Source organism: Triticum urartu, chromosome 3 (assembly GCF_003073215.2).
Source record: "Triticum urartu cultivar G1812 chromosome 3, Tu2.1, whole genome shotgun sequence".
Classification (NCBI taxonomy): Eukaryota; Viridiplantae; Streptophyta; class Magnoliopsida; order Poales; family Poaceae; genus Triticum; species Triticum urartu.
The window spans coordinates 166,272,505-166,344,593 of NC_053024.1; the positions used below are offsets into that span (position 1 = coordinate 166,272,505).

The 72,089-nt window shown below is 43.5% G+C and overlaps 1 pseudogene; it reads left to right on the forward strand.

Annotated features, from left to right (window-relative positions):
* Nucleotides 1-9,577: 9,577 nt before the first annotated feature.
* LOC125546755 lies at nucleotides 9,578-39,357 on the forward strand (annotated as a pseudogene).
* The last annotated feature ends 32,732 nt before the right edge of the window (nucleotides 39,358-72,089 follow it).

Below are 72,089 nucleotides of genomic sequence, written 5' to 3' on the forward strand. Positions count from 1 at the left end.
CATTGGAGTTGATGGACTCACTTATCTTCCAAGCCTTCCGCTGTTATCGCATTAGATGGCCTCTAGCCATGTTATTTTAATAAGTTCTCTTTGGAGACATTCGATGTAGTAAGTTTGTGATTGCTACTCTGTTATAAATCCTTCGAGTACTGTGTGTGTCAGCATTACTGATCCAGGGATGACACTGAAGCACAGAGACTTGACCGTTTGAGGTCGGGTCGCTACATTAAGCCGGGTCCGCTGCCTTGGCGACTCAGATTTGGTGGCTCAACAGGTGTCAGGCAAGTGGAATTCCATGGACCCTCTCATGGCGGCTTATCGCTGTGAAGTTGATACTGTTGCAGGACATTTTAAAGGTTATCAGGTGGAATAGATTGACCGTAGGAAGAACGAAGCGGCTGATGCTTTAAGCCGGTTGGGATCTCAGCGTAAGTCGGTGCCACCTAACACCTTTTTGGATGTAATGCATAACCCGTCTGTTAAGTTGCCTACAGAAGCAGATCTGGCCGTTCCTGACCCGGAGGCATAGTCGGTGGCAGCTCTTCACGTCATCCCAGATTGGACATTGCCGTTCTTGGCTTACATGACCCGGGGCGAGTTGCCAGTGGATGAGACCCTGGCCCGACACATAACCCGGCGGTTGTAACACCCCGTATGTAACCTGCCATATTTGTATTCCAACTCTTGCCATTTTCGGCACTAAGTTATGATATTTCCTCGTTGTCGGGTTTTCGTCTTCGTGTACTTTTGTATTTGTCATGCATCTCATATCATGTCATCATGTGCATCGCATTTGCATACGTGTTCGTCTCATGCATCCGAGCATTTTCCCCGTTGTCCGTTTTGCATTCCGGCGCTCCTATGTCCTCCGGTGTCCCTTTCTACCTCTTTTCGTGTGCTGGTATTAAACATTTTCGGATTGGACCGAGACTTGCCAAGCGGCCTTGGTTTACTACCGGTAGACCGCCTGTCAAGTTTCGTGCCATTTGGACTTCGTTTGATACTCCAACGGTTAACCGAGGAACCGAAAAGGCCTCGTGTGTGTTGCAGCCCAACACCCCTCCGTAGTGGCCCAAAACCCACTTAAACCTCCTCCATCATCTAGGCCGTTCGATCACGATCGCGTGGCCGCAAACCGTGCTCAATTTGGAGCCTCCTAGCTCCCTCTACCTATAAATATAGCCCCCCCTCCGAAATTCCCGGATCTTTTTTACCCTAACCCTAGTTCCCCTCTTCCTCCGCGCGCCGGACAACGTCCGCCGGCGCCGGACACACTTCGCCGCACCAACCGCTGGGCACCACATGGTGCGCCGCCACCCGCACCCGCTTCGGCCCGCTCGGCCCAGGCGGAGCCCCCGAAGCCCGCGCGACGCCCGCGCCACCATCCTTCGCCGCGCCGCCCGTTCGCCTCCTCGCCGGCGTTGGCACCCGCCGCCCCGCGCTGCCCTGCTCCGGCCGAAGCCCGCCATCGCCGTCACCGCCCGCTCCAGCCGCCGCCTCGCCGCCCTGCAGCGGCCATCGCCGCCCTCGCCGCCCCGCATCGCCTCGCCGCCGTCCTACCTCACCGGATCCGGCGCCCCGACCTCGCCAGCCCTCTTCTCTGGTCCCCGGCGAGCACGGACATCAACTCCAGCGAGATCTGCCGCCGCCTCGGTTCGCGTGCCGGACGAACCCTAGATTTGGGTTGATTTTTGCGTAGTCCCCGTTAATTTTTGCATTCGTCTCAGCATCATATCTCTGCAACCGTGGCTTTGTTTTGGGCGTGTAGCATATCAAATTGTTCGTCTCAATGAGTACTTCATTTCATTCCATTACACCATGTTCATTTGAGTTCATCTTGATGCCCTAAATGCTATTGCACGAGTGCTAGTTTTTGTTAGTTTCAGATTCATATCAGTAATTGGACATTTATCATTTTTTCCATGATTGATGTGTGCCTCCTATGAACTTGTGCCTACATGTGTTTTGAAGTATGCCATGCCATCTTTACAGGGGTGTATGCCATGTATTTTTGTGATCTCTATAGTGACTAGCACAAGCATGCAAAGTAGCCCTCTTAATGTTGCTGATTTCAGGGACTTAGAAATCTTCTAAGTCTTTGTCCTGTCAATATCTTTATGCCATGTATTCATGTTGCTACAGAGATATCCATGCCTCTTTTGAGCATGATCAGTAAGGATGTTTTGTAGATATTGTTATGCTCTATCCATCCATGTCTTTGTTTGCAATTATGGAGCACCCTAGCTTGACTCAATCGAGCTCTACTTTTGCTATAAAATGTTCCTGGCAGAATGTTTACATGTTAAGCATTTTTGCCGAGCTTGTTGTAGTTGATCCATGCATGCTATGTTGTTGTTCTTGCCATGTTTAACTTCTATGCCATGTCTAGTTGCTGGGTGTATTCTTAGTTTGTCATGCAATGCCTTGTGGTGAGTGCATCGAGTTCGTAAACATGCCTACTTAATATCTGTTTTACCATGTTCCAGTTTTCTTCTAAGTCGGAATCTGTTGACGATAATTGCTATGTTCACATGGTTGCCATTGTATTTTCTGATCCCTTTTAGCATATAGTCAGTAAGGGACTTTTGTTGTATGCTTTGAGTAGCTTCATGACATGCCTTGCTTTGCCATGATATGTTCCTGTAGCATGTTGTTATCGTGCTCTAAACATTGCTTCCTGATGTTAAATTCCTGACATGTTATTTTCACTAAGTTTGTAACCTGATATCTTTTGCACTTTTGCCATGCTTGTTTGAACCTGCTATTGAGTGAATTAGCCGTAGCTCAGTGTTCATATTTTATTAAGCATCTTGAGTGGACCCCTGCCATGTATTCTGTTGCTATGTTAGAGTGCAGTAGCTTGTTGTTCTTGATGCATTTAGATGGTCTCGTGCTGTTAATCGCAGATCGGTGCCATATTTGTTTTGCTTGTCATTTGCAAACCGTGCATCCGATTCTGGTGATCTTTATATTGATTTCGACCGAAATCAACTCCTCTTTCCAGTGGCACTCTTGGATTTACAAGTTGAGACCAGGTTCAACCTTTCCTTTCCGAAACATGCATATGCATCACATATCACATCCCGCATGTCATGCCATGTTTTGCATCATGTTGCTTGTGCATTTGCACGTGGTTGATTGTGTCTCCCTTTGCTTGTGTTCTTGATTTGGGTACAGTCGGGAGATGAGTACGTGATCGAGGAGCCCGTTGAGTACGTTTACAAGGATCAAGATAACGTCAACTCGGAGAACTTTGCAGGCAAGATGACCATACCCTCGAAATCACTTCTATCTTTGCTTGCTAGATGCTCGCTCTTTTGCTATGCCTATGCTACGATACCTACCATCTTGCTTATCATGCCTCCCATATTGCCATGTCAAACCTCTAACCCACCTTGTCCTAGAAAATCGTTGTTTGGCTATGTTACCGCTTTGCTCAGCCCCTCTTATAGCGTTGCTAGTTGCAGGTGAAGATTGGAGTTTGTTCCTTGTTGGAACATGTTTATTGTTGGGATATCATTATTATATCTTGTCTATTTTAATGCACCTATATACTTGGTAAAGGGTGGAAGTCTTGGCCTTATGCCTGGTGTTTTGTTCCACTCTTGCCGCCCTAGTTTCCGTCATACCGGTGTTATGTTCCTTGATTTTGCGTTCCTTACATGGTTGGGTTATAATGGGAACCCCTTGACAGTTTGCCTTGAATAAAACTCCTCCAGCAATGCCGAACATTAGTTTTACCATTTGCCACCTAGCCTATTTTTCCCTTGGGTTCCCCGGACTCAAGGGTCATCTTTATTTAAACCCCCGGGCCAGTGCTCCTCTGAGTGTTGGTCCAACCTGTCAGCTGCCGGTGGCCACCAGGGGCAACTCTGGGCTGGCCTATCGGAACCTTGGACAATCTGGTGTGCCCTGAGAACGAGACATGTGCAGCTCCTATCGGGATTTGTCGGCACATTCGGGTGGCTTTGCTGGTTTAGTCTTGATCGTGAGGGTGTGAGATTGCTGAGTCCCCGTGACTCACAGATTACTTCCAAAACCAGATGCAGGGACCGATGATACCGCTCCAGGAGATTCAACTGAGCTCAAGTGGGAGTTCGATGAGGACTCAGGACGATACTACATTTCCTTTCCAGACGATGAGTAGTGGTGCCCAGTTGGGGCGATCGGGGACTTTGTTGCATTTGGGGTTGTTCTTTTATTTTGGTTCCGTAGTCGGACCTTGATTGTATCTAGATGAATGTAATGATATTTATGATATTGTGTGACATGGCGAGTGTAAGCCAACTATGTATCTCTTTCCCTTATTTTTTTACATGGGTTGTGTGAAGATTACCCCACTTGCGACATTGCTTACAATGTGGTTATGCCTCTAAGTTGTGCTTCGACACGTGGGAGCTATAGCCGCATCATGGGCGTTACAGCGGTCTAAGTCAATGACGATTTCTGACGAAGAATTATACCATCACAGCGTCTCCGGAGCGTTTCAGCGGTGTGTTTCTCCTGAAGAAGGCCAAGAAATACTTCGTGAGATCCATGAAGGCGATTGTGGTTATCACGTCGGGTCAAAATCTCTTGTGGCCAAGGCTTTTCGTCATGGTTTTTACTGGTTAACGGCTCATGCTGATGCAGAAGATCTGGTCAGTAGGTGTGATGGATGTCAAAAATTTGCACGGCGAGCGCATGTGCCGGCTCAAGAGTTGCGGATGATTCCAATTACCTGGCAGTTTGCGGTCTGGGGGCTTGACATGGTTGGGCCTTTCAAAAGGTCTAAGGATAAAAATACACATCTTTTAGTGGCAGTTGACAAATTCACAAAGTGGGTTGAGGCAGAGCCAGTAAGTGTGATGCGGCCACGGCGGTTCAGTTCATGAAAAAGGTGATTTTCGTTTTGGTTTTCCATACAGCATTATCACTAACGATGGCACTAATCTATCCCAAGGGGCTATGGAGGAGTTTTGTCAACGTGAGCATATCCGACTTGATGTTTCTTCTATAGCTCATCCTCAATCCAATGGTCAAGCTGAGAGAGCAAATCAGGAAATCTTAAAAGGTCTCAAGCCCCGGCTTATGGTTCCCTTGCAGCGAACGCCGGGTTGTTGGGTGGAGGAGTTACCCTCGGTGCTATGGAGTATCAACACCACTCCTAACAGGTCTATAGGTTATACACCTTTCTTCATGGTTTATGGAGCGGAAGCGGTGTTGCCTAGTGACATCCGTCATGACTCGCCCCGTGTGGCAGCTTATGTTGAAGCTAATAATGAGCAAGCCAGACATGATGCACTTGACTTGTTGGATGAGGAAAGAGACTTAGCAATGGCTCGATCAGTAATTTATCAACAGGACCTGCGCCATTATCACAGCCGTCGGGTTAACTCCAGTACTTTTCAAGAAGGTGACCTGGTGCTCCGGCTCATCCAGGATCTGTCAGATGCACACAAGCTATCCCCGCCTTGGGAAGGACCCTTTGTGGTTAGCAAGAACTTAAACAACGGGTCATATTACCTCATTGACGTTCGAGAGCATAAAGACTCACGTAAGTCGGAGGAGGAGACCCGTCGGCCATGGAATATTGCTCAGCTTTGGCCATACTACACCTGAGCAACCGGCTCTCATCATGTACATACTTTGATGGTGTATATACTATGATAAGTAATAAAGCATGACCTCAGTCTTTTTCCTTTTCAAAGATCACATATCTTTATTATCTTTTAATTAATATGACTATTAAGGAGCTGATGATATCTGAATCAAGTCTAACCTTTTTGGTCCGGCTTATGATCGTATTTGAATCTAGCTGTAAATTATCATGGTCACTTGGGGGCTTCCTATTCAAACATAGGTCGTATTCGAACCAAAGAGAACATAGCTATCGGTACCCTCTTGATCAGCGCAACGCCAAAGCCACTGGGGGCTATATGGTCGTATTCGAACCTTAGCTTAATCCCTTTGGTCCGGTTTACTGATCATATTCGAATCAGAAACCCCCAACCTTCAGTTACAAGGTTAGTTTTGTTTACCACCTAATATTTGTCTTATTGGTTTTTTGTTGTCTCAATTTCAAAATAATCAGCATGGTCTTTTCACCGGTTTGACTATATGACAACAAGCCGCCAGGGCATGATAATCATTAAGCATTCAGAAGCATTGACTTCTCAAAAGACTAGATTATCAACATCATCACCCGGGTCATATAAACCGGTGGTCCGGAGGTCAAAGATACAGGTATGGCTATTATTTATGAACAGTTTCCTTCTGTATTAATCAAAGGTTATTTCATCCTTGTTTTCTTTTTTCGTCTAGTTCTGTTTTCTACTATGATAAAAATATTGGCTATAAACCGGGTGTTCTGACCCGTTCGGTACTAAACCGCCAAGCCAGTTTTTTCCTTTTTATCTACAGGAACAGAGCTGAAGAATTGCAGAGATAACCAAAAATATGATTCATATATTAACATCAGAAAGCACAGAGTAACACACGGTATCTTATGCGTGATGGCATAGGCAAAATATGCAGTGTTTTCAAAGTTAATCTATTACAAGGCTTTTAAAAGCCCATGAAGATGGTCCTCACTCCTCCATCGCCGGTTCACCGCCTTTTGCTGATTGGAAGCTGGGTTTTGACTAGTCAAAACCGTTCACAACAATAAATTCTGCTTCTTCATCAATCAAGCCGGCTGGATCAACATCCAGAGCAAATGTATGTTGACCAACCGGCGAGATAAGGTTGGTCACCTTGTAGGTGGGAGTCGCCATCTTCTTATTGTCCAAATCAAAACCCGGCTGGTATTTATCGATATTTGTTTCATCTTCGAGAATGGTGGCCTGAGGTCGCACCTCCCTCACACAATCAACGAAGTCATCTTGCTCAAACAGAGACCCGGGTACCCTCTGGCTACATCCGCTGGGTCTAGATCTGGCACCCAAGCCTTGGAGCGGCTCAGGGCAGTCAAAGCTCCGGCTCTGGCACAGGATCGCTTGACTTCTTGGAACCTGGCGGGTAAGATTGACAGCTTTTTAAGACATCACTGAGCCGGTTGGGTCCTTGATTGGTAGGAGAGATAGCGGCAAGTGCCCGTTGTGCGCCAATGTACAGTTGCTCCACTAAAGTATACACCGCCTTCAGTTTAGTCATGTTGTCTTGGCTCAGATTCTTGCTTCGTGGGCCTGCACATGTTTTGTAAACAAAAGGTCAACTAACGGTTTGTATTCCGGGTCAAAACAAGGTAAAAAGGTCAGTACAGATGGCTTAATTCAATGACAAATAATGTAAATTGCGAGGAGATGAGATTTGTGATTAGGAAGAACCTGGTAGATGTTGATGATCCTCCCCCGCATCGGTGCCAGAAATTCCTTTTGATGTCTGCTAGAACTACGTCGATATTTCCCCAAAGAGGAAGGGATGATGCAACACAACAACAGTAGGTATTTCCCTCAGTGATGAGACCAAGGTTATCAAACCAGTAGGAGAACCAAGCAACACTACATAAATAGCACCTGCACACAAATAACAAATACTCGCAACCCGATGTGTTAAAGGGGTTGTCAATCCCTTTCGGGTAACGGCACCAGAAATTGGCAAACGGACGTGAGTAAGTTGTAATAACTGATAGATCGAACGCCAAATAAAATAAAGTGCAGCAAGATATTTTTGTATTTTCGGTTTAATAGATCTGAAAATAAAAGCAAATAAAAGTATATCACAAAGGCAAATATATTAAAGAAGAGACCCGGGGGTTGTAGATTTCACTAGTGGCTTCTCTCGAGAAAAATAGAAAACGGTGGGTAAATGAAGTACTGTTGGGCAATTGATAGAACTTCAAATAATCATCACGATATCCAGGCAATGATCATTACATAGGCATCACGTCCAAGATTAGTAGACCGACTACTGCCTGCATCTACTACTATTACTCCACACATCGACCGCTATCTAGCATGCATCTAGTGCATTAAGTTCATGGAGAAATGGAGTAATGCAATAAGAACAATGACATGTGTAAGTGCATCAAGTGCCCCTTAGTGATTTTGGTGTATTGAATACTTATAGGTTAAGGGACTAATGCGTTTGTGAGTGTACACAGGTCTATAAGTCTATGATGAGTTTGATATTTACAGAGAAAGTCGACCCCTAAAAATGAATGTCTTCGACTGAAGACTTTGGATTTCTGAAGACTTTCTGAAAACTTTGCAAGTGAAGAAATTGGTATGACCATGAAGACTTGATATTCATACGAGGAACATGAAGCGTGAAGACTTTTGTTTTCGTAGTTTCATTTTATCTTTCCTGAGTCATAGGAAACACCGTACTGTTAAATGGGGTCGAGGTAAAACTAAGGAAAAGTTTCCAAGTGATGCTCATCTCAAAATCCTACACCTACCAATCCCTTCGAGTGTACCATTGGAAATCTCATACAGTTCAGTCAATTTCTTCAGTTACAGAGACGAAGTTCTTCTGGTCTCTGAGGAATTTGTTCTGACTGAGGAGTTAGGAATTCGCCAGTGCGGATTGCCTATAAGTGACTAACATGATAGCCCTGAGGAATTTGATAGTCAAATTTCCGACCGTTGTTGTTCTATGCGCCAGCTGTCCCAAAAATATCTACCCACCTAACAGTCATATCATTGAAGGGCATTTAAGTCTTATCATGTCGGGCTGCTCCCTAGGCTATAAATAGCCTCCCCCTACAACCACTAGCTGGTTGGCTGCTCCACGAGAAACTGACACTTTTCATTAAGAGCATCCCATCTTCCGAGGACTTTGAGCGAAAATCATCAAGTGAGGAAAAACCCGAAAACCCAAACCAAACACCTACAAACCCAAAGTGATTGAGCATCGCTGAAGAGATTGCTCCTGTGTGGAACCGACGCTTGTTACCTTTGAGGACTGTGCATCCTCCAAACTGTTAGGCGTCATGGTCTAGAGCATCCAAGAGGAAATTATGGATCGCCGGGTGAACAAGTTTGTGAAGGTTTGGAAGTCACCTGAAGACTTGCCACGTGTGATTGGACGAGGTCTGTGTGACCTTAGTTCAAGGAGAATATGGTGAGGACTATGTGTCCTCAGGTTTAAATACCTAGCCACTCTAACCAGACGTACAACTGTCACAGGAGTTGGAACTGGTCTACCAAATCATTGTCTTCACCAAGCTTACTGGTTCAATTTCCTCAACCCTTTCATTTCTTCATTACTGTGTTGTGTACTTGTTCATATATGTTTGAAGACTTTGATTGAAGACTTTCTCAATTTCCTCAGTTCAATTTCTTCAGTCTGTTTGTCTTCAGCCTGTTTTATCATGTGCTTATGCTTTTTGTACTCTGTGTCTGATTTCATTTCATCATGATATCCATGTTTATGTTATGTCATGTATGCATCTGAGTACTTATTCCGCTGCAAGTAGTTCTTCGCTCAGAAATTTCCTCACCCTGACATCCTCGGTGAAGAATTCATAAAAATCGCCTATTCACCCCTCTCTAGTCGACTTAACACACTTTCAATTGGTATCAGAGCAAGGTACTCCTTGTTCTGTATGATTTTGGTTTAACCGCATGGAGTTTTAGTTATGTCGACCACAGGAATGAAGACTGTGACATGCCCCATCTTTGACGGTCATGATTATCCCAAGTGGAAGGCCATGATGAAGAAGCGCCTCATTTCGATGAACAGCGAACTCTGGACCGTCACTGAGATTGGTCTTACTGACCTATGCAAGATGGCGGAGCCTGATGATATTCGCAAGTACATGCTACTCAAGCTCACGGCGAAGGACATCATCTGCTCTGACTTGACACAAAATCAGTTCAGGAATGTTATGCATCTCTGCCATGTGAAGCTCATATGGGACCGACTCTCTGAGGTCTATGAAGGCCATCGATCTCACCATGAACCCTGGTTTGAGGATGTCGTGGAATCGCGCAAGGCTATGACTTTCAATCTAGAATCATCATCCTCTGCACCATGCCTTATGGAAAAAGGTGCCAAGGTAACTGAATGCTACTTATCTGAGTCTAGTGATGATGAATCTGGTGATGAATTTGGACCCAGTTAATCAAACTTGATTCCCTTTCCACTAAACAACAAAGAGCTTTGGAAAAAGTTCAAAACATGCTAGATGAGAGTGATGATATGTTGGGTGAAGAAACGGATTGTTCTAAAGCTTTGGCTGAAAGTCTTCACGGACTCTAGTCCAAGTTTGACAATCTTCAGGGTCATCATAACGCTCTCTTATCTGATCATGAGAAGCTTTCTTATGAATTTCTACAAAGAAAGCAAGATATTGAGCAGTTAAGAGTGAGTTATGAAGATCTTTAGAAGGAGCGTGATTCATTACTTGCTCAACAAATCAGCGCTACTCAGGAAGAGTTTATTCCTCCATGTTTGAAATGCATTGAACGTGAATCTTCTAATTCTTCACCTGAATGTTCAAATGCTTCTATTGTTGCAAATTCTTCAACTGTCTCTACTATCACTAATTCCTCATCTGAGGATGCTGCAAGTATCATTGACCATGCAGGGCTGAAGGAATTGTACGTGACAGGCATGTACAAAAGCCTCAAAGGGCATCAAGCTCTTTGTGATGTGCTTAAAAAGCAGATCCTCAACAAGAACCCTAGGAAAGAGGGTATTGCCTTTGAGAGGAAACTCAATGCTGATGGGACCTACTGGAAACCTACAGTATCCCAAAACCTCATGGGTTGATGCAATGGGACCTTTAGAGGATCCATCTACTTTATCTGGCTTTACATGTGAATCTTCATATTCTTCTGATGAGTCATTTGACTCCAATTACAAACTGTTCAAAAATCAGAATGGTGAAGTATTTGCTAGATATGTTGGCACTAACTGCAGGAACGGCCCCCCTATGAAGAAAATTTGGGTTCCCAAAAGGTGCCTTGAAAGTCTTTAGGTGAATGTCATCATGACACCACCTGTGAAGAATAGGAACCCCAAATCAAATTCTTCATATGGATCCAAGTCCTCATATGGACCACATTCCTCACATGGATCAAAGTCCTCACATGAACATCGTCGTGCTAACACCTCTATTTCGCAGGGAAAGGCTAAGGATTATGGATATGTGCACTATTCTTCAAATCATTATGTTCATAAATCCTTGAAGAATTTCTCTGCTTACTCATATGCTTACCCTAACCCCTCTTATGCGAAACGAAGTGGATTGGCATCTATGCCACCTTTCTCTTATGGATCTCGTAGAATGATGAACTCTTTGCCACCCCTTCAGATGTGGGTGGTGAAGAAAAAGAACTAATCTCTTATGCAGGGTCAGGTCTCCAGATGTACTTAAACGTCTGAAGAATATGCTGGAGAGCTGAATGTGCTTGAAAGGACGCAAGCTAATCATGAAGAAATGAATTTCCATTTCTCACGTCCTCAATTTGTTATATCTGTTCTATTGTTTGATGAAATTGATCTGATGAATTTGATGTCATATTCTTCGCTAATGAAGTATATGAGTTCGTAAGCTGCACTAATTCATCTGTAGAATGATCAACCCAAAGCCACTAAGTGGTTCCTCGATAGTGGATGTACAAATCACATGAATGGTGACAAGAATCTATTGATGGACGCTCCCTTATCTCCATCGCATCTGAAGCATATCACCTATGCTGACAAAGGCAAAAGCAAGGTATTGGGTCTAGGTAAGGTTGCAATCTCAAAGGATCGACACATGGACAAAGTCATGCTTGTCGAGTCCTTAGGGTTCAACCTCATGTCTATCTCAATGCTTTGTGATCTTGATATGGTTGTTGTCTTTGGCAAGTATCGTTGTGTTGTGATCATGGAAGCTGACAATTCCAAAGTCTTTAAAGGATTTAGGAGAGGAGATTTGTATATTGTTGATTTCTCTACATGACCACAACCTGCTACATGTCTACCTGCAAAAGCTTCAGAAGGCTGGCTATGGCATCGATGACTTGGTCATGCTGGGATGAGGAACTTGCACACGCTCACGAAGAAAAAGCATGTCATTGGCATCGAGGGTGTCAAATTCCTCAAGGACCATTTGTGTGGAGCTTGTGAAGCTAGAAAGATGACCAAGGCCAAGCATCCCTCAAAGACCATCATGACTACCACTCGTCCATTTGAATTGCTTCACATGGATCTCTTTGGCCCTACTCACTATGCCACATTTACTAATGTTGCATCTTTATATGGTTTTGTCATTGTTGATGATTATTCTCGTTATACATGGGTGCACATCATCACTTACAAAACTGAAGTGCAGGAAGTCTTCAAACGATTTTCCTCGAGGGCTTCAACCAACTTTGGTGTGAAGATCAAGCACATCAGAAGTGACAATGGAACTGAGTTCAAGAACACTGGTCTTCATGACTATCTTGATGAACTTGGTATTACTCATGAGTTATCTGCTCCTTATACTCCTCAGCAGAATGGCATCGTGGAGCGCAAGAACAGGACTCTTGTTGAGATGGCCCGCACTATGTTTGATGAGTACAAGACGCCTCCTCGCTTCTGGCCTGAGGCAATCGATAATGCGTGCCACATCATCAACAGAGTATATCTTCACAAATTCTTCAGGAAGACTGCATATGAACTCCTCACTGACAAGAAACCCAATGTGAGTTATTTCAAAGTCTTCGGTGCTAAATGCTGGATTAGAGATCCTCATCAAAGTTCTAAATTTGCACCAGAAGCACATGAAGGTTTTATGCTTGGTTATGGTAAGGACTCACACACCTATAGAGTCTTCAACACCTATCACCACAAAGGTTGTTGAAACTGTAGATGTGCGGTTCGATGAAACTAATGGCTCGCAAAGAGAGCACCTACCTCATGTGATGGATGAAATACCACCTGAGGAATCTATTAAGTTCAAGGCTACTGAGGATGTCATTCCTACCGAAGAATCTGCTGAAGAAGTCATTCCAGAACGTGAAGAACATCATGCTGGAGTTTTTGAAGAAAATGGCTCTGAAGAAAATGCTGAGCAAATTCCTCATCATCAACCAGCTCATCCCCGCGTTGCTAATGAAGTGCAGATTGAGAAAATCATCAGCGACATCAACACACCAGGTCCTCTCACACGCTCAAAAGCTTCACATTTATCTAAATTTTGTGGGCACTTTGGTTTCATCTCTATCACATAGCCCACTAAGGTAGATGAAGCATTTCTGCAGCCCGAGTGGATTCAAGCTATGCAAGAGGAATTACATCAGTTCGAGCTCAACAACGTCTGGGAACTTGTCAAGCGACCAGACCCTCACAAGCACAATATCATCGACACAAAATGGATCTACCGCAACATGCAAGATGAAAATGGCCTTGTGGTGAGGAATAAGGCACGACTTGTAGCTCAAGGCTACACACAGGTTGAAGGAATTGATTTCGATGAAACTTTTGCACCTGTTGCTAGACTTGAAGCAATTCGCATATTACTTGCTTATGCTAACCATCATAATATCCTCTTATATCAAATGGATGTGAAAAGTGCATTCCTCAATGGTAAGCTTGAGGAAGAAGTATATGTTGCTCAACCCCAGGTTTTGAAGATCCAAAGCATCCTGACAAAGTCTTCAGACTCAATAAGGCCCTCTATGGCCTCAAGCAGGCCCCTCGGGCATGGTATGATACTTTGAAGGAATTCCTCATGAAGAAAGGCTTCAAACCCGGTTCACTTGACCCAACTCTTTTCACCAAAGCTTATGATGATGAATTATTCGTGTGCCAAATATATGTTGATGATATCATCTTTGGCTATACTGACGAACTTTACAGTGATGAATTTGCCTACATGATGAGTGAAGAATATCAAATGTCTATGATGGGAGAATTGAAATTCTTCTTAGGTCTTCAGATTCGTCAACAGCGCAATGGAATATTCATATCAGGAAAAATACCTCAAGGATGTATTGAGGAAATTCAGCATGCAAGATTGCAAAGGCATCAAAATCCCTATGCCCGCAAATGGCCATCTATGCACTGATGAAAACGGTAACTTTGATAAAAAAAGGTATACCGCTCCATGATTGGTTCTTTATTGTATTTATGTGCATCTACGCCATATATTATGCTTAGTGTTTGCATGTGTGCCCGTTTTCAAGCTACACCGAAGGAATCACACTCCAACACTTGGATTATGGTATTCCAAGGGCTCGGCTTTTGATCTCATTGGATATTCAGACTCAGACTATGCTGGTGATCGTGTGGACCACAAGTCAACATCAGGCACATGTCATTTCCTCGAACGATCCTTGGTCTATTGGTCTTCGAAGAAACAAAACTACGTATCACTGTCTACTGCTGAAGCTGAGTACATTGCTGCTAGATCGTGTTGTGCTCAATTGCTATAGATGAAGCAAACTCTCAAGGACGGAAGGAAATATGCCCTAGAGGCAATAGTGAAGTTATTATTTATTTCCTTATTTCATGATAAATGTTTATTATTCATGCTAGAATTGTATTAATCGGAAAATTAGTACATGTGTGGATACATAGACAAAAAGAGTGTCACTAGTATGTCTCTACTTGACTAGCTCGTTGAATCAAACATGGTTAAGTTGCGTAGCCATAGACATGAGTTGTCATTTGACTAACGGGATCACATCATTAGAGAATGATGTGATTGACTTGACCCATTCCGTTAGCTTAGCACTTGATCGTTTAGTATATTGCTATTGCTTTCTTCATGACTTATACATATTCCTATGACTATGAGATTATGCAACTTCCGGATATCGGAGGAACACTTTGTGTGATACCAAACATCACAACATAACTGAGTGATTATAAAGGTGCTCTACATGTGTCTCCGATGGTACTTGTTGAGTTGGCATAGATCAAGATTAGGATTTGTCACCCCGATTGTCGGAGAGGTATCTCTGGGCCCTCTCGGTAATGCACATCACTATAAGCCTTTCAAGCAATGTAACTAATGAGTTAGTTGCGGGATGATGCATTACGAAACGAATAAAGAGAATTGCCGGTAACGAGATTGAACTAGGTATTGAGATACCGACGATCGAATCTCCGGCAAGTAACATTCCGATGAAAAAGGGAACAACGTATCTTGTTATGCGGATTGACCGATAAAGATCTCCGTAGAATATGTAGGAACCAATATGAGCATCTGGGTTCTGCTATTGGTTATTGACCAGAGATGAGTCTTGGTCATGTCTACATAGTTCTCGAACCCATAGGGTCCGCACGCTGAACGTTCTATGACGATTTGTACTATGAGTTATGTGATTTGATGACCGAAGTTTGTTCGGAGTCTCAGATGAGATCAGGGACATGATGAGGAGTCTCAAAATGGTCGAGACGTAAAGATCGATATATTGGAAGGCTATATTCGGACATCGGAAAGGTTTCGAGTGATTCCGGTATTTTTTGGAGTACCAAAGAGTTACGGGAATTCGTATTGGGCCTTAATGGGACATACGGGAAATTAGAGAAAGGCCTCAAGGGTGGCCGCGCCCCTTCCCCATGGACTGATCCAAATTGGACTAGGGAAAGGGGGCGCCCCCTTCCTTTCTTCTCCTTCCCCTTCCCTTTTTTCCTATTCCATGTGGGAGGTGGGATCCTACTATGACTAGGGAGTCGTAGTAGGACTCCACACTTTGGGCGCGTCCTATGAGGGCCGGCCTCCTCCTCCCTCCATCCTTTATATACGTGGCCAAGGGGCACCCCATAGACACAAGTTGATCATTGATCTCTTAGCCGTGTGTGGTGCCCCCCTCCACCATAATCCACCGCGGTCATATCGTCGTATTGCTTAGGCGAAGTCCTGCGCTGGTAGCTTCATCATCACCGTCATCATGCTGTCGTGCTGACGAAGCTGTCCCTCAACACTCTGCTGGTCGTGAGTTTGTGGGACATCGCCGAGCCGAACGTGTGCAAATCACGGAGGTGCCGTACTTTCGGTGCTAGGATCGGTCGATCGTTAAGACGTACGACTACATCAACCGCATTGTCATAACGCTTCTGCTTATGGTCTACGAGGGTACGTAGACAACACTCTCCCTCTTGTTGCTATGCATCACCATGATCTTGCGTGTGCGTAGGAATTTTTTTGAAATTACTACGTTCCCCAACAATGGCATCAGAGCCAGTTTTATGCGTAGATGTTATATGCACGAATAGAACACAAGTGAGTTGTGGGTGATAATAGTCATACTGCTTACCAGCATGTCATACTTTGATTCGACGGTATTGTTGGATTAAGCGGCCCAGACCGACATTATGTGTATGCTTTCGCGAGACTGGTTCTACCGACGTGCTTCGCACACAGGTGGCTGGCGGGTGTCAGTTTCTCCAACTTTAGTTGAATCGAGTGTGGCTACGCCCGGTCCTTGTTGAAGGTAAAAATAGCACATACTTGATGAAAATTCGTTTCGCTTTTGATGCGTAGGTAAGAACGGTTCTTTCTCATCCCGTAGTAGCCACGTAAAACTTGCAACAACATAGAGGACGTCTAACTTGTTTTTGTAGGGCATGTTGTGATTTGATATGGTCAAGACATGATGCTAAATTTTATTGTATGAGATGATCATGTTTTGTAATGGAGTTATCGGCAACTGGCAGGAGCCATATGGTTGTCGCTTTATTGTATGAAATGCAATCGCCATGTAATTGCTTTACTTTATCGCTAAGTAGTAGCGATAGTCGTAGAAGCAATAGTTGGTGAGACGACAACGATGCTACAATGGAGATCAAGGTGTCGCACCGGTGACGATGGTGATCATGACGGTGCTTTGGAGATGGAGATCAAAGGCACAAGATGATGATGGCCATATCATATCACTTATATTGATTGCATGTGATGTTTATCCTTTATGCATCTTATTTTGCTTAGTTCGACGGTAGCATTATAAGATGATCTCTCACTAAATTTCAAGGTATAAGTGTTCTCCCTGAGTATGCACCGTTGCGAAAGTTCGTCGTGCCGAGACACCACGTGATGATCGGGTGTCATAAGCTCTATGTTCACATACAACGGGTGCAAGCCAGTTTTGCACACGCAGAATACTCGGGTTAAACTTGACAAACCTAGCATATGCAGATATGGCCTCGGAACACTGAGACCGAAAGGTCGAGCGTGAATCATATAGTAGATATGATCAACATGGTGATGTTCACCATTGAAAACTACTCCATCTCACGTGATGATCGAACATGGTTTAGTTGATATGTATCACGTGATCACTTAGATGATTAGAGGGATGTCTATCTAAGTGGGAGTTCTTAAGTAATATGGTTAATTGAACTTTAAATTTACCATGAAATTAGTCCTGGTAGTATTATCATATCTATGTTGTAGATCAAAAGCTCGCGTTTAGCTCCCCTGTTTTATTTTTGATATGTTCCTAGAGAAAACTAAGTTGAAAGATGTTAGTAGCAATGATGCGGATTGGATCCATGATCTGAGGATTATCCTCATTGCTGCACAGAAGAATTATGTCCTTGATGCACCACTAGGTGACAGACCGATTGTAGGCGCAGATGCACACGTTATGAACGTTTGGCAAGCTCGATATGATGACTACTTGATAGTTTAGTGCACCATGCTTTACAGCTTAGAATCGGGGCTTCAAAGACGTTTTGAACGCCACGGAGCATATGAGATGTTCCAAGAGTTGAAATTAGTATTTGATACGTCTCCAACGTATCTATAATTTTTGATTGCTCCATGCTAATTTATCTACTATTTTGGACATTATTGGTCTTTATTATCCACTTTTATATTATTTTTGGGACTAACCTATTAACCGGAGGCCCATCCCAGAATTGTTGTTTTTTTTGCATATTTTAGGGTTTCGAAGAAAAGGAATATCAAACGGAGTCCAAATGGAATGAAACCTTCGGGAACGTGATTTTCTCACCGAACATGATCCAGGAGACTTGGACCCTACATAAAGAAATAGAGGAGGCCACGAGGTAGGGGGCGCGCCTATCCCCCCCAGGCGCGCCCTCCACCCTTGTGGGCCCCCTGTTGCTCCACCGACGTACTCCTTCCTCCTATATATACCCCCAAACAATCAGATACAGAGCCAAAACCCTAATTCCACCGCCGCAACTTTCTGTATCCACGAGATCCCATCTTGGGGCCTGTTCCGGAGCTCCCCCGGAGGGGGCATCCATCACGGAGGGCTTGTACATCAACACCATAGCCTCTCCGATGAAGTGTGAGTAGTTTACCTCAGACCTTCGGGTCCATAATTATTAGCTAGATGGCTTCTTCTCTCTTTTTGGATCTCAATACAATGTTCTCCCCTCTCTTGTGGAGATCTATTCGATGTAATCTTCTTTTTGCGGTGTGTTTGTTGAGACCGATGAATTTTGGGTTTATGATCAAGATTATCTATGAACAATATTTGAATCTCCTCTGAATTCTTTTATGTATGGTTGGTTATCTTTGCAAGTCTCTTCGAATTATCAGTTTGGTTTTGCCTACTAGATTGATCTTTCTTGCAATGGGAGAAGTGCTTATCTTTGGGTTGAATCTTGCGGTGTCCTTTCCCAGTGAAAGTAGGGGCAGCAAGGCACGTATTGTATTGTTGCCATCGAGGATAACAAGATGGGGTTTTTATCATATTGCATGAATTTATCCCTCTACATCATGTCATCTTGCTTAAGGCGTTACTCTGTTTTCATGAACTTAATACTCTAGATGCATGTTTGATAGCGGTCGATGAGTGGAGTAATAGTAATAGATGCAGGCAGGAGTCGGTCTACTTGTCTCGGACGTGATGCCTATATACATGATCATACCTAGATATTATCATAACTATGCTCAATTCTGTCAATTGCTCAACAGTAGTTCGTTCACCCACCGTAAAATACCTATGCTCTTGAGAGAAGCCACTAGTGAAACCTATGGCCCCCGGGTCTATCTTCATCATATTAATCTTCCAATACTTAGTTATTTTCTTTGCTTTTATTTTACTTTGCATCTTTATCCCAAAAATACCAAAAATATTATCTTATCATATCTATCAGATCTCACTCTCGTAAGTGACCGTGTAGGGATTGACAACCCCTTATCGCGTTGGTTCCAGGATTTATTTGTTTGTGTAGGTACGAGGGACTTGTGCGTGGCCTCCTACTGGATTGATACCTTGGTTCGCAAAAACTGAGGGAAATACTTATGCTACTTTGCTGCACCATCCTTTCCTCTTCAAGGGAAAACCAACGCATGCTTAAGAGGTAGCAAGAAGGATTTCTGGCGCCGTTGCCGGGGAGATCTACACTCAAGCCAAGACATACCAAGTACCCATCACAAACTCCTATCCCTCGCATTACATTATTTGCCATTTGCCTCTCGTTTTCCTCTCCCCCACTTCACCCTTGTCGTTTTATTCGCACGCTCTCTCTCTCTATCCTCCCTCTCTTTTTGCCTCTTTTCCCTCGCCATGTCAGAACCAAAAAGAGTTGGGGGTTCTCTCCCAAGTTCTAGTGCTTTAGACAATCCTGCTATCTCATCTAAACTCATAAATCGGAATACTATGGAACAACTTGCCGATGTTATCAATGAGAACCTTAGTAATTTTGATGAAGATGATTCTGGAATTTTTCGTTATTTACTTGATGAATCTTTGAAAGATGCTTGGGATAGGCTGTTAAGGATTCGGGCTAGCTATGTACCCCAATATCAAATTGAGGTTTACTTAAAAAGCTTTTATGTTGGCCTGCCCGCTTCATTCAAACAAGTTTTAGATTCTATTTTCGAGGGGGGTTTTCTTGAAGGGGATCCCATAGATACCTATGAGAGGATGAAAATTATATTTGGGCACCCCATTAACGAGAAAGCTGAAATCACATCTCTCTTGCTTTCTTACCAAAACGAATCTATTAAAGAGATAAAAGCAAGCCTAGATGCCAATTTCCGCAACATTCTTAATCTTTCTTCTACCATTAATGGACATGTACTTTGTAAAAATAGAAAGATTAATTCCATAGATGTCGGTGTACTAGAGTAGGGGTACCCTAGTATCCCGAACTTGTGCACGGGCAGTCGCAGCATCCCGCGGCAAGGCTTGCCGGGTGACCGCCAGGGTCCTCCGTGGTTACTTTGGAGCCATTCAAGAACAAAGTATCCAAGACAAAGAGACAAGACCCCGGCAAGAGGAGCTTGCCGGGAAGGCCAACCAAGGCATCTCAAGACCCCCGCAAGAGGAGCTTGCTGGGAAGGCCAACCAAGGCATCTCAAGGAACTTGCCGCGACGCGTCGCACGTCCCGGCAAGGCCCGGTGAGCGACAAGCTCCCGGGCGCGACAAGACAAAAACCGCGGCAAGGCGCTTGCCGTGGCAAGACACCACTGTGCCCGCGCTCCAGCACATCCACCAACGTGTCGCTCTGGGACCCTTCCAGGCGTACGTGGCGAGAGGCTGTGCAGCTTGCGGTGAGCGGTGGCAAGCGGCGCTGACAAGATCGCCATCGTGGCAGGCGGTGGCGCCCCTGACGGTCCCTTTTGCACTGTTTAGGCGACACAGACGGGCATTTAATGCCCTTGTCCCCTGCCGTCAGGGTTAGGTATGATACACTATAGCAGGTAGCTGTACCTACCGCAGCACCTTTCCATTTTTACCCTTTGCCTCCGTTGCCACCTGTTGGTGACCCCTTGAGCATATAAAAGGAGGCCCGTGTGCAACGTAGAGGGGGGTTAGCCAGTTCGGAGAACACTCACGCTCGGTCTCGCTAGCTGCTGGTGTGTACTGTAGCACTCCGCGCTCCCGAGCAAGAAATCAATACAAACCACAAAGCAGGAGTAGGGTTTTACGCATCCGTGCGGCCCGAACCTGGGTAAATCGCTCGTGTGCTTCGCCTCGATCTGCTCTTTGTGCGACCTCCGCCCCTGCCGAACCGAAAGGGACTCGGCCCGCCGGTCCCATAGGTGTTCGTGGATCAGTCCCCCGACATCTTTGGCGCGCCAGGTAGAGGGCGTCGAGGTTGTGTGAACCAGATCCGGCGTTCACGCGAGCTAGATCTTCATCATCTTCATCAACATGCCGCCGAAGAAGAAGGCTTCGGAGGCAGGTGCCCCGTCCGCCCCGCTACCACCGGAGAAAACGGTTGATGGGGCGGACACCGGCGGAAGAACGGGCGTCGACAAGGGAGCTCACGGTGCTGCCAGGTCCAAGGACAAGGCTGCGCTGCCCATCGGCGGCGTAGCTGGATCCCACAACGACCGGGCGCACTCCAAGACCTCGGCGTCCGTACATGCACCGCGCCCATCTCATGAGGCGCGGGACCGGCAGCGTCATGGTGCTCACGGTACCATGCGCTTGCTGGACCAAGAGAGAGCTGGTGGATCTCGGAGCTCTCAAGACCACCATGCACGTCAACATGCTGGCACGAGCGAGCCACGGTCGCCTGGACGGGACACTGCTCCTTCTAACATAGTTAGAAGTCCGAGCATATCCCGCTCCTCGCACTGTTCGCCACCACCACCCGCCACTGCAGCAGAAGCTTTGGCGCGAGCTCAACTGCTCCTAGACTACCCTCCAACAGCAGACAAGATCGACGACTGGAGGGCCACCATTCAGAATCTCATCGGCTTCGCCAACGGCGACACTCAGCTGCAGCCGAGCACGTCACAGCTGCGGCAAGTCAGCCATGCACGAGCCGGTGGTGACAAGACCGGTGGGGGTGCAGCTACTGTGCACTCTCCGCCCCAAAGGCCAAGATCGCCGACTCGCCGGATCCACCTCGACAGCGACTCCACCGCGTCATCAGATCCACGAGCTCGCCGCGATCAGTGCCAAGAACTTCCCGAAGAGAAAGAAGAAGCAGAAAGAGTAGCCCGGCAGTCAAGTATGTACCAGTTTGTCGACAAGGCACTGTACAGAAGAAGACTGAACAGTGTGAAATTGAAGTGTATTCACCGGGAAGACGGACAAAAGCTGTTGGCAGAGATACATGGAGGCATATGTGGTCATCACATTGGCGCAAGAGCACTTGTCGGCAAAGCATTCCGGCAAGGTTTCTTTTGGCTGACAGCCCTCCAGGATGCAACTGCACAAGTAACCAAGTGTGAAGCATGCCAGTTCCATTCCAAACAGATACACCAACCAGCTCAAACTCTCCAGACGATCCCTTTATCCTGGCCATTTTCGGTCTGGGGGCTCGACATCCTCGGCCCCTTTCCCCGAGCAGTCGGGGGCTTTGAGTACTTGTACGTTACAATCAACAAGTTCACAAAGTGGCCGGAAGTGGAACCAGTGAGGAAGGTGACAGCACAGTCAGCAGTCAAGTTCTTCAGGTCGATTGTTTGCCACTTCGGGATCCCTAACAGGATAATCACCAACAACGGTACGCAATTCACGAGCCGCACCTTCATGCAGTACATCCAAGATCTTGGCGCCAAGGTCTGCTTCGCTTCTGTTGCTCACCCGAGAAGCAACGGTCAAGCGGAGAGGGCAAATGCTGAAGTGCTGCGCGGGCTCAAGACCAGAACTTTCGACAAGCTGCACAAGTGCGGAAGAAACTGGATCGAGGAGCTGCCGGTGGTTCTTTGGTCGATCAGGACGACGCCAAATTGAGCCACTGGCCAAACACCTTTCGCTCTAGTCTATGGAGCAGAGGCAGTTCTCCCCACGGAACTCGTATACGGGTCACCTCGAGTGCTCGCTTATGATGAGCTCGAGCAAGAGCAGCTGCAACAAGATGACGCGCTGCTCCTTGAGGAAGACCGTCTTCAGGCTGCTGTGCGAGCTGCTCGCTACCAGCAAGCTTTGCGCCGCTACCATAGCCGCAAAGTTAACGCCAGAAGTCTCGAGGAAGGCGACCTTGTTCTTCGGCGTTTTCGGTCCGCCAAGAATTCCAACAAGTTGACGCCGAAGTGGGAAGGCCCTTACCGGGTAAAACGAGTCACTAGGCCTGGCGCTGTCCGCCTTGAGACCGAAGATGCCATTCCGGTGAGCAACTCCTGGAACATTGAGCTTCTTCGTAAGTTTTACCCGTAAGGCGCGGTTGCCGGAACCTGTTCCGGCAACCACCTTTTGTACAAGTCTTGCCGCTGTTGCATGTAATCCTTTGTACAAAGCCGGGCGCAGACCCCGTGCATAAGTAAAGCTCATGTGCTCCGCACATTTTGTCAATTTCATGCTTTCTATTTATTGCATGTGTTATCTAACACTTTGTGCAGCACCTACTCCCTGGTAAGCAATAATGAGCCATAAGGCTCCATATCTTTATTTTCTCTTCTTTCTTTTTCCTCAAGGAAAGGAAGGTTCCCTCGCCCACAAGTTTGCCGGGGGGGGGGGAAAGGAGAAGATAATGGTGTGGACCAAGCGTCGTTCAAGAAAGTTTCGCCTTGCCGGGAAGTAAACAACAGAAAAGCTAAGTTGCCAAAGTTTGAGCAATCATATTTTTTAAATTTTAAGTTATCTCCCTTGAACGACCGCACTTTGTATGGAAAACCTGTGCGCGGAGGAACCAACTCGTAGCTAGTTGCGCCCTTACTTTGTTTCGAGTCCGCTCAACAACTTAAGTGAGCTGCAACTAGTTGCGGCAAGGTTTCTTGTCGGTAGCGGCACCGCCAGCAGGCTGCTGACGTCCCGCACTCAGCGCTCGCGGCTCAGGTGCCTACACCGGCAAGTTCCCTAAAAGCGTAGGGCAAAAACATACAAAGGGAGGGATCAAGTAAAGGGAATAACATTGCAATCATTACCCAGAATAGAGTTATATTACAAAGATAGCTTGTCGCGGCTCTAATAGATTGTTTTCATAACATGGCAAACAGCGACAAGAAAAGAAGAAATGGGCGGCCTAATCTACGCGATCGCCCTCGATCCTCTTGATCCCGCTCACCTTGTCCACAATGGGTGCGACAAAGGTCTTGAGCGCCTCCAGATCAGCATCCGGCGGCAGGGTCTTGAGGGAGTTGGTGAGGTTGAGGCCCGGATTGCGGAAGGCCACCTTCACCAACACTTTCTGAAGAGCTCCCGCGCAGATCTTGCGCGACTCGTCGGCCAGCTGCTTTGGGACCCTCTCCCGGAGCCGCTGAAGGGCCGTCGCCACGCCCTTGAAGAACAGGACGAGGTTGGCGCTGGGTTGGAGGTTGTCGTTGGAGGGATACCCGAGATCTTCCATCCCTAGCTGCGCCAACTCCCTGTCAATGTCTGTGGCGGCATTCACAAGACTTTCCGTCCAGTGCTCCACGGTCTCCCTGAAGGCGTTTTGGGTGGCGGCAACACTCTCTAGAAGCGCCTTGTCGGCCTTGATTTCCTCCTTCAAGGCCGCCTCCTGCTTCTTGGCGCCGTCCAGCGTCTTGGTCAAAGCGGACAGCTTCACCACAAGATCTGCATTGGAGTCCCTAGCGGCGCTAAGCTCTTGTCCCTTCTCGGAGAGATCGGCCTCCAGCCGTGCCACCTTCGTCTTCAACTCCTCCTTGGCAGCCTCGGCGGCGGCGGCGGCGGCGTCCTCTGCTTGTTTGAGGGCTCCGCCGAGTTTTTCCTCGTGCGCGGCAAGCTCCTCCTCGTGGGCGTCGAGATTGACCTTCCGCTGCGCCAGCTCGCCCTCCTCTGCGGCTAGCTTCACAGCGGCAAGTCGCTGCCGCTCTTCGACTTCAGCCTTCTCGAAGAGGAAGGCCTTCTGCGCTTCAGCGAGCTACTCCCGCTCCTCCGCCAGGGACCGTAGGGCTTCCCGGTGGAAACCCCCGAGCTCTTCCACGCGCTTTTCGATGTCTGCTCCCGCCTTCGCGACAAGCGCCTCGCGGGATTCCAGCTTGGCTTGCCGCGCGCGGTAGAGCGACAGCAACTTCCGCAGCAGCCGCTCTTCCTCAGGCTCGTTGCTGCTGCTGCTCGGCGCGTCGACCAGCGTCAGTCCCGCGGAGGCGAGCACCTCCCCGTCGAAGATCTCCCCCTCGACCGGCACCCTGGAGCTTGATGCCCAGGGAAGGTTGATGAAGACGTCGTCGCCGGCCTTCAAATAGACGCCTGGCTGAGGCTCTTCGGAGCCTGGCGCTGCGGCAGCGGTGGACGGGTCGGCGGTCGGTGTAGCGCCTGGCGCTCCTGCGGCCTCAGGGCCGTCAGTACGATCGCCGGACTCCTCGCCAGTCGCCGCGGCAGCAGCCTTGGCGGCCTTTGCGCCGGCGGGATTGTCAGCACTGGCCGCTTCTTCGGCGGCAACCTCGGTCTCCATCTGCTCCGCAGCAGATGGATCTGACGGCCGGAAAAGGGGAGAAGAGTCAAGCAAAAATCCAACAAAAAGAAGATCAAGAGAAGAAGAACCTCAGGGAAGTTTTGAAGCAAGAGGAGTACCTGTGCCGGGTTCTACAGTCGTGGTCTCCACCGTCGGGGGGCCGTTGGCGCTGTCCCTTGCCGGAGACTTCTCCCTTACCGGGAAGCCCTCCCTTGCCGGAGAGCTCTCCCTTGTCGGGGGATTCTCCCTTGGCTCCTGGTGGGGCTGCTCTACTCCTACACAAATTAGCAATCAAATATCAGCAAAGACAGAGTATCCATGCGCACCTCACAAGCGGAAAGCAAACCATATACTTACGCTGGGGGCTGCTCTGGAGAAAGGTTGCCGGGTCCGGCAAGGTTACTCTTCTTCTTCTTCCTCACCGGAGCTGAACGCGGAGAAGTCGAAGTCTGGCTCACGTCCGGCGCGAGGAGGTGGAGGAGTAGCTTCCCTTGGCCGCTTGGCGGGAGCAGTGGCTGCGGTCTGAGACGACCCCGCTCCGGCTGTCGCCGCGGCGTGAGAAGCGGCAGGAGCAGAAGCGGTGGTCCGGGAGGACCCCGCTCCAGTTGCCGCATCAACATGAGGCGCCCCCGCGGCAACAGTGCTTGCCGCGGTGGAGCGTGCATGAGGGAGCGGCGGAGATTTCCGAGATTGGAACAGCAACGGGCGAATGGGCGAACTACCCCTGTTTCCCCTGCTTATAAAGAGGGAGGGGGCGGACGTTCCGCATTTCCGAATAAAGAAACCACCCACGATCTCTCCCATGACGCCGCATTCGACGCGTGCCGTTCGGGGAGGGCGCGGTGGATACGGAGTGAGATACGGCGTAACCTAGGCCGCGCGTGCCCGTGCCCTGTTTTGGGCCTGGCCCAACAACGCTCGGCACCGTGTATGGCCCAGGCCCGGGGGCTCCTGTCGGTGTACTAGAGTAGGGGTACCCTAGTATCCCGAACTTGTGCACGGGCAGTCACAGCATCCCGCGGCAAGGCTTGCCGGGTGACCGCCAAGGTCCTCCGTGGTTCCTTTGGAGCCATTCAAGAACAAAGTATCCAAGACAAAGGGACAAGACCCTGGCAAGAGGAGCTTGCCGGGAAGGCCAACCAAGGCATCTCAAGACCCCCGCAAGAGGAGCTTGCCGGGAAGGCCAACCAAGGCATCTCAAGGAACTTGCCGCGATGCGTCGCACGTCCCGGCAAGGCCCGGTGAGCGACAAGCTCCCGGGCGCGACAAGACAACAACCGCGGCAAGGCGCTTGCCGCGGCAAGACACCACTGTGCCCGCGCTCCAGCACATCCACCAACGTGTCGCTCTGGGACCCTTCTAGGCGTACGTGGCGAGAGGCTGTGCAGCTTGCGGTGAGCGGTGGCAAGCGACGCTGACAAGATCGCCATCGTGGCAGGCGGTGGCGCCCCTGACGGTCCCTTTTGCACTGTTTAGGCGACACAGACGGGCATTTAATGCCCTTGTCCCCTACCGTCAGGGTTAGGTATGATACACTGTAGCAGGTAGCTATACCTACCGCAGCACCTTTCCATTTTTACCCTTTGCCTCCGTTGCCACCTGTTGGTGACCCCTTGAGCATATAAAAGGAGGCCCGTGTGCAACGTAGAGGGGGGTTAGCCAGTTCGGAGAACACTCACGCTCGGTCTCGCTAGCTGCTGGTGTGTACTGTAGCACTCTGCGCTCCCGAGCAAGAAATCAATACAAACCACAAAGCAGGAGTAGGGTTTTACGCATCCGTGCGGCCCGAACCTGGGTAAATCGCTCGTGTGCTTCGCCTCGATCTGCTCTTTGTGCGACCTCCGCCCCTGCCGAACCGAAAGGGACTCGGCCCGCCGGTACCATAGGTGTTCGTGGATCAGTCCCCCGACAATAGATAACAAGTTTGCTCTCTTTTTCCCTAAAACCAAAGATGGCAATACCTAGATCTATCCTTGCTTTTTATGCCTAGCTAGGGGCGTTAAACGATAGCGCTTGTTGCGAGGCAACCCAATTTTATTTTTATTCCTTGATTTTTGATCATGTTTAGTAATAAATAATTTGCTTAGCCTCTGTTTTTTTTGTGTTTTTTGTGTTTAATTAGTGTTTGTGCCAAGTAGAACCATTGGGAAGACCTGGGGAAAGTCTTGTTAATCTTGCTGTAAAAAAAGAAACTTTAACGCTCACGAGAACTGCTGCCATTTTTATTTGGAAAGTGATTTTTAGTTAATTCTTTTTGAAGATGATTGATATATAAATTCCTCACGTCCATCAATTTATTTTAGAATTTTTGAGGTTCCATATTTTGCGCTAGCTACAGTTTACTACAGAATGTTCTGTTTTTGACAGATTCTGTTTTTCATGTGTTGTTTGCTTATTTTGATGAATCTATGGCTAGTAAAATAGTTTATAAACCATAGATAAGTTGGAATACAGTAGGTTTAACACCAATATAAGTAAATAATGAGTTCATTACAGTACCTTGAAGTGGTCTTTTTTTCTTTTGCTAACGGAGCTCACGAGATTTTCTACTTTAAGTTTTGTGTTGTGAAGTTTTCAAGTTTTGGGTAAAGATTTGATGGATTATGGAACAAGGAGAGGCAAGAGCCTAAGCTTGGGGATGCCCATGGAACCTCCAAGATAATCTAAGGACACCTAAAAGTCAAATATTGGGGATGCCCCGGAAGGCATCCCGTCTTTTGTCTACTTCTATCGGTAACTTTACTTGGAGCTATATTTTTATTCACCACATGATATGTGTTTTGCTTGGAGCGTCTTGTATGATTTGAGTCTTTGCTTTTTAGTTTACCACAATCATACTTGTTGTACACACCTTTTGAGAGAGCCATACATGATTTGGAATTTGTTAGAATACTCTATGTGCTTCGCTTATATCATTTGGGTTATATAGTTTTGGTCTAGTACTTCACTTATATCTTTTAGAGCACGGTGGTGGAATTGTTTTATAGAAACTATTGATCTCTCATGCTTCACTTAGATTATTTTGAGAGTCTTAAATAGCATGGTAATTTGCCTAAATAATCTTAATATGCTTGGTATTCAAGAATAGTAAAAACTTTCTTATGAGTGTGTTGAATGCTATGAGAACTTTGATGCTTGATAATTGTTTTGAGATATGAAGATGCTGATATTAAAGTTGGTGCTAGTTGAGTAGTTGTGAATTTGAGAAATACTTGTGTTAAAGTTTGTGATTCCCGTAGCATGCACGTATGGTGAACCGTTATGTGATGAAGTCGGAGCATGATTTATTTTTTGATTGCCTTCCTTATGAGTGGCGGTCGGGGACGAGCGATGGTCTTTTCCTACCAATCTATCCCGCTAGGAGCATGCGCGTAATACACTGCTTTGATAACTTGTAGATTTTTGCTATAAGTATATGAGTTCTCTATGACTAATGTTGAGTCCATGGATTATATGCACTTTTCTTCCTTCCACCATTGCTAGCCTCTCTAATACCGCGCACCTTTCGCCGATATCATACACCCACCATACACCTTCCTCAAAACAGCCACCATACCTACCTATTATGGCATTTCCATAGCCATTCCGATATATATTTCCATGCAACTTTCCACCATTCCGTTTATTATGACACACTCCATCATTGTCATATTTCTTAGCATGATCATGTAGTTGACATCATATTTGTGGCAAAGCCACCTTTCATAATTCTTTCATACATGTCACTCTTGATTCATTGCATATCCCGGTACACCGCCAGAGGCATTCATATAGAATCATATTTTGTTCTAAGTATCGAGTTGTAATTGTTGAGTTGTAAGAAAATAAAAGTGTGATGATCATCATTATTAGAGCATTGTCCCAGTGAGGAAAGGATGATGGAGACTATGATTCCCCCACAAGTCGGGATGAGACTCCGGACGAAAAAAAGGAGGCCATAAAAAAAAGAGAAAAGGCCCAAATAAAAAAATAAGAGAAAAGAGAGAAGGGACAATGTTACTATCCTTTTACCACACTTGTGCTTAAAAGTAGCACCATGATATTCATGATAGAGAGCCTCTCATTTCGTCACTTTCATATACTAGTGGGAATTTTTCATTATAGAACTTGGCTTGTATATTCCAATGATGGGCTTCCTCAAAATGCCCTAGGTCTTCATGAGCAAGCAAGTTGGATGCACACCCACTTAGTTTCTTTTGTTGAGCTTTCATATACTTATAGCTCTAGTGCATCCGTTGCATGGCAATCCCTACTCACTCACATTGATATCTATTGATGGGCATCTCCATAGCCCGTTGATACGCCTAGTTGATGTGAAACTATCTTCTCCCGTTTGTCTTCTCAACAACCACCATTCTATTCCACATATAGTGTTATATCCATGGCTCACGCTCATGTATTGTGTGAAGATTGAAAAAGTTTGAGAATGTCAAAAGTATGAAACAATTGCTTGGCTTGTCATCGGGTTTGTGCATGATTTAAATATTTTGTGTGGTGAAGATAGAGCATAGCCAGACTATATGATTTTGTAGGGATAACTTTCTTTGGCCATGTTATTTTGAGAAGACATGATTGCTTCATTAGTATGCTTGAAGTATTATTATTTTTATGTCAATATTAAACTTTTATCTTGAATCTTTCGGATCTGAATATTCATACCACAATTAAGAAGAGTTACATCAAAATTATGCCAAGTAGCACTCCACATCAAAATTTATCTTTTTATCATTTACCTACTCGAGGACGAGCAGGAATTAAGCTTGGGGATGCTTGATACGTCTCCAACGTATCTATAATTTTTGATTGCTCCATGCTATTTTATCTACTGTTTTGGACATTATTGGGCTTTATTATCCACTTTTATATTATTTTTGGGACTAACCTATTAACCGGAGGCCCAGCCCAGAATTGCTGTTTTTTGCCTATTTTAGGGTTTCGAAGAAAAGGAATATCAAACGGAGTCCAAACGGAATGAAACCTTCAGGAACATGATTTTCTCACTAAACATGATCCAAGAGACTTGGACCCTACGTCAAGAAATAAAGGAGGAGGCCACGAGGTAGGGAGGTGCACCTACCCCCCAGGCGCGCCCTCCACCCTCGTGGGCCCCCTGTTGCTCCACCGACGTACTCCTTCCTCCTATATATACCTACGTACCCCCAAACGATCAAATACGGAGCCAAAACCCTAATTCCATCGCCGCAACTTTCTGTATCCACGAGATCCCATCTTGGGGCCTGTTCCGGAGCTCCGCCGGAGGGGGCATCCATCATGGAGGGCTTCTACATCAACACCATAGCCTCTCCGATGAAGTGTGAGTATTTTACCTCAGACCTTCGGGTCCATAGTTATTAGCTAGATGGCTTCTTCTCTCTTTTTGGATCTCAATACAATGTTCTCCCCCTCTCTTGTGGAGATCTATTCTATGTAATCTTCTTTTTGCGGTTTGTTTGTTGAGATCGATGAATTGTGGGTTTATGATCAAGATTATCTATGAACAATATTTGAATCTCCTCTGAATTCTTTTATGTATGATTGGTTATCTTTGCAAGTCTCTTCGAATTATCAGTTTGGTTTGGCCTACTAGATTGATCTTACTTGCAATGGGAGAAGTGCTTAGCTTTGGGTTGAATCTTGCGGTGTCCTTTCCCAGTGACAGTAGGGGCATCAAGGCACGTATTGTATTGTTGCCATCGAGGATAACAAGATGGTTTTTTTTATCATATTGCATGAATTTATCCCTCTACATCATGTCATCTTGCTTAAGGCGTTACTCTGTTTTCATGAACTTAATACTCTAGATGCATGCTGGATAGCGGTCGATGAGTGGAGTAATAGTAGTAGATGCAGGCAGGAGTCGGTCTACTTGTGTCGGACGTGATGCCTATATACATGATCATACCTAGATAATCTCATAACTATGCTCAATTCTGTCAATTGCTCAACAGTAATTCGTTCACCCACCGTAAAATACCTATGCTCTTGAGAGAAGCCACTAGTGAAACATATGGCCCCCGGGTCTATCTTCATCATATTAATCTTCCAATACTTAGTATTTTTCTTTGCTTTCATTTTACTTTGCATCTTTATCACAAAAATACCAAAAATATTATCTTATCATATCTATCAGATCTCACTCTCGTAAGTGACCGTGTAGGGATTGACAACCCCTTATCGGTGTTGGTTGCATGGATTTATTTGTTTGTGTAGGTATGAGGGACTCGTGCGTGGTCTCCTACTAGATTGATACCTTGGTTCTCAAAAACTAAGGGAAATACTTACGCTACTTTGCTGCACCACCCTTTTCTCTTCAAGGGAAAACCAATGCAAGTGCTCAAGAGATAGCCGTATTTCAGACTCATGCCCATGTCCAAAGGTATGAGACCTTTGACAAGTACTTTTCCTACAAGATGGAGGAGAATAGCTCAGCTAGTGAGCATGTGCTCAGAATGTCTGAGTACTACAATCACTTGAATCAAGTGGGAGTTAATCTTCAAGATAAGATAGTGATTGACAGAGTTCTCTAGTCACTATCACCAAGTTACTAGAACTTCGTGATGAACTATAATATGCAAGGGATAACGGAAACGATTCCCAAGCTCTTCGTGATGCTAAAATCGACGAAGGTAGAAATCAAGAAAAGCATGAAGTGTTGATGGTTGACAAGACCACTAGTTTCAAGAAAAAGGTCAAAGGGAAGAAGGTGGACTTCAAGAAGAACGACAAGCAAGTTGCTGCTCAAGTGAAGAAGCCCAAGTCTGGACCTAAGCCTGAGACTAAGTGCTTCTACTGCAAAGGGACTGGTCATTGGAAGCAGAACTGCCCAAGTATTTGGCGGATAAGAAGGATGGCAAAGTGAACAAAGGTATATTTGATATACATGTTATTGATGTGTACTTTACTAGTGTTTATAGCAACCCCTCAGTATTTGATACTAGTTCAGTTGCTAAGCTTAGTAACTCAAAATGAGAGTTATAGAATGAACAGAGACTAGTTAAGGGTGAAGTGACGATGTGTGTTGGAAGTGGTTCCAAGATTTATATGATCATCATCGCACACTCCCTATACTTTTGGGATTAGTGTTGAACCTAAATAAATGTTATTTGGTGTTTGCGTTAAGCATGGATATGATTTGATCATGTTTATTGCAATACGTTTATTCATTTAAAGTCAGGGAATAATTGATGTTCTGTTTACATGAATAAAACCTTCAATGGTCATACACCCAAGGTGAATGGTTTATTGAATCTCGATGGTAGTGATACACATATTCATAATATTGAAGCCAAAAGATGCAAAGTTAATAGTGATAGTGCAACTTATTTGTGGCACTGCCGTTTAGGTCATATTGGTGTAAAGGGCATGAAGAAAATCCATGCTGATGGGCTTTTGGAATCACTTGATTATGACTCAGTTGATGCTTGTGACCATGCCTCATGGGCAAGATGACTAAGACTCCATTCTCCGGAACAATGGAGCGGGCAACAGACTTGTTGGAAATAATACATACTGATGTATGCAGTCCGATGAGTGCTGAGGCTCGCGACAGGTATCGTTATTTTCTGACCTTCACATATGATTTGAGCAGATATGGGTATATCTTCTTGATGAAACATAAATCTGAAACATTTGAAAAGTTCAAATAATTTCAGAGTGAAGTGGAAAATCATTGTAACAAGAAAATAAAGTTTCTACGATCTGATCATGGAGGAGAATATTTGAGTTACGAGTTTGGTCTTCATTTGAAACAATGCGGAATAGTTTCGCAACTCACGCCACCTGGAACACCACAGCGTAATGGTGTGTCCAAACATCGTAACCGTACTTTATTAGATATGGTGCAATCTATGATGTATCTTACCGATTTACCACTATCGTTTTGGGGTCATGCATTAGAGACAACTGCATTCACATTAAATAGGGCACCATCTAAATCCGTTGAGATGACACCATATGAACTATGGTTTGGCAAGAAACCAAAGTTGTCGTTTCTTAAAGTTTGGGGTTGCGATGCTTATGTGAAAAAGTTTCATCCTGATAAGCTCAAACCCAAATCGGAGAAATGTGTCTTCATAGGATACCCAAAGGAGACAGTTGGGTATACCTTCTATCACAGATCCGAAGGCAAGACATTCGTTGCTAAGAATGGGTCCTTTCTAGAGAAGGAGTTTCTCTCGAAAGAAGTGAGTGGGAGGAAAGTAGAACTTCATGAGGTAATTGTACCTGCTCCCTTATTGGAAAGTTGTTCATCATAGAAATCTGTTCCTATGACTCCTACACCAATTAGTGAGGAAGCTAATCATGATGATAATGTAACTTTAGATCAAGTTACTACAGAACCTCGTAGGTCAACCTGAGTGGTACGGTAATCCTGTTCTGGAGGTCATGTTACTTGACCATGACGAACCTACGAACTATGAGGAAGCGATGATGAGCCCAGATTCCACGAAATGGCTTGAGGCCATTAAATCTGAGATGGGATCCATGTATGAGAACAAAGTGTGGACTTTGGTTGACTTGCCCGATGATCAGCAAGCCATAGAAAATAAATGGATCATCAAGAGGAAGACGGACGCTGGTAGTAATGTTATTATCTACAAAGCTAGACTTGTCGAAAAAGGTTTTTGACAAAGTTCAAGGCGTTGACCACGATGAGATTTTCTCACTCGTAGCGATGCTTCAGTCTGTCCGAATCATGTTAGCAAATTGCCACATTTTATGAAATCTAGCAAATGTATGTTAAAACTACATTCCTTAATGGATTTCTTAAAGAAGAGTTGTATATGATGCAACCAGAAGGTTTTGTCGATCCTAAAGGTGCTAACAAAATGTGCAAGCTCCAGCGATCCATCTATGGACTGGTGCAAACATCTCGGAGTTGGAATATACGCTTTGATGAGTTGATCAAAGCATATAGTTTTATATAGACTTGCGGTGACGCCTGTATTTACAAGAAAGTGAGTGGGAGCACTACAACATTTCTGATAAGTATATGTAAATGACATATTGTTGATCGGAAATAATGTAGAATTTTCTGGAAAGCATAAAGGAGTATTTGAAAGGAGTTTTTCAAAGAAAGACCTCGGTGAAGCTGCTTACATATTGAGCATCAAGATCTATAGAGATAGATCAAGACGCTTGATAAGTTTTTTTCAATGAGTACATACCTTGACAAGATTTCGAAGTTGTTCGAAATGGAACAGTCAAAGAAAGAGTTCTTGCCTGTGTTACAAGGTGTGAAATTGAGTAAGACTCAAAGCCCGACCATGACAAAAGATAGAAATAGAATAAAAATCATTCCCTATGCCTCAGCCATAGGTTCTATAAAGTATGCCATGTTGTGTATCAGATCTATTGTATACCCTACACTGAGTTTGGCAAGGGAGTACAATAGTGATCTAGGAGTAGATCACTGGACAGCGGTCAAAATTATCCTTAGTGGAATAAGGATATGTTTCTCGATTATGGAGGTGACAAAAGGTTCGTCGTAAAGGGTTACATCGATGCAAGTTTTGACACTGATCCAGATGACTCTAAGTCTCAATCTGGATACATATTGAAAGTGAGAGCAACTAGCTAGAGTAGCTCCGTGTAGAGCATTGTTGACATAGAAATTTGCAAAATACATACGGATCTGAATATGGCAGACCCGTTGACTAAACTTCTCTCACAAGCAAAATATGATCACACCCTAGTACTCTTTGGGTGTTAATCACATGGTGATGTGAACTAATATTATTGACTCTAGTAAACCCTTTGAGTGTTGGTCACATGGCGATGTGAACTATGGGTGTTAATCACATGGTGATGTGAACTATTGGTGTTAAATCACATGGCGATGTGAACTAGATTATTGACTCTTGTGCAAGTGGGAGACTGAAGGAAATATGCCCTAGAGGCAATAGTAAAGTTATTGTTTATTTCCTTATTTCATGATAAATGTTTATTATTCATGCTAGAATTGTATTAACTGGAAACTTAGTACATGTGTGGATACATAGACAAACAGAGTGTCACTAGTATGCCTCTACTTGACTAGCTCATTGAATCAAAGATGGTTAAGTTTCCTAGCCATAGACATGAGTTGCCATTTGATTAACGGGATCACATCATTAGAGAATGATGTGATTGACTTGAACCATTCCGTTAGCTTAGCACTTGATCGTTTAGTATATTGCTATTGCTTTCTTCATGACTTATACATGTTCATATGACTATGAGATTATGCAACTTCCGGATACCAGAGGAACACTTTGTGTGCTACCAAACATCACAACGTAACTGGGTGATTATAAAGGTGCCCTACAGGTGTCTCCAATGGTACTTGTTGAGTTGGCATAGATCGAGATTAGGATTTGTCACTCCGATTGTCGGAGAAGTATCTCTGGGCCCTCTCGATAATGCACATCACTATAAGCCTTGCAAGCAATGTGACTAATGAGTTAGTTGTGGGATGATGCATTATGGAACGAGTAAAGAGACTTTCCGGTAACGAGATTGAACTAGGTATTGAGATACGGACGATCGAATCTCCGGCAAGTAACATACCGATGACAAAGGGAACAACGTATGTTGTTATGCGGTTTGACCAATAAAGTTCTCCGTAGAATATGTAGGAACCAATATGAGCATCCAGGTTCCGCTATTGGTTATTGACCGGAGATGAGTCTCGGTCATGTGTACATAGTTCTCGAACCCGTAGGGTCCACACGCTTAACGTTCTGTGACGATTTGTATTATGAGTTATGTGATTTGATGACCGAAGTTTGTTTGGAGTCCCGGATGAGATCGGGGACATGACGAGGCGTCTCAAAATGGTCGAGACGTAAAGATCAATATATTGGAAAGCTATATTCGTCCATCAGCAAGGTTCCGAGTGATTTGGGTATTTTTTGGAGTACCGGAGAGTTACGGGAATTCGTATTGGGCCCTAATGGGCCATACGGGAAATGAGAGAAAGGCCTCAAGGGTGGCCGTGCCCCTTCCCCATGGACTGGTCCGAATTGGACTAGGGAAAGGGGGCGCCCCTTCCTTTCTTCTCCTTCTCCCTTCCCTTTTTCCTATTCCATGTGGGAGGTGGGATCCTACTAGGACTAGGGAGTCCTAGTAGGACTCCACACTTTGGGCGCGTCCTATGAGGGCCGGCCTCCTCCTCCCTCCATCCTTTAGATACGTGGCCAAGGGGCACCCCATAGACACAAGTTGATCATTGATCTCTTAGCCATGTGCGGTGCCCTCCTCCACGATAATCCACCTCGGTCATATCGTCGTAGTGCTTAGGCTAACCCTCTAAGTGTGATGAAATTAATGAAGGATTTGATTCTCAGAGCCCTACAATAATTGTACGCCGTGTTTGAAATCATCATTATTATACGGTGGGTCACACCACCAACAAAAGTTGAAAATCTTCAATTGAGTTTTTCTTGAAATTCCTCTGTTGTTCAAATTCTTCAACTTTGCAATGTCTTCATTGTTTCCGTCGTTTTTCTTCATTGTCTATATAAATATATGAGTATATGTCCTCTACAGCATTCACTTATTGCTATTTCTTCAAGCCGTTTTCCTGCTAAGTGAATGTGATCGGACCCTTCCCCCTCTATGCTAAACTCAACCCAGTCTGTTCACAAATTCCTCATGTGCGTTCTATTTGAAACCCGTTCAAAATCTTCATTGTGTCCTTATCAGCTGAAGAATTTGCGAACGAATCATTAAAATTTTCATATCTGAATTTTCGGCGTTTGCCGCTCAAACCGTTCCACATTCCACGACAATACTTATCTATTCACCCATGATCTCACACTCTCTCCACCTCATAGTACGTGGGTAACACATGTCACACAGATGAGAAAGGTCAGGGGCACATTCGTCCATTTTCCTCGGACAAGCAGTTTTTCAACATGGCTATATATACCCCTTCCCTTCCTCGGTCTATTTTTACTTCGCTCGACCTCACTCCCTCGCTCGAGCTGTCAAAACCTAGCACCGCCGCTACTTGCATAGTCGCCGGTGAGGAAGAGCTTCGCTGCCTCGACCTCATCACCGTCATACTCACGCCGACCGCGGATTTCTTCACTCCACCGCCGCCATAGCTATCTTCCTCTGCCAAGTTAGGGCGTGGAAGATATGGACTGACGAACTTCCAATCTACATTCCCAGTTCATCGTGTTCATGGTCAAGGGTAATTAAAAGTTACTTTTACTGCCCTTATTGATTCCAGTGATTTCGTCAAAATCTTCAAAAGGTGTTTAGTCTTCAATCTTCACACTCTAAACACCTCACACATACATCTGTTCTTGATCTGTTCCCTAAGCCATGTTTTTTCTTCAAGATTCCTCAATTGTGTTGATTTTCAATCTACACAACTCTGGAACCTAAGTCAAAGAACGCTTAGTGAAATTCCTCAAGACACATCTGGTCAAATTCCCCAAACTTGTTCTTTTTGCAAAAACTTCTAAGAACGCATATGACCTCTCCAAACTCTTGGCACCTATACTCTATTCACAGGTACACATGTCTGCTACTGAATCACTAGGTTCTCATCAGCTTAACTCATTTGCAGCGTTCTTTGAAGAAAAACTGCACACCTCTTCAGAGAACTCAACTGTTCAAAGTCCTCAGCTGAAGAAAATGGACGATGGAAAGAAACCTTAGAAGGGAGGAAAGAAGTTGGAAATCAACACTGCATTTGAAATCCCTGAAGACATCTATGCAGGGTATTGCACTCTAGATGAGGCAATTCATGGAAAAGAAACGAAGAATGAGTGCAAAGTGCGCATTCAGAAAATAGAGAGGAGATGGGCCAGAGAAGGGAGGGAATAAAGATATGTGACTCCCAAGTACATGAAGAAATTTTATGTACACCCTCCATTCCCAAGACCTCCCTTGGCACCAGGCCAAGATGCTAATCCCTCAAGCATCAGACGAGGTGACGAATTTCCTGCTGAATGGGTCAAGCTAAGTTGGCCAAAGTAGCAAAAGAGGCAGTGAAGAAATTCAATGAAGACTCTGCTGCCACTGTTGAGGCCTCTGCTAGCAAGCCCAAGAAGGCTATGCCAAAGAAGCCCGCACATAAGCCCGGTCCTTCTTCTTCAATGCCCTCACGGCCAAGCTCCTCAGCATTGCCCTCTCGGCCCAGTTCTGCTAAGCCCTCACGGCCAATTCCTCAAGCTGCCCCAGTTCCTCAAGTTCCAAAACCCTTAGCTCCTCCGGCAAAGTCCTCAGCACATGTGCATATTGCCTCGTGTCAAAGCACCACAGGTAAATCAATTGCCTCAGGAGCCTCAGCAAGTTCTTCGGCTCCTCTACATTCCTCAACAGGCCCCACATTCCTGAAGACTAAGGCCACTGCTGGACGAGGCACTAGACCAAGTCCTCAAAAGAAGCATGTCACTTTTCAAGTACTGTCCTCTGATGACGAAGCTGATGACGATGAACTCGCGGAAATCATCATAGACAGACAGCAGAGAGCCGCTAGAGCCAAAGGAAGTGAAGTTCCTCTCCTACTGGATCCAAAGTTGATCCTTGAATACATTGATCTCTGGCACAAGGACCCCAACACTCCTATGCCAGACTTCAAGTTGACTTCTGGCCAAAGTCACATGTTGACCGCCTTCATAGGCGAAGAAAAATGGAAGTTTGAGAAGGCCAGGCAGCTGAAGAAAGTGCGGTACAAGAAAGAGCGCTATCTGAAGAAGAACGTTGTCAAGATGACAACTGATGAACTTGTGACTGTTCAAGCTGAAATTAAAAACCTCAGTGATGAATTTGATGCCTACCATGCTGACTGGAAGGGAGCCAAAGTCAGATTTGTGAAATTGGCAAAGACATTCACCTCCAATGTTGCTACTCAAATGCACATTGAAATTCCTCAGGCTGAAGCATCTGCTCAGTCGACTGAAGAACATGCCAGCACCGCTGATGAAAATCAGGCTGCTGAAGAAAATGAGAGTACCAGGGCTGATGACTGCATTCCAGCTGCTGATGAGATTGCCAGGGCAACCACTACTGTTGCGCCTGAAGAACAAGCCAGGCCAGAGGCATCAACCGCTGAGCCTGAAGAATCTGAACCAACCAGGGCAACTGCATCAGTTGTGCCTGAGGAAACTGAACCTATTTCCTCTGCTCCTCCTGCACCAACAACAAGTACAGTTCTTCCTTCTGCATCAGAAGTGAAGAAAACCAAAGCTGCGGAGCGAGCAGCAGTGAATAAAAGGAAAGCATCTACTTCATCTTAGTCTTCAGCACTGAATAAGATGAAGAAATTGACAAGCTCTTTCGAGAATCTGATTAATGCTATTCCAGTTTCAAGCATGCCATCAAAGGAACTCGTTCCTTTTGGTGAAGATTATGTGATCCCAAGCGGATCGGATGAAGACGTTCCTTCTGCTGCTTCTTCAGAGCAGTTGGACGAAGAAATTGAAGCGGGTGATATCCCTTCAACTCCAATCATCTCATCGCCTATGCCTCAGTTCACAGCTGAAGAGGTAGGAGTTGAAGAATTAAATGAAGAGGATGAAGACGTGGATATTGGGTGCTCCACTCCAGTGCTAAATGATGACTATTGGGATAGTCAGCACCCCAACTCTCCGCTCTTCACCCCTCTACAACAAATCCCTCGGTCCCCTGTGCACATTGAAGTTCTTATGGGCTCTGATGAACCTTGTATCCCTGAAGCAATTCCAGCCACTAGTGCTGATGAAAATGCTACTGAAGCAATTACAACCACTAGTGCTGATGCAAATATTGATGAAGTAATGAAGAACCAGGCTGCAACTGAAACTGAAATTCCTCAGCCTGTGGTTCCGAAGAACGTGATTCCTGAGGCTTTAATGACTTTGTCTGACACTCCTCAGCTCAAGCCGAAGAATCCCTTCTCCAAGAAGCAAAAATTCAAGGCTGCTAACTTCTTCCATGAGCATGTATTCTTCACAGACTACAACCCGTATGATGATACGTCTCCAACATATCTATAATTTTTGATTGTTCCATGCTATTATATTATCAACCTTGGATGTTTTATATGCATTTATATGCTATTTTATATGATTTTTGGGACTAACCTATTAACCCAAAGCCCATTGCCAGTTTCTGTTTTTTCCTTGTTTTAGAGTATCGCAGAAAAGGAAAATCAAACGGAGTCCAATTGACCTGAAACTTCACGGAACTTATTTTTGTAACGGAAGCAACCCAGAAGACTTGGAGTGTACGTAAGGGAAGCAATGAGGAAGCCACGAGGCAGCGGGCGCCCACCCCCTAGGGCGTGCCCTCCACCCTCGTGGGCCCCTCGTGGCTCCCCTGACGTACTTCTTCCGCCTATATATCTCCATATACCCTAAAATGATCGGAGAACACAAGATCGGGAGTTCCGCCACCAGAAGCCTTCGTAGCCACCAAAAACCAATCTAGACCCGTTCCGGCACCCTGCCGGAGGGGGAATCTCTCTCCGGTGGCCATCTTCATCATCCTGGCGCTCTCCATGACGAGGAGGGAGTAGTTCTCCCTCGGGGCTGAGGGTATGTACTAGTAGCTATGTGTTTGATCTCTCTCTCTCTCTCTCGTGTTCTTGATTTGGCATGATGTTGATGTATCGCGAGCTTTGCTATTAAAGTTGGATCTTATGTTTCTCCTCCCCCTCTACTCTCTTGTAATTGATTGAGTTTCCCCTTTGAAGTAATCTTATCGGAGTGAGTCTTTAAAGATTTGAGAACACTTGATGTATGTCTTCCCGTGCGTATTTGTGGTGACAATGGGATACCATGTGATTCACTTGATGTATGTTTTGGTGATCAACTTGTGGGTTCCGCCCATGAACCTATGCATAGGGGTTGGCACACGTTTTCGTCGTGATTAGAAACTTTGGGGCACTCTTTGAGGTCCTATGTGTTGGTTGAATAGATGAATATGAGATTGTGTGATGCATATCATATAATCATACCCACGGATACTTGAGGTGACATTGGAGTATCTAGGTGACATTAGGGTTTTGCTTGATTTGTGTCTTAAGGTGTTATTCTAGTACGAACTCTAGGGCTATATGTGACACTTATAGGAATAGCCCAACGGATTGATTGGAAAGAATAACTTTGAGGTGGTTTCGTACCCTACTATAATCTCTTCGTTTGTTCTCCGCTATTAGTGACTTTGGAGTGACTCTTTATTGCATGTTGAGGGATAGTTATGTGATCCAATTATGCTATTATTGTTTAGAGAACTTGCACTAGTGAAAGTATGAACCCTGGGCCTTGTTTCAACATATTGCAATACCGTTTACGCTCACTTTTACCATTAGTTACCTTGCTGTTTTTATATTTTCAGATTACAAAAACTATTATCTACTATCCATATACCACTTGCATCACCATCTCTTCGCTGAACTAGTGCACCTATACAATTTACCATTGTATTGGGTGTGTTGGGGACACAAGAGACTCTTTGTTATTTGGTTGCAGGGTCGCTTGAGAGACACCATCTTCATCCTACGCCTCCTACGGATTGATAAACCTTAGGTCATCCACTTGAGGGAAATTTGCTACTTTCCTACAAACCTCTGCGCTTGGAGGCCCAACAACGTCTACAAGAAGAAGATTGTGTAGTAGACATCAAGCTCTTTTCTAGTGCCATTGCCGGGGAGGTGAGTGCTTGAAGGTATATCTTTAGATCTTGCAATCGAGTCTTTTAGTTTCTTGTTTTATCACTAGTTTAGTCTATAAAAGAAAACTATAAAAAAATGGAATTGAGTCTACCTCATATGCTTCATCTTTTTAATATCTTTCGTGAGTATGATGGGAAGGAAAATTGTGTTAGAAGAAGAATGCATTAAAATATTTGGCACCAAATCTTTGAATGATGAGCATGATTGCAATGTTGTTAGTATGAACTCCTTGAATATCCATGGTACTAATGATGATTGCACTAGTTATGATGAAAATGTCTCCTATAAACATGTCAATTTTTGTGGAGTGCATTGGGTTTGTAAGTACACACCAAATAGGGAAGATAGATATTGCAAGAGGCATAAGTACTTAGAAACTAAAATGTTGCAAGAAAGGCCAGATGATTGTGCTGAAAATTTAAATTTTCTTGGCCATACTTGTGAGCTTTGCAATGAACGTGGTCATTTAACCATCCGATGCAAATTGTTTCATGATCTAATCGTGTCCAAAATTTGTGATGAGTTGATTTCCCTTGCACATTATAATGAACTTAGCTTGCTTATGGATTGCGAAGAAATGAAACATATAACTAGGGATCTTCCAGAATTTTCCCGTTATAAACTGCTTGGCTTTGATCTAGAGGAAATTTATATGTATTGTGCGGTGAATTGCATTGAAATCCTTATATTACCAATTACATAAAGAAAAGAAAGCAAATAGTGGATGAAGAGAATACTAATGAAAGGGAAGAGACTTCCCAATAACCTTCTATTATTTCTTATGATGAATCAGGTAACGAGGAGGAGCCTCCTATTCAACCAATCTCATTAATAAGGAGCTCCAAAAAGAGGATTGAACCCACATATGATGTGGTGAAGAAGAAGAAAAAGGAAGAGAGGTAAAAAGATATCTCTCCCAAATAATGTTGCTCCTATTAATATTGTGCCTCATGAAAATATAATTGTGGAAGATAATGATACTTCTTATGATCTTGAAAAAAAATTGGCACTTGCTTGGAAGAATATGATAATTGCTATACTATTGGTGCTATCCATACTATTAATGATGAGAGTGATTACGCTTATGATATGAAAAGGCCCAAGCTTGGGGAGGCTATGTTTGATGAAGATGATGTTTTTGAGAATATATTTGCTGCAATTAATGTTTGTCCCAAGCTTGGGGATGCTACGTTTAATGAAGATGATATTTTTAGTCTCCCAAGTTTTGATATGCAAATTTATAATGATGATAGCATGCCTCCTACTTATGATGATTATTGTGATGATACTTATGCTATAAAAAGTAGTGATCATATTTATAAAACATGTCATGATTATGGTTACCCCTTTTCTGAACATTACTCTTTTAATGTGGAAACAATTTATAGTATTCGAGTCTCTTATGATACTCCCACTATTCTGATTGAGAAGAATTTTGCTTATGTGGAGAGTAGTAAATTTTCTATGCTTGTAGATCATGAAAAGAATGCTTTAGGTGCTGGTTATATTGTTGAATTCATTCATAATGCTACTGAAAATTATTATGAGGGAGGAATATATGCTTGTAGGAATTGCAACAATATCAAGTTTCATCTCTATCTGCTTAAAATCTTGAAGTTATGCTTGTTTTACCTTCCTATGCAAGTTGATTCTTGTTCCCACAAGTTGTTTGCTCACAAAATCCCTATGCATAGGAAGTGGGTTAGGCTTAAATGTGCTATTCATATTCTTAATGATGCCCTCTTTATGTTACAATTCTTATCTTTTATGTGAGCATCGTTGAAATCATCATGCCTAGCTAGGGGCGTTAAACGATAGCGCTTGTTGGGAGGCAACCCAATTTTATTTTAGTTCCCTGCTTTTTGTTCCTGTTTAGTAATAAATAATTTATCTATCCTATGTTTAGATGTGGTTTTATGCTTTTAATTAGTGTTTGTGCCAAGTAGAACCTTTGGGAAGACTTGGGGAAAGTCTTTGCGATCATGCTGTAGAAAACAGAAACTTTAGCGCTCACGAGAATTGCTGCCATTTTTTATTGGAGAGTGGTATTTAGCTAATACTTTTTTAATATGATTAATAGATAAATTACTAACGTCCAGCAATTTGTCTAAGAATTTTATGAGTTCCAGAAGTATACGTTTGATCCAAATTACTACAGACTGTTCTCTTTTTGACAGATTCTGTTTTCTATGTATTGTTTGCTTATTTCGATGAATCTATGGCCAGCAAAAGAGTTTATAAACCATAGAGAAGTTGGAATACAGTAGGTTTGACACCAATATAAATAAATAATGAGTTCATTACAGTACCTTGAAGTGGTTGTTTGTTTTCTTATACTAATGGAGCTTACGAGTTTTCTGTTAAGTTTTGTGTTGTGAAGTTTTCAAGTTGTGGGTAAAGATTCGATGGACTATGGAATAAGGAGCGGCAAGAGCCTAATCTTGGGATGCCCAAGGCACCCCAAGGTAATATTCAAGGATGACCAAGAGCCTAAGCTTGGGGATGCCCCAGAAGGCATCCCCTCTTTCGTCTTCGTTCATCGGTAACTTTACTTGGAGCTATATTTTTATTTACCACATGATATGTGTTTTGCTTGGAGCGTCAATTTATTTTGTTAGGATTTGATTTCTGTTATTTATAATAATGTTTTGCATCTTTTATTTCAATAAAAGTGGCATTGATAGCCTTTACTATGCCTATTTTAGAAGTCCACATGTTGCTGTTTGAAAACAGAAAGTTTACCGCTGTTGCAATAATTCCCTGGAAAAGTCAGAATGTGATAAAATGTTGAAACCTTCTGCATATTAAGATCTGATAAATTTTCTACAGTGGGAATTTTCTTTCATAATTTTTGGAGCTAGTTAAGTATGGATGTTGCTGCATTCTTTACAGACTGTCCCGTTTAGGCAGATTGCTGTTATGTTTGCATTGTTTGCATATGTTTGCTTCTTTAATGATTCTATTTGAAGATATGAGTATTAAATATGCAGAGGAATTTAGTATGCAATGTTGAATAATAATTTTAGTGATTTGCTATAGTAGAGTATGATAAGGTTTTTGCAATGGTTTGTACTAACTTATCTCACGAGTCCTTGTTGAGTTTTGTGTGGATGAAGCTTTTGAGATTTAGGGAGACCGTAATATGAGAGGAATTAAGGAGACACAAAGCTCAAGATTGGGGATGCCCAAGGCACCCCAAGATAATATTTCAAGAAGTCTCAAGCGTCTAAGCTTGGGGATGCCCCGGTTGGCATCCCACCTTTCTTCTTCAACAACTATCGGTTAGTATCGGTTGATCCTAAGTTTTTGCTTCTTCACATGATGTTTGCTATTCTTAGATGTCATTTTATTTTGTTTTGCTTGCTGTTTGAATAAAATACCAAGATCTGAAATTCTTAAATGTTAGAGAGTCTTCACATAGTTGCATAATTATTTGACTACTCATTGATCTTCACTTATATCTTTCGGAGTAGTTTGTCATTTGCTCTAGTGCTTCACTTATATCCTTTTAGAGCACGGTGGTGGTTTTATAGAAATAGATGAACTCTCATGCTTCACTTATATTATTTTGAGAGTTCTAAACAGCATGGTAATTTGCTTTGGTTATGAATTTAGTCCTAATATGATGGGCATCCAAGAGGGGTATAATAAAAACTTTCATATAAAGTGCATTGAATACTATGAGAAGTTTGATACTTGATGATTGTTTTGAGATATGAGGATGGTAATATTAGAGTCATGCTAGTTGATTAGTTGTGAATTTGAGAAATACTTGTGTTGAAGTTTGTGATTCCCGTAGCATGCACGTATGGTGAACTTTTATGTGATGAAGTCGGAGCATGATTTATTTATTGATTGTCTTCCTTATGAGTGGCGGTCGGGGACGGGCGATGGTCTTTTCCTACTAATATATCCCCTAGGAGCATGCGCGTAGTATTTGTTTCGATAACTAATAGATTTTTGCAATAAGTATGTGAGTTCTTTATGACTAATGTTGAGTCCATGGATTATACGCACTCTCACCCTTCCACCATTGCTAGCCTCTCTAGTACCGCGCAACTTTCGCCGATACCTTAAACCCACCATATACCTTCCTCAAAACAGCCACCATGCCTACCTATTATGGCATTTCCATAGCCATTCCGAGATATATTGCCATGCAACTCTCCACCATTCCGTTTATTATGACACGCTCCATCATTGTCATATTGCTATGCATGATCATGTAGTTGACATTGTATTTGTGGCAAAGCCACCATTCATAATTCTTTCATACATGTCACTCTTGAGTCATTGCACATCCCAGTACACCGTTGGAGGCATTCATATAGATTCATATTCTGTTCTAAGAATTGAGTTGTAATTCTTGAGTTGTAAGTAAATAAAAGTGTGATGATCATCATTATTAGAGCATTGTCCCAATGAGGAAAGGATGATGGAGACTATGATTCCCCCATAAGTCGGGATGAGACTCCGGACGAAAATAAATAAATAAAAGAGGCCAAAGAAGCCCAAATAAAAAAGAGAGAAAAAGTAGGCCATAAAAAGAGAAATGCCCAAATAAAAAATAAAAAAAATAAAAATGAGAGAAAAAGAGAGAAGGGGCAATGCTACTATCCTTTTACCACACTTCTGCTTCAAAGTAGCACCATGATCTTCATAATAGGGAGTCTCCTATGATATCACTTCCATATACTAGTGGGAATTTTTCATTATGGAACTTGGCTTGCATATTCGAATGATGGGCTTCCTCAAAATGCCCTAGGTCTTCGTGAGCAAGCGAGTTGGATGCACACCCACTAGTTTCTTTTGTTGAGCTTTCATACACTTATAGCTCCAGTGCATCCGTTGCATGGAAATCCCTACTCACTCACATTAATAACTATTGATGGGCATCTCCATAGCCCGTTGATACGCCTAGTTGATGTGAGACTATCTTCTCCTTTTTGTCTTCTCCACAACCACCATTCTATTCCACCTATAGTGCTATATCCATGGCTCACACTCATGTATTGCGTGAAGATTGAAAAAGTTTGAGAACATCAGAAGTATGAAACAATTGCTTGGCTTGTCATCGGGGTTGTGCATGATTTAAATATTTTGTGTGGTGAAGATGGAGCATAGCCAGACTATATGATTTTGTAGGGATAGCTTTCTTTGGCCATGTTATTTTGAGAAGACATGATTGCTTAGTTAGTATGCTTGAAGTATTATCATTTCTATGTCAATATTAAACTTTTGTCTTGAATCTTATGGATCTGAATATTCTTGCCACAATAAAGAGAATTACATGGATAAATATGTTAGGTAGCATTCCACATCAAAAATTCTGTTTTTATCATTTACCTACTCGAGGACGAGCAGGAATTAAGCTTGGGGGCGCCGATACGTCTCCAATGTCTCTATAATTTTTGATTGTTCCATGCTATTATATTATCAACCTTGGATGTTTTATATGCATTTATATGCTATTTTATATGATTTTTGGGACTAACCTATTAACCCAGAGCCCAATGCCAGTTTTTTTTCCTTGTTTTAGAGTACCGTAGAAAAGGAAAATCAAACGGAGTCCAATAGACCTGAAACTTCACGGAACTTATTTTTGGAACGGAAGCAACCCAGAAGACTTGGAGTGTACGTAAGGGAAGCAGCGAGGAAGCCACGAGTCAGGGGGCGCGCTCACCCCCCTAGGGCACGCCCTCCACCCTTGTGGGCCCCTCGTGGCTCTCCTGACGTACTTATTCTGCCTATATATCTCCATATACCCTAAAACGATCGGAGCACTCAATAGATCAGGAGTTCCGCCGCCAGAAGCCTCCGTAGCCACTGAAAACCAATCTAGACCCGTTCCGGCACCCTACCGGAGGGGGAATCCCTCTCTGGTGGCCATCTTCATCATCCCGGTGCTCTCCATGACGAGGAGGGAGTAGTTCTCCCTCGGGGCTGAGGGTATGTACTAGTAGCTATGTGTTTGATCTCTCTCTATCTCTCATGTTCTTGATTTGGCACAATCATGATGTATCGCGAGCTTTGCTATTATAGTTGGATCTTATGTTGCTCCTCCCCCTCTACTCTCTTGTAATTGATTGTGTTTCCCCTTTGAAGTAATCTTATTGGATTGAGTCTTTAAATATTTGAGAACACTTGATGTATGTCTTGTGGTGCGTATCTGTGGTGACAATGGGATACCACATGATTCACTTGATGTATGTTTTGGTGATCAACTTGCGGGTTCCGCCCATGAACCTATGCATAGGGGTTGGCACACGTTTTCGTCGTGATTCTCTGGTAGAAACTTTGGGGCACTCTTTGAGGTCCTATGTGTTGGTTGAATAGATGAATCTGAGATTGTGTGATGCATATCGTATAATCATACCCACGGATACTTGAGGTGACATTGGAGTATCTAGGTGACATTAGAGTTTTGGTTGATTTGTGTCTTAAGGTGTTATTCTAGTACGAACTCTAGGGCTATTTGTGACACTTATAGGAATAGCCCAACGGATTGATTGGAAAGAATAACTTTGAGGTGGTTTCGTACCCTACCATAATCTCTTCGTTTGTTCTCCGCTATTAGTGACTTTGGAGTGACTCTTTGTTGCATGTTGAGGGATAGTTATGTGATCCAATTATGCTATTATTGTTGAGAGAAATTGCACTAGTGAAAGCATGAACCCTAGGCCTTGTTTCAACACATTGCAATACCGTTTACGCTCACTTTTACCATTAGTTACCTTGCTGTTTTTATATTTTCAGATTACCAAAACTATTATCTACTATCCATATACCACTTGCATCACCATCTCTTCGCCGAACTAGTGCACCTATACAATTTACCATTGTATTGGATGTGTTGGGGACACAAGAGACTCTTTGTTATTTGGTTGCAGGGTTGCTTGAGAGAGACCATCTTCATCCTACGCCTCCTACGGATTGATAAACCTTAGGTCATCCACTTGAGGGAAATTTGCTACTATTCTACAAACCTCTGCACTTTGAGGCCCAACAACGTCTACAAGAAGGAGGTTGTGTAGTAGACATCATATGACTCTACTCGTCTTAGAAGGAAGCGTTTCTGGACTGCCAGCCAAGCCAACTTCTATTCTTCACTACTTTTCAATAAGGACAAAGTTTTTGATCATGCAAATATTCTTCATGTGGACATGGAATCCCTACCTTGCTTCACACGAGTCCTCGGTGTTCTTCATGATGTTGGACTTCTCAACTTATGCATTGATATATGTGATTGGAATGAAGAACTAATTCTTTAGTTCTATGCAATGTTGCACATCACAGGAAATGTTGAAGATGTGAACTCTCGGGTATTGGACTGGATGACAGAGAATACTCACTTCAAAGCACCGGCCTCTGAATTGCTTCATGCCCTGCCTGTCAGTCCTCCCTTTGAAGGTGCATGTTGTATATATCATGAACCTGAACTTACGGACCACTATATGCAAGTGTTGATGAAGCCGTTGAAGCCCGATCAAGCCTCAAGAACCAAATTCCTCGTGAAGGAATTGTTGTATGTGCCATGGACTGTATATCACATCTTGACCAAGACTTTGAGTCCAATCAAGGGTCACGACTCTAATGAAGAAGAGGTCGTTGGTATCATGAAGAATCTGCTATTCAACCTCATTCATGGCATTCCTGTCAACTACCATGATTTCTTCATGAGGACTCTGGCAAATGTAGCTTTGTCCCCTTTTGAGTTGAAGCCTCACGCTCCCTGGATTATGAGATTCCTCACATCAAGGTCTTCAATCAACTACAAGGCTGATTTACAGAATCACATCAGTTACTTGCCCCCAATAGAAGTCCTCAAGCGGACATTTTCCTCAGCTGATGAAAAGGGCAAGGCTACTGCTATTATTGATGAAGGCATTTGTCCATTGGATGGTCAGTTCCGCAAAGTTGCATCTTATTCCACCAATGATGACTCTGCCACTCATGACTCTGCCGCCAATGCCTCAAAGCAAAATCCTCAAGGCACAGCTCCAAGGGTGATGGCTGATCGTGAGCTTCTCCTCAGTCTTCACCAGAAGGTCGATCGCAACCACAAATGGGTTAAGCGTCAGTTTGGTTCCATTATTCACAATATGACTGCTACACACAATGTAGTGAAGAAGAACCACTTCTACATCCATGAAGTATTCAATCGCAACTGGGTTGTTCTGTCTCATCGCTATGGTGAACAAGATCTAAAGCAAATGGGTTTCAAGCAGGACTTTGAATGGTCTCAACCACCAGTGAAGAAATTCAAGAAAACCAAAGTTCCTTCCTTGGTAGCCAGCTCATATTCTTCATCGCGTGAGAGTGATGAACATGAAGATTTGGAAGACACTGCGGCAGACCCTACCTCAACAACTAACCCCAACAATGTTGGAGCTCCTTCATCGACTCAGTAATGATATTCTTCAGGGGCGTTAGTCCTCACTTTTCGTCCCTTTTGGTCATTCGATGACAAAGGGGAAGAAATTTGAGTTAGTCTTCAAACGGTTCTCTATATATGGGCATTTTTTTCTAAGTTAAAACTCTCGTTCTTCTAAAGATTTATTGGATTGAGTTTTAAACTTAAACCCGATGGTGGTCTGATACTTTGGCTACTTTCTTCTGCATGCTATTTCCTCATATATGTTAATGCACGCATGCTGAATCACATCAGTCACCATATTTCATCATGCATTTCAAATTCTTAATATCATATGTTAAATGCGTGTATGAATTATGATACATCTCCAACGTATCTATAATTTTTTATTGTTCCATGCTATTATATTATCTGTTTTGGATGTTTATGGGCTTTATTATACACTTTTATATTATTTTTGGGACTAACCTATTAACCGGAGGCCCAGACCAAATTGTTGTTTTCGTGCCTATTTTGGTGTTTCGAAGAAAAGGAATATCAAACGGAGTACAAACAGAATGAAACCTTCGGGAGAGTTATTTTTGGAACGGAAGCAATCCAGGAGACTTGGAGTATACGTCAGGGAAGCTTCGAGGTGGCCACGAGGCAGGGAGGCGTGCCTGCCCCCCTGGGCGCGCCCCCACCCACGTGGGCCCCTCGTGGCTCCCCTGACCGACTTCTTTCGCCTATATATGTCCATATACCCTAAAAACATCGGGGAACAGAATAGATTGGGAGTTCCGCCGCTAGAAGCCTCCGTAGCCACCGAAAACCAATCTAGACCCGTTCCGGCACCCTGCCGGAGGGGGGAATCCCTCTCCGGTGGCTATCTTCATCATCCCGATGTTCTCCATGATGAGGAGGGAGTAGTTCTCCCTCAGGGCTGAGGGTATGTACCAGTAGCTATGTGTTTGATCTCTCTCTCTCTCTCGTGTTCTTGAGGTGGTACGATCTTGATGTATCGCGAGCATTGCTATTATAGTTGGATCTTATGATGTTTCTCCCCCTCTACTCTCTTGTGATGAATTGAGTTTTCCCTTTGAAGTTATCTTATCGGATTGAGTCTTTAAGGATTTGAGAACACTTGATGTATGTCTTGCACGTGCTTATCTATGGTGACAATGGGATATCATGTGATCCACTTGACATATGTTTTGGTAATCAACTTGCGAGTTCCATGACCTCGTGAACTAATGCATAGGGGTTGGCACATGTTTTCATCTTGACTCTCTGGTAGAAACTTTGGGGCACTCTTTGAAGTTCTTTGTGTTGGTTGAATAGATGAATCTGAGATTGTGTCATGCATATTGTATAATCATACCCACGGATACATGACGTGACATTGGAGTATCTAGGTGACATTAGGGTTTTGGTTGATTTGTGTCTTAAGGTGTTATTCTAGAACGAACACTATGATAGATTGAATGGAAAGAATAGCTTCGTGTTATTTTACTATGGACTCTTGAATAGATCGATCAGAAAGGATAACTTTGAAGTGGTTTCGTACCCTACCACAATCTCTTCGTTTGTTCTCCGCTATTAGTGACTTTGGAGTGATTCTTTGTTACATGTTGAGGGATAGTTATATGATCCAATTATGTTATTATTGTTGAGAGAACTTGCACTAGTGAAAGTATGAACCCTAGGCCTTGTTTCCTAGCATTGCAATACCGTTTACGCTCACTTTTACCACTTGCTACCTTGCTGTTTTTATATTTTCAGATTACAAAAACCTATATCTACCATCCATATTGCACTTGTATCACCATCTCTTTGCCAAACTAGTACACCTATACAATTTACCATTGTATTGGGTGTGTTGGGGACACAAGAGACTCTTTGTTATTTGGTTCCAGGGTTGTTTGAGAGAGACCATCTTCATCCTATGACTCCCACGGATTGATAAACCTTAGGTCATCCACTTGAGGGAAATTTCCTACTGTCCTACAAACCTCTGCACTTGGAGGCCCAACAACGTCTACAAGAAGAAGGTTGTGTAGTAGACATCATGCTTTTTTCTGGCGCCGTTGCCGGGGAGGTGAGTGCTTGAAGGTATATCTTTAGATCTTGCAACCGAATCTTTTAATTTCTTGTTTTATCATTAGTTTAGTCTATAAAAGAAAACTACAAAAAATGGAATTGAGTTTGTCCCATACTCTTCATCTTTTAAATATCTTTCATGAAAATAAGGATTCCGATAATTGTGCCAAAGTGTTAGAAGAAGAATGCATTAGAATGTTTGGCACTAAATCTTTGTATGATGATCATGATTGCAATGTTGTTAGTATGAATTCTTTGAATATCCATGATGCTAATGATATGAAAAGGCCCAAGCTTGGGGAAGCTATGTTTGATGAAGTTGATATTTTTTGTTCCCCAAGTTTGATGAGCAAATTTATTATGATGATAGCATGCCTCCTATTTATGATGATTATTGTGATGACTTGTATTCTATAAATAATAATGATATACATGAAACTTGTCATCATGAATTTAATTTTCAATTGGATTATGCCTCATATGGTAATTATTTTGTTGAGTTTTCTCCCACTATTATCCATGAGAAGAAATTTGCTTATATGGAGAGTAGTAAATTTTCTATGCTTGTAGATCATGAAAATAATGCTTTATGTGATAGTTATATTGTTGAATTCATTCATGATGCTACTGAAAATTATTATGATGGAGGAATATATTCTTGTAGGAGTTGCAATAATATCAAGTTTCCTCTCTATGTGCTTAAAGTTTTAAAGTTATCCTTGTTTTACCTTCCTATGCAAGTTGATTCTTGTTCCCACAAGTTGTTTGCTCACAAAATCCCTATGCATAGGAAGTGGGTTAGACTTAAATGTTCTAGTCATATTATTCATGATGCTCTCTTTATGTTTCAATTCTTATCCTTCATGTGAGCATCATTGAAATCATCATGCCTAGCTAGGGGCGTTAAACGATAGCACTTGTTGGGAGGAAACCCAATTTTTATTTTTGTTCATTGCTTTTTGATCCTGTTTAGTAATAAATAATTCATCTAGCTTCCGTTATGATTTTGTGTTTTTATGTTAGTGTTTGTGCCAAGTAAAGCCTTTAGGACCTTCTTGGGTGATTGTTATTTGATCTTGCTATAAAAAACAGAAATTATGCGCTCACGAGAATAATTTTCAATTTTTACCATAGAGCGATAAAATACCATTTCGAACTGAAGTAGATCAATATACAAATTTCCTAGGACTTCCTAATTTATCAGGAGTTTTGGAGTTATAGAAGTATTCGAAACCTACAGATTAGTACAGACTGTTCTGTTTTTGACAGATTCTGTTTTCTATGTGTTGTTTGCTTATTTTGATGAATCTATGAGTAGTATCGGAGGGTATGAACCATAGATGAGTTGTAATACAGTAGATGTTACACCAATATGAATTTGGAATGAGTTCACAACAGTACCTAAGTGGTGATTTATTTTCTTATACTAACAGAGCTTACGAGTTTTCTGTTAAGTTTTGTGTTGTGAAGTTTTCAAGTTTTGGGTAAAGATTTGATGGACTATGGAATAAGGAGTGACAAAAGCCTAAGCTTGGGGATGCCCAAGGCACCCCAAGATAAATCCAAGGACACCAAAAAGCCTAAGCTTGGGGATGCCCCGTGTCGGTGTACTAGAGTAGGGGTACCCTAGTATCCCGAACTTGTGCACGGGCAATCGCAGCATCCCGCGGCAAGGCTTGCCGAGTGACCGCCAAGATCCTCCGTGGTTCCTTTGGAGCCATTCAAGAACAAAGTGTCCAAGTCAAGAAGACAAGACCCCGGCAAGAGGAGCTTGCCGGGAAGGCTAACAAAAGCATCCCAAGACCCCGACAAGAGGAGCTTGCCGGGAAGGCCACTCAAGGCATTTCAAGGAACTTGCCGCGGTGCACCACGCGTTCCGGCAAGACCCGGTGAGCGACAAGCTCCCGGACGCGACAAGACAACGACCGCGGCAAGGCGCTTGCCGCGGCAAGCCACCTCTCCGCGCCGCGCTCCAGCACATCCACCAACGTGTCGCTCTGGGGCCCTTCCAGGCGTACGTGGCGGAAGGCTGTGCAGCTAGGGACGTGCGGTGGCAAGCGGCGCTGACAAGATCGCCATCGTGGCGAATGGTGGCGTCCCTGGCGGTCCCTTTTCGCACTGTTTAGGCGACACAAACGGGCATTTAAGACCCTTGTCCCCTGCCGTCAGGGTTAGGTATGATACTCTGTAACAGGTAGCTGTGCCTACCACAGCACCTTTCCATTTTTGCCCTTTACCTCCGTTGCCACCTATCGGTAGCCCCTTGAGCATATAAAAGGAGGCCCGTGTGCAACGTAGAGGGGGGTCAGCCAGTTCGAACACTCACACTCGGTCTTGCTAGCTGCTGGTGGGTACTGTAGCACTCCGCGCTCCCGAGCTAGAAATCAATACAAAACCACAAAGCAGGAGTAGGGTTTTACGCATCCGTGCGGCCCAAACCTGGGTAAATCGCTCGCGTGCTTCGCCTCGATTTTCTCTTTGCACGATCTCCGCCCCCGCCGAACCGAAAGGGACCCGGCCCGCTGGTCCCATAGGTGCCCGTGGATCAGTACCCCAGCACCCCGGAAGGCATCCCCTCTTTCGTCTTCGTTCATCGGTAACTTTACTTGGAGCTATATTTTTATTCGCCACATGATATGCGTTTTTCTTGGAGCGTCACTTTATTTTATTTTGTTTTCCTTGCTGTTTGAATAAAATACCAACATCGGAATTTATTAAATGTTAGAGAGTCTTCACATGGTTGCATAATTATTCGACTACTCATTGATCTTCACTTATATCTTTTGGAGTAGTTTGTCATTTGCTCTAGTGCTTCGCCTATATCTTTTAGAGCATGGTGGTGGTTTTATTTTATAGAAATAATTGATCTCTCATGCTTCACTTATAATATTTTGAGAGTCCTTTAGAAAAACATGGCATTATAAAAACTTTCATATAAGTGCGTTGAATACTAAGAGAAGTTTGATACTTGATTATTGTTTTGAGATATGAAGATGGTGATATTAGAGTCATGCTAGTTGAGTAGTTGTGAATTTGAGAAATACTTGTGTTGAAGTTTGTGATTCCCGTAGCATGCACGTATGGTGAACCGTTATGTGACGAAGTCGGAGCATGATTTATTTATTGATTGTCTTCCTTATGAGTGGCGGTCGGGGACGAGCGATGGTCTTTTCCTACCAATCTATCCCCCTAGGAGCATGTGCGTAGTACTTTGTTTAGATGACTAATACATTTTTGCAATAAGTATGTGAGTTCTTTATGACTAATGTTGAGTCCATGGATTATGCGCACTCTCACCCTTCCACCATTGCTAGCCTCTCTTGTGCCGCGCAACTTTTGCCGGTAGCATAAACCCACCATATACCTTCCTCAAAACAGCCACCATACCTACCTATCATGGCATTTCCATAGCCATTCCGAGATATATTGCCATGCAACTTTCCACCGTTCCGTTTGTTATGACACGCTTAACCATTTTCATATTGCTTTGCATGATCATGTAGTTGACATCGCATTTGTGGCAAAGCCACCGTTCATAATTCTTTCATACATGTCACTCATGAGTCATTGCACATCCCGGTACACTGCCGGAGGCATTCATATAGAGTCATATTTTGTTCTAAGTATCGAGTTGTAATTCTTGAGTTGTAAGTAAAAAGAAGTGTGATGATCAAGATTATTAGAGCATTGTCCCAGTGAGGAAAGGATGATGGAGACTATGATTCCCCCATAAGTCGGGATGAGACTCCGGACGAAAAAGAAATAAAAAGAAAAGAAAAAAAAAGAGGCCATAAAAAAGAGAAAAGGCCCAAATAAAAAAAAGAGAGAAAAAGAGAGAAGGGACAATGCTAGTATCCTTTTACCACACTTGTGCTTCAAAGTAGCACCTTGATCTTCATGATAGGGAGTCTCCTATGTTGTCACTTTCATATACTAGTGGAAATTTTTCATTATAGAACTTGACTTGTATATTCCAATGATGGGCTTCCCCAAATTTCCCTAGGTCTTCGTGAGCAAGCAAGTTGGATGCACACCCACTTAGTTTCTTTTTGAGCTTTCATACACTTATAGCTCTAGTGCATCCATTGCATGGCAATCCCTACTCACTCACATTGATATCTATTGATGGGCATCTCCATAGCCCATTGATACGCCTAGTTGATGTGAGACTATCTTCCTCCTTTTTGTCTTCTCCACAACCACCATTCTATTCCACATATAGTGATATATCCATGGCTCACGCTCATGTATTGCGTGAAGATTGAAAAGGTTTGAGAACATCAAAAGTATGAAACAATTGCTTGGCTTGTCATCGGGGTTGTGCATGATTTAAATATTTTGTGTGATGAAGATAGAGCATAGCCAGACTATATGATTTTGTAAGGATAGCTTTCTTTGGCCATGTTATTTTGAGAAGACATGATTACTTTGTTAGTATGCTTGAAGTATTACTATTTTTATGTCAATACTAAACTTTTGTCTTGAATCTTATGGATCTGAATATTCTTGCCACAATAAACATTGAGAAATATGTCAGGAAGCATTCCACATCAAAAATTCTTTTTTATCATTTACCTACTTAAGGACGAGCAGGAATTAAGCTTCGGGATGCTGATACGTCTTGAACGTATCTATAATTTTTTTTTATTGTTCCATGCTATTATATTATCTGTTTTGGATGTTTATGGGCTTTATGATACACTTTCATGTTATTTTTGGGACTAACCTATTAACCGGAGACCCAGCCCAAATTGTTGTTTTCTTGCCTATTTCAGTGTTTCAAAGAAAAGGAATATCAAACAGAGTCCAAACGGAATGAGACCTTCGGGAGAGTAATTTTTGGAACGGAAGCAATTCAGGAGACTTGGAGTATACGTCAGAGAAGCTTCGAGGTGGCCATGACGCAGGGAGGCGCGCCTGCCCCCCTGGCGTGCCCCCACCCTCGTGGGCCCCTCGTGGCTCCCCTGACCAACTTCTTTCGCCTATATATGTCCATATACCCTAGAAACATTGGGGAACATCATAGATCGGGAGTTCCGCCGCTAGAAGCCTCTGTAGCCACCGAAAACCAATCTAGACCCATTCTGGCACCCTGCCGGAGAGGGGAATCCCTCTCCAGTGGCCATCTTCATCATCCCGGTGCTCTCCATGACGAGGAGGGAGTAGTTCTCCCTCGGGGCTAATGGTATGTACCAGTAGCTATGTGTTTGATCTCTCTCTCTCTCTCTTGTGTTCTTGAGGTGGTATGATCTTGATGTATCGCAAACTTTGCTATTATAGTTGGATCTTATGATGTTTCTCCCCCTCTACTCTCTTGTGATGAATTGAGTTTTCCCTTTGAAGTTATCTTATCGGATTGAGTCTTTAAGGATTTGAGAACACTTGATGTATGTCTTGCACATGCTTATCTATGGTGACAATGGGATATCATGTGATCCACTTGATGTATGTTTTGGTAATCAACTTGTGAGTTCCATGACCTCGTGAACTTATGCATAGGTGTTGGCACACGTTTTCATCTTGACTCTCCGGTAGAAACAGCAAGGTAGCAAGTGGGGCACTCTTTGAACTTGTGAGTTCCATGGGGCACTCTTTGAAGTTCTTTGTGTTAGTTGAATAGATGAATCTGAGATTGTGTGATGCATATCGTATAATCATATATACCCACGGATACTTGAGGTGACATTAGAGTATCTAGGTGACATGAGGGTTTTGGTTGATTTGTGTCTTAAGGTGTTATTCTAGTACGAACACTATGATAGATTGAACGGAAAGAATAGCTTCGTGTTATTTTACTACAGACTCTTGAATAGATCGATCAGAAAGGATAACTTTGAGGTGGTTTCATACCCTACCATAATCTCTTCATTTGTTCTCCGCTATTAGTGACGTTGGAGTGATTCTTTGTTACATGTTGAGGGATAGTTATATGATCCAATTATGTTATTATTTTTGAGAGAACTTGCACTAGTGAAAGTATGAACCCTAGGCCTTGTTTCCTAGCATTGCAATACCGTTTACGCTCACTTTTACCACTTTCTACCTTGCTGTTTTTATATTTTCAGATTACCAAAACCTATATCTACCATCCATATTGCACCTGTATCACCATCTCTTCGCCGAACTAGTGCACCTATACAATTTACCATTGTATTGGGTGTGTTGGGGACAAAAGAGACTCTTTGTTATTTGGTTGCAGGGTTGTTTCAGAGAGACCATCTTCATCCTATGCCTCCCATGGATTGATAAACCTTAGGTCATCAACTTGAGGGAAATTTGCTACTGTCCTACAAACCTCTGCACTTGGAGGCCCAACAACGTCTACAAGAAGAAGGTTGTGTAGTAGACATCAAATTACAAGATATAGGGGGAGATCTCCCTGATTCTACTCTTCAAATGTGCACTGCTTCAAAAGAAAATTCCTCACTATGCACATCTTTAGGGGGAGTTCTTCTATATCTTGCAATCAACTTCCTCAATATCAGTATTTACACTTCATATGTTTATCCCCATTGAAAACTTAACCTATATTGTCATCAATCACCAAAAAGGGGGAGATTGTAAGTGCATCTAGTGCCCCTTAGTGATTTTTGTGTCTTTAAGACTTATAGGTTAAGGGACTAATGCGTTTGTGAGTGTACACAGGTCTATAAGTCTATGAGGAGTTTGATATTTACAAAGAAAGTCGACCCCTAAAAATGAATGTCTACGACTGAAGACTTTGGATTTCTCAAGACATTGAAAGTGAAGAAATTGGTGTGACCGTGAAGACTTGATATTCATACGAGGAATATGAAGCGTGAAGACTTTTGTTTTCATAGTTTCATTTTCTCTTACTTGATTCACAGGAAACACCGTATTGTTAAAGGGGGTCGAGGTAAAACTAAGGAAAAGTTTCCATGTGATGCTCATCTCAAAATTCTACACCTACCAATCCCTTCGAGTGAAGCCATTGGAAATCTCATACATTTTAGTCAATTTCTTCAGTGACAGAGATGAAGTTCTTCTGGTCTCTGAGGAATTTGTTCTGACTGAGGAGTTAGGAATTCGCCAGTGCGGATTGCCTACAAGTGACGAACATGATAGCCCTGAGGAATTTGATAGTCAAATTTCCGACCATTGCTATGCTATGCGCCAGCTGTCCCAAAAATATCTACCCACCTAACGGTCATAATATTGAAGGGCATTTATGTCTTATCATGTCGGGCTGCTCCCTAGGCTATAAATAGCCGCCCCCTACAACCACTAGCTGGTTGGCTGCTCCGCGAGAAACTGACACTTGTCATTAAGAGCATCCCATCCTCTGAGGACTTTGAGCGAAAATCATCAAGTGAGGAAAAACCCAAAACCCCAAACCAAACACCTACAAACCCTAAGTGATTGAGCATCACTAAAGAGATTGTTCCTGTGTGGAACCGACGCTTGTTGCCTTTGAGGACTGTGCATCCTCCAGGAGGTTAGGCGTCATGGTCTAGAGAATCCAAGAGGAAATTGTGGATCGCTGGGTGACCAAGTTTGTGAAGGTTTGGAAGTCACCTGAAGACTTACCACGAGTGATTGGACGAGGTCTGTGTGACCTTAGTTCAAGGAGAATACAATGAGGACTGTGTGTCCTTAGGTTTAAATACCTAGCCACTCTAACCAGACGTACAACTGTCACAACAGTTGGAACTGGTCTACCAAATCATTGTCTTCACCAAGCTTATTGGTTTTATTTCCTCAAACCTTTCGTTTATTCATTATTGTGTTGTGTACTTGTTCATATCTGTTTGAAGACTTTGACTGAAGACTTTCTCAATTTCCTCAGTTCAATTTCTTCAGTCTGTTTGTCTTCATCCTGTTTTATCCTGTGCTTACGCTTTCTATAGTCTGTGTATGATTTCATTTCATCATGATATCCATGTTTATGTTATGTCATATATGCATCTGAGTACTTATTCCGCTGCAAGTAGTTCTTCGCTCAGGAATTTCCTCACCCTGAAATTCCTCAGTGAAGAATTCATAAAAATCGCCTATTCACCCCCCCTCTAGTCGACTTAACGCACTTTCAACATGATGTAGACAAGATCTATTTATGTAGAAATAGACCCCATCTTGTTATCCTTAATGGCAATGATACATACGTGTCGGTTCCCCTTCTATCACTGGGATCAAGCACCGTAAGATCAAACCCATCACAAAGTACATCTTCCCATTGCAAGATAAATAGATCAAGTTGGCCAAACAAAACCCAAATATCGGAGAAGAAATACGAGGCTATAAAAAATCATGCATATAAGAGATCAAACAAGACTCAAATAGCTTTCATGGATAAAAAGATAGATCTAATCATAAACTCAAAGTTCATCTGATCCCAACAAACACACCACAAAAAGGGTTACATCATATGGATCTCCAAGATACCATTGTATTCAGAATCAAACGAGAGAGAGGAAGCCAAGTAGGTACTAACTATGGACCCGAAGGTCTACAAAGAACTACTCACACATCATCGAAGAGGCACCAATGGACATGATGCACCCCTCTGAGATGGTGTCTAGATTGGATATGGTGGTTCTAGACTCTGCGGTGGCTAGAATTGATTTTGGTCGACTCCCCTAGGGTTTCTGGAATATTGGAGTATTTATAGAGCAAAGAGTCGGTTCGAGAGGCACCCGAGGTGGGCAAAACCCACCAGGGCATGCCCTGGTGGGTTGTGCTCCCCTCGGAGCACCCCCCAGGTGCTTCTCCGACCCACTGGATGTCTTCTGGTCCAAAAAAATCGACAAAAAGTTTTGCTGCGTTTGGACTCCGTTTGGTATTGATGTCCTGCGATGTAAAAAACATGCAGAAAACAGTAACTGGCACTTGGCACTATGACAACGGGTTAGTACCAAAAAATGATATAAAATGATTATAAAACATCCAAGAATGATAATACAACAACATGGAACAATAAAAAATTATAGATACGTTGGAGATGTATCAGCATCCCCAAGCTTAATTCCTGCTCGTCTTCGAGTAGGTACATGATAAAAATAGAATTTTTGATGTGGAATGCTACCTAACATGTCATCTCGTATTCTTTTCTTTGTAGCATGGACATTTGGACTTTTATATTATTCAAAGGAATATTCTAGTTTTGACACGAGAGTTAAATACTCAAGCATATCAACAAGCAACCATGTCTTTTAAAATATCAACGCTAAAATAAGCTATCCCTAGCCCATCATGCTCAATCATTGATCCATTCATGGAACACACTCTCATATTAGCTACACCCAATGCTCAAGTACGATCATAGTGCCCCCTAGTTGGTGCTTTGTAAGAGAAGATGGAGACTCAACTTTAAAATAAAAATTTCATAATGTAAAAGAAAGGCCCTTTGCAGAGTGAAGTAGGGATTTGTAGAGGTGCTAGAGCTCAAAGCGAAAATTGAGAGATAAAAACATTTTGAGACACTAGTACGCGTCAGTGTTATACAAACGGTTTTTAACCCCTTTCCGCGACGGCATTTGGAACCATCGCCTAGTGAGTGATGGCGATAGCGGGTCCTTCCCACACGACCTAGAAACTGTCGGGGATATGCCCTCGTGGCACACACGCTCGGCAAAATGAGTTCGTGTGCGACCGGCGAGCGCTCAAATACGAAAATACGTATAGTAGAGCTAAAAATACAATTATACTGGTGAAATTGTTTCCGGACGCAAGTACATCCCACACAGGCAGTCCCCGCTAAACGTTTATGTTCGTATGTACATCCCACACAGTCGCTCCAAGGAAAACGTTTCCATTCATAGGTACATCACACACAATTTTTCCCGTTAAATCGTTCGTGATAGCGTTGCCTTTGCACACGATATTAAAAAATTTATCGTCTGCGTTATTGAATGCATCACACACGGTCCGTAGAAGAAACTGTGTGGCAAAGGCTGTCCATCACACACAGTTTCTATGTGGTAAACGTTTGCGCAAGGTGGCCTAACACAAACAGTTTTCAAGAGAAAGTCGTGTGTGATTGTTCATTGATCCAACACGGTTTATTCCTAGAAACTGTGTGTGTTGCCTGAGGTCATCGCCCATGGTATTTTTTTCAATAATCGTTTGCAATAGCAAAACCCAATTCGCAGGCTAATTGCCCTATTATTAATAATCCATTTATTAATCTAATTGACATTCATATTAAGCACATAATGTATTTCATTTCCATATTAAGGAAGCAGAATTTCATAATTGAAATACATCAGAGTACAACATGATATAGCTTCAGCACTCAGCTACCCCATTACACAACTGCACCAGCACCAAGTTTCACATGCAACATGTAGAACCTTTCGAAATTAGCATCATAGACGGTATATAGACAGATGCATCTCATCTGGAAAACTGCTGAAGCGGAAGGCGAATATTGATCCTTCATTCATGTTGAAGGTCTTTGCAACTTTAGGCCAGTGCATGTGGATGATTGACCGTCCGTCCTTTGTCCTCTTCAGAAACACTTCAATATTGAACGGTGGGTGTTGTATGAAAACCTTCCTCGCCTCCTGGCCATAGAGGTGGTTTGAGAGGTAATCATCAGTGAAATGCTTTGGAAAGGCCTGAAAACAAGGATGTGCATAAATATCTTCTCTATATTGGAAATGGGGCAAAGGAATAAAAAAGGCAAGGTATAATAGTTAGTACCATCTTGTAGTGAACTGATGTCTTCTTCATTGTGCAGACAAAGATCCTGTTGTTTTTTGTCGCTAACTTCATTATCCTAACAATCTTTCTAAGTTTCTTGACTTGATTGATATTCATGGACAACTCATTTCCCATATGCAAAAAGGGTCGAACAGTGGGTCAAAACCTCTGACAGCAGGACCTACATGTGCAAGACCAAATTGTTAAAAAACATAAATATTAGAATGGTTCCTGCAATTGCACAATAATGTGCTATTAGACAACGGACCATGCACGTGCAGTTAACTAAACACCACAACAAATGAACCAAACGTTAACTGAGCACCACATCGCACAATATAACATACTCCTAATAGAAGATCAGACAGTTAACCAAACCTAGCATGCTTAACAACTTGGAAATATAGCAATTGTATTTGTTTCTCATGTATTTAGTACAACCAAATTCGATTTATTTCTCACATGGTATACGATAACAGAATGCACCCACAACAATTGAACATCGCATTACAGAATTGAATCAAACAGTTAACTAAACACCACAACAAATGAACCAAACGTTAACTGAGCACCGCATTGCACAATATAACATACTCCTAACAGAAGATCGGACAGTTAACCAAACCAAGCATGCTAGAAAACTTCGAAAATTGCACCTTGAAGAATTGAACATCACATTTGCAGAATTGAACCAAATAGTTAACTGAACACCACATTGCACGACATATAGAACATATACTCTAGAGCAAAAGATTGCATGGTAAAAGTAGATAGCACAATTCACTAGAATTTGTTAAGGAAAGGCAGTAGCTAGCAAACTGAACATGGGTCCTTATAGTGAGCTAATAAGACAAGCTACTCATTGTCGGAGATATCGATGACGATTGGCTCCTTGGACATGGAAGAGGGCGAGGCCTCTACTTCGTGGGTGCCCTCGTCGTATATAGTGGTGAGTTTCCTGAGCCACTCCAGGCACCAACCTGCTGGCTCTCGAGATGAGGTAAGCACGTGCACGCTGAGAAAACACCTCGTACTCTCCGTCAAAGGCACCGATAGTGGCCTCGAGAAAACGCCACGAACTGTCGTTTAAAGCAGCCAACTGCGTCGCAGCATCGGTGTGTGAGGTATCGACGGTGGCCTCGACAGCGAGGTGCTCCTCCAAGATCTGGGGGTCAGCACGAATGGCAGCCATCGCAACCTCATCCGCGCATGCGGCCGTGATTTGCTTCTCCGCTGCCAAATGCTCCTTGAGATCCTGGCTATACTGCGTGCACCATGTCTTAGGGCGGAGCTTATTTTATGGAGGGGTCAGTGATTTGGGTGGAAGGTGTCGTGCTCGCGCCAGTGGTCGAGGCATGTGGGATGTGGAAGGAGGAGGAGGATGGGGGTCGGGTGTGGATTACCTTCCTGGATAGGCGAGGCCGAGCAGCGTGAAGTAGGGTCACTGGCGAGGAGGTGGCGCTGCAAGCAAGGAGTGAAGGTTTCAACTTGGAAAGGAAGGCGGAAACAGGGGAAATGTGGCTTTTGGTAAGGGGGAGGGGGCGGGGAGGTAGATATTTATGCGGAAGCCAAAAATTTGGAATCGCTTCAGCGAAAAAACTGGCGCGCAAAGTGTCATCAGACACAGTCTCTTATTGAGAACCGTGTACGATATGCGAACATCCAAAATGATTCAGATAGCTTAACCCGTGTGTGATGAGTTTGAACGTCAAAATTTTTGGTTCGAATTTCCATGGTTACAGTGGCCATCCACGTCATTGCATAATTTGGGTACACAAAGGAGACTATTGCACACCCACACTTCTTAATCGAGCAAGTTCAGCAATTAAACAGAGCTAGCTGACCTAAACATTACTCGAACAAATTAAAGACCGGTGCTCTTAATTAAACAAAACAAAGAGTACTACTACGGCTAGTGCTTGTCGATCTCCGCCGCCGCCTCCATGTCCAGCTCACGCCTGACGGTCTCCTGGGGAAGGAGCTCCATGGCATCCATCGCACCATACTCGGCAAGCATCTCGCCATCGCGTCCGCCATATCTTTGGAAAAGGCTGCAACAAGCTAGGTGTGGGCGGCCGTGATCTGGGCTTGGACGGGCTCCGTCGTCGCAAGGTATGTGGCAGAGGAACGGATGGCTGCTTGAATGCTCTCAGCGATTAATAGCTCTTCGGTCATGGTTTGCCGACCGTTTGTCGGAGAAGCTTCATTCGATTTGTGAGGTGACTGCCATGAGCTGGGCGTGGGCAGCCTCGACCTGGTCATGGGCGGCCTCCATCAGGGCTAAGGCCGCCGCTGCGGAACGGACAGCTGTTGTGTCGCTCCGGCCAGTTGCTATCCCCGAGGCAGATGTTGCTACCGCCACCTGAGAAGCAACGGCGGCCGTTTGGGCTGCCTTTGCCGCCTGGTCGCAGATTGCGGCCATGCTCATGCACCTTGTTAGCACGCGCATGGCGGCTGCGGCCGTGCTCTCACCGGAGTGGGCCACCAAAGTTTCCCTCATGACGCGGGTCCACGTGCCCATCTTTCACCAGTGACGATTGAACAGTGAAATGATATTTGGGGAGCGAGCTAGTGTGCTTGAGACGCCGGCTGTGGACTGTAGTCGCGTAAGCCATAGGCGTACTATACAACGATAGTGCTCCAGGATATTTTGTGTTGCATCTCACACGGTTGGTGATAATAAACTGTGTGTGATCTACTTGATTTTTCATATTGATTTTAATTACATAATGGGGTCACAGCGACAATGGACGGTGTTTGAATTTCTAGACCTTTTATTTGCAGTGAACATGCAACTATATGTGTGTCGTAAAAGAATTGGAATTAACTGAGTTTTCAATGCATTTATGTGCATAATTAAAATTTGACCTACATGAACATGCTCTAATGCATATAAATTGGTTGAAAATTCAAATATGTGTCCTTGGTTGCATGCTTAGGTCCCATGCAAGAAATGGGAATGAATGTCAAACACCCTACCACGGTTACTCGGCCGCAAACATTGAGATACCTGGTTTTTAAATTATAGTAAATCCAAAGCTCGTCTGAAATTCATGAAACTTGGCATGCTATCATGGAGCGGCATCAACATGTCGTGGTAAATTTTTTGTCCCATTTGGGGCGGGTTTGGGGATATGCTTCTCACAAACCAAAGCTTCTCACAACAATCCTGATGGTTTCGGTAGGGAACGTTCCACCACTACAAAAAAATACACTTCCGTGATGATACGTGTTTGTCACAGTAGGTCATGTTTTTTGTCATGCATGTACATCCATGACAAATTTATGACAGAATCAAGATAGGCATACATGTGCTGTCGTAGAAGTGTTCCATGACATTACCAAAATTATCATCACGGAAGTGTCCACTTCCATGACGATAAATCGCGCGTCACAGAAGTGCTTTCGTCAAGGGTGACCGACACGTGGCATCCACCGTAACGGAATGCTGTTAAGCTATCGGGTCGGGTTTTGGATCCGATAACCCGTTAACAGCCCAGACCAATGGGGATTTTCCACATGTAAAATCATCATTGGCTAGAGGAAACACGTGTCGGCTCATCATTGGGACAGATGCCATCCACTCATTGGACAAGAGGCGCCTATGGTAGGTCGACACGTGGCACGGCCCAACAGTGGCCCATTATAGTGAAAAAGGCCGGCCCAGTAAAAATTAGCAGGCCGGCCCATATAAGGCCTACTTGTGTCAGGTCCATTTAAGCCCACGGCCCATACAAGATGTGCCAATTCAGCCCGTTAAAGATTTGACACCATTGCAGCCCATCGTCAGTTCGACCCCGTTAACATCCCGCTATATATTTGGGCTCAATATCGGCCCGATGAGATTTCGGCCTGTTAACGACCCATTTAATGGATGGGCCAATTTTCAGGATGTACATCTTTCGGCCTTTTAGCGACCCATTTAAATGTTGGGCTAATTTCCGGCCTGGTGTGTCTTTCAGCCTGTTGACGGCCCATAAATCTGATGGGCCATTTGTAGTCGGACCTGAGTTTCGGCCTTTTAGCGGCCCATTTAAGTGTTGGGCCAATTTCTGGCCCGGTGTCACTTTCAGCCTGTTGACGGCCCATAAATCAGTTGGGCCAATTGTAGTCGGACCTGAGTTTTGGCCTTTTAGCGACCCATTTAAGTGTTGGGCCAATTCCTGGCCCTGTCTGCCTTTCAGCCTGTTAACGGACCATAAATGAGTTGGGCCATTTGTAGTCGGACCTTAGTTTTGGCCTCTTAACGGCCCATGCCCTTCATGGTCCAATACCAGCCCGGTTTCTCTTTCCGCCTGCTAAAGGCCCACAACACAGTTGGGCCATTTACAATACGACCTGACTTTCGGCCTCTTAGCGGCCCATGCTCTTCATGGTCCAATACAAGCCCGCTGTCTCTTTCGGCCTGCTAAAGGCCTACAGTACAGTTGGGCCATATGTAGCCCAAACTTAGTAACGGCTTGTTAACGGCCCGTGAAATAAATTGGGGCCACCTGTTGCCCGCTTCGATGTCGGCCTGTTAATGACCCGGGAGGTAAGAGGGCCGACCATTAACTTTCGGCCTAGTAACGGCCCATTAACTTAATGGGCCCACTAAAGTTCGTTCATGTATTTAGGCCAAATTAGATAATTTGAGCCCATTACGACGAGCAAAGGTATGGCATACAGGGAATAACGTTTCACATCCAGAATATATTACAGGAAATTACATCCACTGGGCAATCAAAGATTGATGCCAGTGCAAATAAATGAGCAGAACCTAACCATCTACAATGTCACAATCTGCAACCTCAGCACAGATGACGCCCATAAGCATGTGGGCAAGTTCTTGCTGCTTTGCCACACTGTCTCTGAAAACATTGATCAGTTGTTGTGTCGCACCACTCTGCACCTCTGATTCATCCACCATTTCCATCATTGCTTCAGCCATTAATTGGTTCACAAACATACATTTATTCCGTTGCATTCGAGACAGAGGATACTGAACAGATTCAGATGGCGATTTTGGAAGGCTTGTATTATTGATAGTGGAGAGTGTCTTGACCACTGCATCATAACATAAATTAGGATGGGAACCAAACAGATTAATCATGAGTTATTGCCATATTACCTGACCTAGATTTACTGGAAAGAAACAATGGGGTTGCCTTGCTATTTTCAGAGTTTTTCTTCTTATCTTCAGCAGCCTACACAAAATTAACACACTAGCATTGCTATCATTGGCCAAGTCAGATAATAGGAAAGCAACATTGACACAACGAACATTTGGGCCACTAGCCTACACCAAATTAACACAACATGGCACAGCTATCATCAGCCAGGTAAGGTAATACAAAAGCAACATTGACACAATGAATGAATGTGCAACCAGAGAAGCACTACAATTCAGTAATGTGCGTGATATGAGATACCACATTCATGCAGCTTAGTACGCAAAACTACTAGGCAGTTTTCCTTACAAAAATCAACATTGGCGCCTTTAACATTTTGCTACAACTAATTTTAGATCAGATGAAGGTTAGATTCACGCCGATTAACAAAATACATGCTGATGTAAAAATATAGTGATATACAGCAGGTACTTACATCAGCACTGGAGCACAGAGAATTCCCGCAAGATATTTTCCTCGAATACGATCCCAATGGAGGAAGTCTTGTATTGTTTAACATTAAGAAACATGTAGAAAATATGATCAGAATGCTATAAAATTTCATGATGTGAGGATATGCACACGCTTCTTAGAATGGAGTTGACATTCTTTTGCTGGACTGGAGCGGACTAGTTCTTTGGCCACTGGAATCTGCTTATTATCAGTGGGAGTTGGGTTTCTCTGTGCTAGAGTAGTATCTATGAAAAATGGAGTTGGTTTATTATCTCCTGGTGTTTGGATCTTTTGCAAAGACCTGGTTTGTAACCCTTCAGATTCTAACATAGCCGTCTTCCCCTTGCATGCCTTATATAGAAGAATGGTCATTCGGTTATAAAACATGCTACAACAGAGATGGAATAGGTACTGAAGAATAGAAAGGCATGACATATTAACATGTATTCACTCCATCCGGAAATAAATGGATGGGTCTAGGCGTATTTCAGTTCTAGATACATCCAGTTTTATCCATTTCTGCGACATTTAATCCGGACGGAGGGAGTATGATGTAAGAGCTAGGGATACGACAGGACAACACAGTACAAAAACACTGAAAACCCCACTGCAGAACCAAAGTATTCAAACCCACTGATATGAGATAGTACACTCATGCAGTTCAGGATGCAAAACTACCAGGCAGTTTTCCTTGCAAAAATCAACATTGTGGCCTTTAATCATACATTTTGCTACAACTAAATTTAGATCAGATAAAGGTTGGATTCACGCCGATTAACAAAATACATGTTGATGTAAAAATATAGTGATATACAACAGGTACTTACATCTACATTGGAGCACAGAGAATTCCTGCAAGAATCTTTCCTCATAAACGATACCATTGCAGAAAATCTTCTATCTGTTAAGCTTATTTTCTAAAAGAGAGATGGGTAAGAAACATGTAGAAAATATGATCAGCATGCTATCAAATTTCATGATGCAAGGATACGCACACGCTTCTTAGAATTGAGTTGACATATTTTTGCTGGACTGGAGCGGACTAGTTCTTTGGCCACTGGAATCTGCTTATTATCAGTAGGAGTTGGGTTTCTCTGTGCTAGAGCAGTATCTATAAAAACTGGAGTTGGTTTATTATCTCCTAGCGTTTGGATCTTTTGCAAAGGCCTTGTTTGTAACCCTTCAGATTCTAACATAGTCGTCTTCCCCTTGCATGCCTTGTATAGAAGAATGGTGCTTTAATTATAAAACATGCGGAAGCAGAGAGATGGAATAGGTACTGAAGAATAGAAAGGCATGACATATTGACATGTATTCCCTCCATCCAGAAAAAAATGGATGGGTCTAGGCGTATTTCAGTTCTAGATACATCCTTTTTTATCCATTTCGGCAACATGTAATCCGGGCGGAGGGAGTATGGTGTAAGAGCTAGGGATACGACAGGACAACACAGCAAAAAAACACTAGTTGAATGTAAAACTGTATGCTAGCGGAATACGTACAGAAATAACTAAGGCAACATACACGTGTATGATTGGGAAAATAAGATGGCATTGCAACAGAGCACTAGAACAACACTTCAATGTAAAAAAACATGGTATGGTAGACAGATGAAGTACATACTGATGAATAACAATGCATAAGATATTCAGAAGCATGATGTCCAAATTAAGCAGATGGCATTGCGATAGAGTAGAATGACAGTACTTGAATTTGAAAACATGTTATCATGAATGGAATAGGTACTAAAAAACAGGAAGGCCTGACATATTTACATGCATGATCACACTAGTAGAAAACGGGCCATTAGCACCGGTTCGTAAGGCCCTTTAGTGCCGGTTTCGGAACTGGCACTAACATTTCGGCACTAAAGGCCCCCCCTTTAGTACCGGTTCAACACGAACCGGTGCTAAAGGGAAACCACGTGGCACGAGCCAGCTCCGGGGGCCGGGAGCCCTTTAGTACCGGTTGGTAACACCAACCGGTACTAAAATGTTTGGGGGATTTTTGGTTTTATGATTTCTTTTTCATTTAATTTTGTGTTTTCCATTTTAATTCTTTTTCGTTTGCTGGTATTTTACGGTACTACACATTGTACACGTTATGCATATATATATATATATAAATAGAATTTCTAGTAGAACCAATCATATATATATATATCATCAATGTCTCACAAACCACCATATTAATTTACACATACACACATGTATAGCTATATACAATTTCTCCTACATATGCATGTTGCCTTCGGAGCCAGTGGCATTAGCCTAATTGGTGCCTTCGGAGCACGATGACAATTGGAAGTGGTTCATGGGGGCGGTAGCGGGTAATAGTATTCTCCCTTCGGATTTATGACCTGGTCGAGCAAAAATCCCGCTATTTCCTCTTGAAGTGCTTCTACGCGCTCCGTTTCTAGGAGCTTGTCCCGCACCTCTTTGAACTGTTAAGAAGGAGATCAATATGCATGTGTATTATTTGTGTGACTAGATATCGATAATGGTGTAAAAATTGTGAATAGTGTTCTGACAAGCGTACCCATTCCTGTCTTTGAGATCTGTTCCTTTCGGACGCCATCATGCGAATGTTCTCGCAAACGCAGTATGCACACAGATTAGTCCCCTGCGCCTGCTTCAGGGCCTTTATTATGAGAATGGAATTTAATTTGATCAGATAATAATTAATCAAGCATGATAATTAAAGAGATGGCAGCTAGCTAGCTAGCTAGTACTACTTAATTACTTACCTTGGATCGAAACCATTTCAGCTGTGGTTTCCATTCGCCTTCTGTGACGCTGATGAACCTTGCCCAAGCCCTGCCCGTCGACAAAGAAAATGAATAAAGGGGTTATTAAATAGTTCATATCATGAAATGACGAACTAAATAGGCCGAGATATATAGTTAATAATGATTGAAATTACCTGTTGACTATCCCATACAAGATGTTGTAGTCACTATTTGCTTTGAGTAGCGAGTCCAGTATTTCAACTGTTCCGGCGTCAACTTTAATGATACACAAGATCCAGTGAAATCTGCATGCACACACGTTTGCATGTATTAATTAAGCGGGCATATGTAAGCAAAAACATGTAGCTAGCTAGTAGGCAAAAACAGAGAATTTGTAGTACAAGAAAGTGTGACTCACTCGAAGTTGTAAGGAAGTAGTATATCTTCATTGTATTTGAGGCCCTTCAAGAACTCTAGCATGCTGTCCTCTACGTGCTTTTCATAATACTTGCTCATTTTCCATGTGTATTGATTAATGGTGTTTGGGTCAATGAACCCAATGCCATAGCGTCCACCTTTTCTCATTTCATACATCTTCATCCTGCATAATACCACAGAAAAGAATATAGTGAGGATAATTACAGGTAATGATTGATCAAAAGGATCACTACAGCTAGCTTGAGACTTCAATTAATTACAGAAAGAAATCACTTACAGACAATAGCAACTGACGATAGATTTGTCGAGTGCGTCTTGATTGTATAACTGAAACAGTTCAGAATACTCAACGGCCAAAGCTTTCTCATGGTAGTAATGATCCTTCTTGACATACACCATGAGGGACTCTCGATCGGATCTCTTGGTAATGT